Source organism: Mus musculus, chromosome 1, assembly GCF_000001635.26.
Source record: "Mus musculus strain C57BL/6J chromosome 1, GRCm38.p6 C57BL/6J".
Classification (NCBI taxonomy): domain Eukaryota; kingdom Metazoa; phylum Chordata; class Mammalia; order Rodentia; family Muridae; genus Mus; species Mus musculus.
The window spans coordinates 166,128,245-166,183,436 of record NC_000067.6 but is presented as its reverse complement, the minus strand read 5'-3'; the positions used below and the strand labels follow the sequence as shown (position 1 = coordinate 166,183,436).

The following is a 55,192-nucleotide window of genomic DNA, read 5'->3' as shown; positions in this document are numbered from 1 at the left end:
ATCCTAACTATAAATATGAAGGTAGAGCGGCTTAATGCTATTCCTGACAACTTCCTACAATACCTAGTGGAATGAAGCCAAGTATTTATGCAAAATAATTCCCGAGTCAGGACGGTAAACCAAGTATATAAATCTGAGAGCTTGCCTTGAGAACAGGGTTAAGTAACTATTGCCTGCTTCGTATTGTTCTTCAACCGGGTTTTGGAATTATTGTTTGGCCGTGAGCCCAAAGTTAGTCTCTTGAAGTCTTGGGACTGCAAATGCTCTGTGCCCGGTTTAGGTGCAGATGTTCTCTCTGGGAAATCCAGCCAAGGCAGGAAGGAGGTGAGAGTGAACTGTATCCTTTTATGGAAGGCAAACTACCTCCTATAAATACTGTCCAAGCAGAAACCAGGGAGGCTGCGCTAGCCCAATCCTGCAGGCCTGTGAGACCAGGCTGGACCTGCTCTGGGTTACACTGTGTTGTGTTGAATCATTACCCCAATTTATAAAGCATTGGCCTTGACCCAAGTTACTCCATTTTAAGCCTAAGTACCACAAAAGAAAGCCTGAGCCTTGTTCACACACACACACATGCGCACACACACATGCACACACATACACACACACACATGCACACACACACATACATACATGCACATACACACACATGCACGTGCGCACACACGTGAGCGCGCGCACACACACACAAGAACCACACTAGCCCATACACCGGGAGGCACTAACTGGTAATTATCTATTGCCAGTAAATGACAATACTGTAAATACGCCAGTAACACCAGACAAATGGGCTTATTGATCACAGATGTAATCTCGGAGCTCCCTCACCTAGGAGCATCCCAAGGGTAAATTTGGCAAGCAGACTGACTGGTCACCCAGCCATTTGCCATGAGCCTCTTCCAAGAAAATTGTCACAGGGAACAGACTCCTGCCTTTGTCCCCAGCTCCAGTTCCAGCCTAGTTACATTCTCTTGCCCTTGACAGCCAATGAACATCAAGCTGACCATAAATTGCCCTAATCCGCCTGCCCCCGCACCTGATATCTGCACTAGACTCTAAGGTCTTGTCCCCTGAAGACTCCTCCTTGTGCTTGTGTTAGCCCTTTGCCTCCAACTTCAGGAAGGCTTGTGAGCTCTCCCACTACGTTCATTAACCCTTTCTCAACCATCCTGCAACCTGCAAGTATGTGTGGAAATCATATTAAATCCAGCATATGATTTGAGAGTTAATATCAATGCTTGAAATAAACGAACCTGTGACTGCCAACAGCCAGCTATCAAGCACAATCAAGATTAATTGACCTTTTGTCAATTAATTGGCTGGAGAGATGGCTCAGCACTTGAGGGTACTGGTTGCTCTTCCAGAGGACCCAAGTTCATTGATCACCACCCACGTGGCAACTCACTGCTGCCTGTAACTCTATTTCCAGCGGGAGCCCAACACCCTCACACAGACATACATGCAGGTGACACACCAATGTACATAAAACAAACCCTGATTTTAAAAAGATGACTTTTAAAACAAAATGAATTGACAAGTCGCAGCTAACAAAGCTGATATACCTTGAGAAATGTTTATTATTCGGTTCATTCAGACACTGTGGAAAGACACAATCATCCGGGCTTTTTCTGGGCATGGGGGCATGGCATGCCAGCTTCAAGCACCAAGCGGGTGCTGAGCCAGAAGAAGTAAGGAAGGCGCCTTCATTGGGCTCTCAACCTCTGGACCTAGGATGCCTCCATGCTGTCAAGAGCGGAACTTCAGATTTTTTTTTTTTAACCAGGAAGGGTCTCTCTGGGGATCAATGTCTCCTAGAGGCAGGGTAGTCTCAGGGTCTGGAGCCTAAGCAAAAATTTGCGGATCCATACACCTCATAGCCTTGGCCACATGATTTAAATGCAACTAGGTGGACAGGTCTGGGCTTTATTTCTCTATAGCTTCCACAACACACACTGCCATCTGTCTGCCTGTCTGTCTATCTGTCCATCTCTCTATCTTTCTCTCTCTCTGCCTGAGAATGCCACCTCCATACACAGGAGCATATAGAAAGTATTAGAGAAATGATGACCACAGAAAAGCCCCATTAGAGAGACAATCACAACAAATCTAGTTTTGCAGTCTTAATTGGGTTTTATTTGCAATTCTAGAATCTGGCAGCAAAACAGACTACTGCAGCTCAGCACACTTGCAAATTACATTTCTAGTGAGAAAAAAGGAGGTGACACAGAGACGGAGGCAGGCACAAAGGGAGTCAGGTTAGTCACAGTTGTTGGCTTCACCTGAATATAGTCTAGACAGTTGGCTACCTGTGATTGGCCAACGCCTATGGGTGTAAATGGCTGGGATCCAGCTATTCCTTATAAAGCCAATTCCTCAGTTGTTAGGTTTTCTATTTATTTACTTGTTGAGTTAGATTGTAGCTTCTTACATAAGGACTCAGGCCAAGTTTAGTTTAACTTGGTCTGCAACCAGTAGAATTCCAGTAGAATCCTTCTTACAGAATGGCAGGTGATAGGTAAATGCACTGTTGTTTACAGTTTGGATTTGAGGTGTCTCCCCCAGAGCCTTGTGTATGTGTGTTTAAAGCTTTTTCTCTAGCTGGAGACACTATTCTGGGAGATGCTGGAAACTTCAGGAGGTATAGCTCTACTAGGTCACTGGATGCATGTGTCCACGGGGACCATATCTTGTCCTAGGCCCCATGCTGTCTTGCTGTCTGCTTCCTGTTCTCCATATGTGAGTCCCTTGCCTCCCTACAGTGATGCTCCGTCTCACCACACTTTAACCTAGAAACAGTGAAGCCCAGTGATAACAGACTGAAACCTAGGAAACCATGTGCTAAAATAAATCTTTCCTTTAAATGACCTTTCTTGGGTATTTGGTCAGAGTGAAAGTATGACTCACATCAGATCCAAACTACAAAAATCTTGCGCACGCTCGACTGGCCAGGAAGAACGACGCTGCAACAGGATCCTTTTGCACACGTTTATTGGGAGAGCTTGATTGTAGAGGCGAAAAGACTTCGAGCCCAGAACTAGTGCTGCTTTTATAGGCCTAGGAGGGGCGTGTCTCACACCCGGATTGGTTATGCACTAAGCCTCATTTGCATGTTCCTCATCTGATTGGCTACTCTCTCTCAGTACCTTACAGAACCTCATTATCATACCTCATTTGCATGTCTCACATCTGATTGGTTATACTCCCAGTACCTTACAGAACCTCATTATCATGCCTGGGCCAGGCAGTGTCTTTGCAAAAAACTTTACTGCATATGTACACATTGGTTGTTTGTCCAATCTTATGTGTGGTGGCCAGCAGTAGTCAGTGCCACTCAGCAACGGCACATGTGGCTTCCCACATCTCCCCCTGTTTGTTTTAATAAAATGAGGCTGGACTAGGCCTGTGCAATTATGCCCATCCGCCGTGGCTCCTGTTTTAGGTTGTTCCTCTAATGTCACAGCCTTACCCGTCATAGGGTAACCCTATCGCCACCGGGCCCCATGTCTTAGGTTGGACTGTGCACGAGGAAAGTTGCCCGTCTCTGGATACCGCAGTGCTGTGTGACAATAACTGCTAAATGACCTAGGGCGAACTCTGCAAAAGAGGCCAGCCAAAAAATGAATTAGTGGGGAAATCATGATCACCCTATTGATGAGCAAGGGCTGATCAATGATCGTTGAGTCTCTCTCATCTAATCTCATGCTGACTAATTCTTGAGCATAGATAACCAAATTTCAGGGGAGGAGCCGTTTTCAATAGCTAAAAGTGCCTGAGTTATAATCACCTTGTCACGTTTTTGTTGAGTTCTGAATTTGCATACCAATCAGAGCATGAACACCAGTCCACAGCATATGGCAGCACCAAACAAAATCACTCCCACCCATTCCTTAAAGTAAGAAAAAGCAGAGGTAAGCCAAGAGGTAAAGTCTCCAAGGGTCACTGGTTCCACTCTGGTCCCATTAAGGTTCAGGATCTGCATCTGCAGCCTCGTCTGCAACCTTTCCAGCTCCTGCGACCAGTTCCCCTTCAGGTAATTCGATAGGTCTGTACTTTTAATAAAAGAATTATTAATGTACCTATTGGGAGTAATACACACATGCAAAGTGGATGCCACACAACTCATTTGTATGACATCCATCATCTGTTCCATGTCATGTTGTAAAATATCCACTCTCCGATTCACTAACATTAACCCTGAGGCGATATGAGAATCCACCCTTTGCAGGGTAAGCAATGCCTCAGACGTTTTTTCTGCTATCTGACTTATAGTGTCAGCAGTATTAATTTGATCTGCCCAATTAGAGATAATCTTTTTCTTAAAAAATATACAGGGTGTAAAAGGTTTATCCACATTATGCACAAAGCATAATGTATAATTTAAATGAAAACTAGTACTCTTATACACCCGTGGCTCTTGAGGAGTTTGTCGTGCATAAGGCACATCCAAAAAACATTCCTTTGCAAAAAACAAAGGCTAGGTAGAAGAATTGGAATGTACCGGTAAAGGTACTGGCCATGATCTTACTATGGCCCATAAAGGTATACTTATCCTGGTTTCAATCATCAGGAGCAGGAGAATCATCTTGGGGTTCATCTTGCTCTTTCAGGGTCCTTGTCAGTCGCGTCGGGACCCAAAGTGGATTTTCTTCACCCTGTGGAAAAACACAAATAGCTCCCCGGGACCTGATTAAGATAGGATCCGGGCCATACCATTTATTATCAAGGACATTTTTCCATTTGACCATTTCATTGGGCGATTGAGGCCATTGTCCATGCCTTTCAGCTGGTGATCTTCCAGCATCATCTAATTTTAGAAAATTAAGAGTAAATATTGCAAGGGATAGAGCCATCTTTGGCGTCATAGCCTCTACTTCCCCTTTCTGTTTTTGCAAATATTGTTTCAGAGTGCGGTGGGCTCTCTCAATGATGCCTTGGCCCTGTGGATTATAGGGCAATCCAGTAATATGTTTTACTTGCATTTGTTTGCAAAATTGGCTAAATTTAGAAGAAGTATATGCAGGACCATTATCTGTCTTTAACACTAGGGGCTTGCCCCATGCAGCCCAAGCCTCTAAGCAGTGAGATATGACATGAACTGCTTTTTCCCCTGTCAAGGGAGAGGCATGTAGGACACCAGAACTGGTATCGATAGATACATGTACATATTGTAATTTCCCAAAAGATGGGATATGCGTGACGTCCATTTGCCAAACATCTAGGGGTCGCAATCCGCGAGGATTAACACCCACGGAAGGTGCATTAATAAATTCTACACATTTACCACACTGTAGGACAATATCTCGGGCTTCTGTTCGTGTGAGCTTAAATTTTTGTCGTAATGTAGAAGCAGGGACATGATAAAGCTGATGAAAATTCTTAGCACTTTCTATAGAACTTTGTGATAGGAAAACCATGTCTCTGGTGGCTGAGTCAGCAATTGCATTTCCCTTAACCATAGGTCCAGGTAATGATGTATGTGCTCTAATATGTTGAATATAAAAGGGATGCTCACGCATCAAAATACAATTTTGTATTTTCCTCAAAATTTCAGATACTGGACTAGACTGCTTAAAATTTCCGGCAGTCTCTAATGCTAGAACCGCATTAACTACATAAACAGAATCAGAGATAATATTTATGGGCATAGGAAATCTTTTAAAAACTTCTAAAACCACCAAACTCTGCCCTTTCTTATCTACTTTTTCTGTGGCTTTAACTGGTGAAATTCTACCTTGTAAGTTTTTTCCAAGACCTAGTCCAGGTATATATCCCATTCCTTTCATCATTTCCTTGCTTTTCTGAGAGTAATCATTAGTCAATATAAAGTTCATGGCTGACAACACATCTCTTCCCCATAAGTTTACAGGTAAAGGGAGTACATAAGGTTGAAAAAGCCCTGTTCTTCCTTCTTTATCTTTCCATTGTAAGGATTTTGCACTTATAGTTGGGGTAGCCTCATATCCTAATCCTTGTAAGCTATGTGACGATTGATTAACAGGCCAAGAAGCGGGCCACCAATTACTGGATATAATGCTTTTATCTGCTCCTGTATCCATTATACCTTGAAAGGTTTTTCCTTCTATTTGTAATTGTAAAGTGGGACGATTATCTAAATCTAAAGATATGTAGGCCACATTCGTTCCTGTAGAACCGAGTCCCTTATCCCCTCGGGAATCCTGGCTACTAGGGAACATGTTATGCAAACTAGGAAGAATCAGTAATTGAGCAATGCGATCTCCAGGAGAAATGGCTACAATACCTCGGGGTGCAGAACACATAATCTTAACTTGTCCCTCATAATCTGAGTCTATAACTCCGGGATGTATCATCAATCCTTTCAAAGCAGAAGAGGACCTACCCAACAGTAGGCCCACTGTATCCTTTGGTAAGGGACCTCTAAAATCTGATGAAATAGGTTGGCACCCCATTTGAGGTGTAAGAATTACTCTGGAGGTGGCACAGATGTCCAATCCTGCTGAACCCAGAGTGACTCTCCTCGGTCTCTGGATGGCCTCATGGACACTGTGGTCTGAAATGCCCCATACATTTGGGGGCCCTGGGGACGGGGGCCCCTCACCCCGTTTTTTGGCTGTTGCACTTTAAACTGAGGTATTGGCCTTCCTTTTATATCTCTGACTGATCTACATTCATTTGCCCAATGTCTTCCTTTCCCACATTTTGGGCAAGTACCTGGTTCTGTCTTTTCAAACCTATTCTTTCTACCCTTTGTACACTGCTTTTGCATATGACCTGTTTGTCCACAATTATAGCAGGTTATTTCTTTTGCTTGCGCCATCAAAACTGTGGCAGCCAGCCCTGCATTTGAAAGAGGTCCTCCTATTTCTCTACAGGCTTTCATCCATGCTTGTAGCCCTTTCCCTTTCCATGGTGTGATAGCATTTCTACATTCTTTGGTACATTGCTCATAAACTAATTGTTCAATTAATGGTATTGCGGCTTCAGCATCACCAAATATACGTCCTGCCGCTTCCATCATGCGAGCCACAAATTCAGAGAATGGCTCATTAGTTCCCTGAATAATTTTTGTCAAGTTACCAGATACCTCTCCTCTATTAGGCAATGCTTTCCAAGCTTTCACTGCTGCCTGATTAATTTGATCATAGACCTGCACTGGGTATCCTAATTGATTGTTTGTCCATATACCCTGACCTGTAAGCATTTCAAAGCTCCATGCTTGTTGCCCTACAGTAGCATTAGTACGGGCCTGACTCAAACACAGATCATGCCATATAGACTTCCAATCTAGATACTGTCCCATCGTAAGACATGCCTTTACCACACTCATCCAGTCAAAAGGAGTCATGGCATTGTGAGCCAATCTATCAATTTGGGACTGAGTAAATGAGGCATTAACTCCATAGGTCCTTACTGACTCTGCTAGCTCTTTTACTTGTTTATGCGATATTGGCTCATAATATCGCTGTTGAGCATGATCCTGAAAAACAGGAAAAGCCTGACATATTTTTTGCAACCCTTTAGGAGTGCAAAAAGAGTGACCATTGCCAATTGCTTTCTTATCTGCATAAGGCGGAGTAGGTGGGGGAGCACTGAAACTCCTCCCTATTGGACCAGATCTTTCTGCCTCATACTCCGCAGCAGCCTCCTTCAAATCTTCCTCCTCTCCTGTTGATAATTCGGAATCCTCTGAGCTAGACAATTCTAACGACTCAGAGTCCTCGAGAGGAGGGTAAATTGACTTAATTTTCTGCTTTTTACTATTTTTTATACTATTTTTTGTATCTTTACATTTTGGGAGTTGACAATTAAAGCCATGATATAAAATCAAGGCAAGAAAGATAGCAACCCCAGCAACAATTATCAGATCTATTTCGTAGGAGAGCATGCCTCTCACATTAATTTCTTTCTACTTACCGGTACCGCCGTTCCTCAGCTGAAGAGTTCTGAATCCACTCCGGATCCTTCTCAGCAGTCTGTTTTGCAGGAACACTTCATTACCACTGTTCCCCAGCTGAAGAGTTCTGAATCCACGCTGGATCCTTCTCAGCAGTCTGTTTTGCGGGAACCTTTATTAACTGCTCCTTCCCCGTGATGCAGTTCTGAATCCTCCCTGTAGCAGGGGGTCTTCGCTCGTGCCTGAAGATGTTTCTTGTCCCGGGTTTCCGGCACCACTTCTTGCACACGCTCGACTGGCCAGGAAGAACGACGCTGCAACAGGATCCTTTTGCACACGTTTATTGGGAGAGCTTGATTGTAGAGGCGAAAAGACTTCGAGCCCAGAACTAGTGCTGCTTTTATAGGCCTAGGAGGGGCGTGTCTCACACCCGGATTGGTTATGCACTAAGCCTCATTTGCATGTTCCTCATCTGATTGGCTACTCTCTCTCAGTACCTTACAGAACCTCATTATCATACCTCATTTGCATGTCTCACATCTGATTGGTTATACTCCCAGTACCTTACAGAACCTCATTATCATGCCTGGGCCAGGCAGTGTCTTTGCAAAAAACTTTACTGCATATGTACACATTGGTTGTTTGTCCAATCTTATGTGTGGTGGCCAGCAGTAGTCAGTGCCACTCAGCAACGGCACATGTGGCTTCCCACACAAAAACCCGCACAGGCTTCTCCTGAAGTATTTGCAAGCCTCTCACGGAGTCTTTATGGCTTTAACATGTTCTGCTTCCTTCATAGGAAAACAAAATTGGGCATAACTAATTATATGCTGAGAACATTCTAACACACATATACATATATACATACATACATACATACATACATACGCGTATGCATGCATATACACACATGCACATACATACATGCATGCCTGCATACATAAACACACACATACATACATGCACATGTCTGCACGTACATACTCACATTGCATGCACATACAAACACACATATACACACACATACACACACACACATGCATTATCTCTAACCCAGCAAAGGAGTCTAAATTGTGGGTCTGTGAAAGGCAGCCTGATTTCTGTTTGAGTTGGTTTGGAACCCCAATGACCCTGCACGTAACCCAGCAGGGTTCCCTGCAAGGGACTACAGGCGTTTTGCCATGCTCCTGGACACCAGGACCATGACAAGAGGCTGCAGCTCTCCATAGGTCTGTGGCCATCAGTCATGTCATGTAAGGGCAACACCCCAACCCCCTCCAGAGGTAGAAAACATGACCACAGGTCACATAGCCTCAAGTCAGATCTCCATTTTAATGAGGTACCTAAAGGTCTGAAGGGCTTAGCCAATAAACTTCCCTTCCCAGACACTCCTCTCTGCAAAAGGTATTTAACCCCAGGCCCACCCTGAGAGAGTGGAGTACGGTTTCACTCATTACAACTCTCCACCATGACAATAAATGCTTTAAAACCATGGACTGCCTCTTTTCACTGGGATCTGCAGTGGGGAGCAATGGAACAGGCTTCAGCTAAAGAGCCCCGTCTAGTCTCTCTCTCAGTGCTCCCAGCCATGTCCTCCACCAAGCCAAGCCACCTGCTGAACAAGCTAAGAACGCTCCTCCCTGCGGACCCAGCCAGAGCACTCTCCTCCTCCTTCCCCTTCAGCCCAGGCCCCCACTCCATTCTCAGCTCTTCTGAGGCTCCCAGCCACATCTGGTTGCCTAAGAGAATGAGAATCAGACATCCCAGGGCCGGCTCTGGCAGTCCCTGGGGGCCTCAGACTGTGTTCCCCCGCCAGAGTGGGGTCCCAACGGTTTTCATAGCCCGACCATGCTCAACCGGGTGCCAGTGTGGGTAAGCGCAGTCAAAACTCCCACATCTCACATCCTGCCTCCACAAGCAGCCCTAGCCCTGTGGTGGACCAGACACAGGACTACCCTTTAACCCACACTAAATGTTTTCAAATATTCCATTATCACAAAGGAAAGGAATAAAAGAGAATCAAGAAAAAAACAAAAGAATACAAGTGATACTACCAATTTTAATACATGTACATAAGCTCTCTAGCTGGGTGGGGTGTGGCACACTCCTCTTTTTCTCAGAGGCAGGTGGATCTCTGTACATTCAAGGTCAGCCTGTGTCCAAAGCAAGTTCCAGGACAACCAGGGATACAAAGAAACCCTGTCTCAAAAAAAAAAAAAAAAAGTAAATAAATAAAATAAAAAGGAAAAGATTGAATCCGGGCTCTATGGTGCATGTCTCTAATAACAGCACCCTAGAGGCAGAAGTAGGCAGATCCTGACCTCAAGGCCAGTGTGGGCCCCATAGTGGGACCTTGGCTCTGAATCAAGAGACTGTCACTGTAGAATAGAAAGGGGAAATCTAGTTTAAACACAGTGACACAAACACATTGAATGTAAAATTACAAAAGCAGATGTATCCGACAACAAGGAGCATGAAATGATTTCTTGGGCTGGAGCGATGGCTAAGTGATTAAGGGTGCTTTCTGCTCACACAGAGGACCTGAGTTCAAATCCCAGCACTCACTTGGGGAGGCTCACAACTCCTTCTGGCCTCTGCAGACCCCTGTGCACACAGGTGAACACACATAGACACATATACATACATTTTTAAAAATGTAATTTTTTGTATTAATCATAGTTCCCACTTCATCATAAGGATATATCTTATATGTTTACAACATCTTAATATATGTTATTAATGTCAAAAAACAATGATAGCAAATGGCTTATAATCTATAAACATATTAGTTTATGTTTAACATTTATTAGTTAATATAAACTTCAAGATAGAGTATTAACATAGCTAATTAAGAACACTTCTTCCTACTGACAAAAGGGCCAATTAAACAGGAAGCTATAATTATTTTAAATGTATGTATCTAAGAATAGAGATGCAAAATAAATTAAGCAAAGTAAATGGGATGTAAAAACCCATTCCGATTATCATAGTATCAAAAACAGCAAGCATTTTCAAATGGAACAAAATACCTGCAAAATCTCTGCACTGAGAACTGCCTAGTGTCTCTGTGAGGAGTTCAAAAGATCTGAACAGCAGAGAAGCACGCTCCTTCATAGCTAGAAGGAGTCAGCCTTCCTGATGATCCTTCTCAGCTTGACATTGCAACTAACATTCCAAGAGCTTATTTCATAGATATAAAAACTAACTCTCCTATGATACAAAAAAATCAAAGAATCTAGACTGGTCAGAAACATTCCTTAAAAAGCACTCAGGAGATTTTAAGTGCTTTATCACAACCAAGGCATACTCTGCACCATAGTATCGAGGACAATACTGGCATCAAGACAGATAAACATCTCAAGGGAGAAGACCAGAGAGTCCAGAAATAGACTCACACCTAGATCCTCAGTTGATTTCCACCACCCCACCCGCATCCCCCAAGATACCAAGGTAGGTCAGTGGGAGAAAGAAACCTTTCAGTAAGTGGTATTGACACAACTCTCTGTGTGTGTGTGTGTGTGTGTGTGTGTGTGTGTGTGTGTGTAGACAAAAGTACCTTCAGCTTATGTTTGAACCTTTCACACTACGTCCTGAAGCCGACATGAGCAGGGTAAGGGCTTAGGGAAGCAGAAGCCACGCGCTTCTAGAAGTGGAAGTGGGACCTCTAGTCTTATAACCTAGCTAGTCTCAGGTTCTTGGCCTCTTCAGCAGTCTCAAGTATGGATGGGTCCTATCTCGTAGAGTGGAATAGTACTGTGGACTGGCATCTACGGTCCCTTGGCGCTTATAAAAACGTCTGCCAGGTCCTTCTCTTGTTCAGGGTCTCCATTGCGAAGCCGGGTGTCATTTGAATGGCTCTGTCTTTATCTGCAACTTCTCTTTTTCCTTTGCAGCTTTTAATATTCATTCTTTGTTATGTACATTAGTGTTTTGATTATCTGCTAAAGTGAATGTCTTTTCTGGTCCAGTGTTCTGGTGTTCTGTGTGCCTCTTGTACGTTAGGTAAATCTTATGATATGTTTTATATAAAAATATATATTTCAGTTAAAAAAAAAGAAGAAGAAGAAGTGGAAGTGACTGTCTTCACAAGCCAGGCTCTTCAGTAGGGAAGGCAGAGCCCTGTCACATGTAGCAAAGAGGGAAAGACCATAAATGGGAAAGTACAACACAGAGAAACTGCTCAAATTGGTAAATAGATAAAAGAGAATGGGGTTCTAGAGCCTCTCACAGCCAAAAGACACTCAGCTGAACCCTTGGCTTGTTGGAGGCCAAACAGAGACATTGGAGTGAGTGTTTATCTTCAACACAAGAACGTAGTTGCAAGTTCAAGAGGCGCGTCTTTCACTCACTAAGTCTGTCTGCTCCTGAGGAAGGCTGAGAGCAGTTACTCCTTAGCAACATTGAGCACACCTCACATTCTGAAAAGTGTTACCCTAAGCCGGGCAGATGGTCCATGGAGAAACAGCTGACGTCAGAGCTGGGACAGAAATGGTACAAAGCAAGCTTACGGTGAGAAGGCACTTGGTACACATAGAATGGTAGGGACATGGCAGTGGCCAAGGTGCTTCCTAGCCAACCCGCAAGTGATTCAGATATCAAGAGGGGGAGGTCAGCGATAGGTCAGAACCTGCGGAATGAAACAGACGCGCAGAATTCTGCAGAGACTTCATAAATACGTCAATAAGGTTGGAGGAGACAAGGTTTACCTACTCTCTGAGATGCTTCCAAAGTCTCCAAGTGTTAGCGATGGGAAGTGAGCAGAGAAATCCTGCACACACCCTTGACCAAGTGAACACAGCTGATATCCCCAGCATTCCTGGGAATCTTGTGGACCTTGATGGGTTCTGAGGATGATGCTGTAATGAGGGGGTGATGGCGTCCCTTCCTGTTGCATCATACTAAAGTGAACAGTGTGTCAACAACTGAGTTCACACCATTCAGGTCTTCCTACTGTACCTGGACCTTGTTTTAAGTTAGAGATTTAAAAGGTGCAGGACAGATGTCCTGCAGAACTGTGCCACTTCCCCGCACGCTGTGCATATCTGTCGGTTTTCCCTGCCCCAGCCTCTCTGGTCCCTAGACACACTGCTGTAGGCGTGGCTAGCTGAGGAATCCCTCCCCTGACCTCCTGCATCTTGAAAGGCAACACATGACACTTATCCCCTCAAAATAGGATCTGAACATTTCTGAGACCCATGTTTGAGGGGACTTACACTGTGGCAAGTGAAAATGTTAATGAATAAGCTTTGGCTTTTTTGCAAAGCTGAATGAGTCACCCTGTCCCTTCAAAGGGTGTAAGAAGATGAAGTGTGCCTGACAAAGACCTCAGCTCATCACACAAGTCGATTACTTTCGGAACAGGGTCTCATTATGTAGCATATATATAAATGCAAAGCAAGCAGCCCTAACTCAGCCTCCTCTGCTCCCACCCTCTGCATGTGCACAGGACCAGGAGAAGATGTGACCAGGTGACAAGGACAAGGTGTTCATCATCAGATCTGAGTCTCAGGCTCATCCTCCTGGCTTTGTCGCCTCTAATGACATCCCAGCCTCCTCCGGAAAATGGAGAATTCTCAGAGACTGGAAGGAGGCGATGGTGGCCGAGACCAACAGCCAATTCATCTTCTCCCCATGTCAAGGTCACACTGACTGACATCTTGCCACCCACTGACATGGTTGTTACATGGTGACTCATCTGTGGCCTAAGCAGAGTCTCTGTGGTCACCTCAGGACCAAAGTTGAAAGAAACCACTGAGCCCCACGTAGTGGCGCATGCCTTTAATTCCAGCATTCAGGAGGCAGAGGCAGGTGGATTTCTGAGTTCGAGGCCAGCCTGGTCTACAAAATGAGTTACAGGGCTGCCAGGGCTATACAGAGAAACCCTGTCTCGAAAAAGAAAGAAAGAAAGAAAGAAAGAAAGAAAGAAAGAAAGAGAGAGAGAGAGAGAGAGAGAGAGAGAGAGAGAGAGAGAGAGAAAGAAAGAAAGAAAGAAAGAAAGAAAGAAAGAAAGAAAGAAAGAAAGAAAGAAAGGAAGGAAGGAAGAAAGAAAGAAAGAAAGACAAACCACTGGACGTTTATTGTGTGTTCCGTCTCCTCTGCTGACTAGTGGCAAACAGCACCCTGAGGGCGGGATATACACCCACTAGACAGACGGGGGCCTCAGAGGCTGCCTCAGCGGGATCCCCAGGATGGATGGAAGGAGAGAACCAACCCCTGAAACTTGTCCTCTAACCTCCACAATACACCCACCCAAATGAATAAATAAATAACAAAAAGATAAACTGGCGATGGGGAACTTGCACGTGTAAGAAAGCATTGTCAGCTGATTTTTCAGTCATGACGATTTTTACGTCCATCTCTGGAGCAGTTTCGTTTATCCTCGTTGAATCAAGAATCCACTCAACAGCCTGGCAATCAGGGGTAAACGTGCCCACTTGAGATGAGTGTGAAAACCAACCCATCCCAGATCACAGCAGAAAGCTAGCCATAAGTCGCAGCTCCCAGGTCAAGCTGACCTCGGAAGAAGTTTTTCTCCAGTCTGAAAAAAAAGTGTGTAAATAGGAAGAAAGGGAGAAGGAAGCGAACGTGGTTAACTGAGGCTGCGCAGCAAACAAGGGTCATCAGAGATACCAGCTAGGTGCCTCTGGAAATGTACCTGACTGAGACCAGAAAAGAAAAAAAAAAAAAAACAAAAAAAAAAAACACCAGTATGCAAATATAGGGGCATGGTCAAAGAGGCCCCGCCCACAGGACCCAGCAAGATCACCTTGTGAAGATGACCAGAGCCTTAAAACAACATACAGGGGGGCTGGTGAGATGGCTCAGGGGTTAAGAGCACCGGCTGCTCTTCCAAAGGTCCTGAGTTCAAATCCCAGCAACCACATGGTGGCTCACAACCATCCATAACAAGATTGGATGCCTCTTCTGGAGTATCTAAGACAGCTACAGTGTACTGACATATAATAAATAAATAAATAATAAATAAATAAATAAATAAATAAATAAATAAATAAATAAAAACAACATACAGGGATAGAACCAAGACCCCAGAAGCTTCTAGACTCTTCACTGGCGATATAATGCCTGCTTGTAAGTACTGTTATAGATGATGAGGGTTACTGAAAGGCAGCCATCTTCTTTTATTCTGATTCCGTACTCGATAGCAACATAGTCCCTAGTCACCGCGACAAAAAGACTTTATAGCTGGAAATAGCAACTTGACATCCTGTGTTTTAAGGGCTTGACTTTCCATGCTTCAACTTCCACTCTGTAAAACGGGAATACTAAAAGCATCTGGTGACTTTGATAGAACCAGCCCCCGTAGGCTCATAGATGTGAATGCTTAGCCATTAGGGAGTGCCTTTACTTTAGACAGGTTAGTGGGTGTGGCCTTGAGGAAGTAGGTGTGACCATATTGTAAGAAGTGTGTCACTGGGGGTGGACTTTGAGGTCTAAAAAGCACAAGCCAGGCCCAGTGTCTCTCTCTTCCTGCTGCCTGCGGATCTTGATGTAGAATTCTCAGCCACCTCTCCAGCATCATGTCTGCCTGCATGCTACCATGTTCCCTGCCATGATGATAATGGATTAAGCCTCTGAAACTGTAATCCAGCTCCAATTAAATGTTTTCCTTTATAAGAATTGCCTCGGTCATGGCTGCCTCTTCCCAGCAATAGAACACTGACTAAGACTGGTCCCGTGAGGACTGTAGGAGAGATGTGGGAAATGGTTAGACCCGTAGCTGGTCCACAGTATGTACAGCCTTACTACTGGCCGTTGGTACATGCCTCTGCCTTTGAGACCCAATACACTGTGACACAAAAGCAACTTCATTAGAAGCCCTGATGAGTAGCTAATTTACAAGCTGCATCTCATCTTTCAGGGGCCTGTCTGAGCACCCGCCCAGAGGCTCCGAGCATCCATGCTGGGCTAGCTGAAGCTGTATGGAAACCTACAGCAATCTAACTGCCCCAGCCTCTAGACTGTGATAAATTCAGCAGGAATCTGTAGTGTTGCCAACTGATAATGAGAGCTGACACCCAAATAATAGAGCCCTGCGCTAGAGGACAAGTGAGCATCAGCACCTGCTCTGTTTTGTCAAAATGCAACCAAATATCACCCATTTGAATCATCCCCAGGCTTGTGTCACACACACACACACACACACACACACACACACACACACACACACACCTTGCCCCAGTGCTTCTGTCTCATGCACCTGTTCCTGTGTCTGCTTCCTGCCCTAGATACTAGCTCTTCAGTACCAGGTGCTCACAACATTCCCTGCTGAAGTTGAGCCTGTTTTCTCCTGTGCTCTTCCCTAAACCCAAGCTAAGATGGGAGCCAACAAGGATGGAGTGGCCTCCAGACATGCCTGTGGAGCCGTGAACCATGTGGGATAGTGGCATCTCTAAGTAGCCAGGGAGCTAGGCGCTAGCCCTTGAGCAAGACACTGTGACAGTAAGCATTATCTACGCAACTAACCCTTACCAAATGCCCGTGAGCCAGTTCCGACGCTCATGCCTCTCGGAGGCAGAGGCAGAGGGGAATGTGTACACCCGGGTCATGGTGGCACCATATGGCAAATGCTGAGGCAGGAGAAACACAGAGCTTCACAGGAATGGACATGAAGGAGATGACCTTAAAAATGTCTCACGAGTCTGTGTTCAAGCTGGGCACCGACCACGGATCCAAGCTGCTTTGGGAGAAAGGTGCCATGGTTCTCTGTAACAGGATGATCTGCCCATCTCCTCAGAAGGGGCACTGTAGGGTAGGTATCACAGGCAAGGGAGTGTCTGTCACCATCTTGGAAGCACATGGATGACTACCACGCCTGCCAGGTCTTCTGACACTGTAGGCTCTCGGAATATACCTCCACCATCAGGCTGACCTCTGTCCTGTCCCCAACAACTTTGAGAGTCACTGCCTACCCTTACCTTGGCCACAAGTAATAGAACCCCAAGATTCTCTAGCTGGTCACCTTGCCTCACCGACCCGCCAGGCACAGGTGTACTCGGCAGGAAGGAAAGACAAGATGGGTGAACAAAGAAAAGTGAATTTCCACCAGTAACTTTATTGATAAAGAAACATTTTGATTGAAACAAAGAATTTAGCCAAGTATATAAAATATATGTGTACATAAAATCAGAGGAGGGAAGGGATTGATACAGTTGCTTTTCTGGTGATCCAGAAAGGTTTATCCAGTAGTAAAACACATTTGGAGCAGCCCATCTGGCCTGAGTCCTGGATAGTAATGGAAAGGGGAGGCTGCGGCAGGCAGGGCAGCTGGCAGGTGCGAGGGAAGTAAGCTTTTGTCTGTGTTCATTGTAAATCAGTCTGCCCACCTAGCCAGACTAACACGGGGCTTGGGTGGAGTCACCAGGTGTCCCAAGTCACACCCAGGAGGCAAAGCACTGTCCATGAGAGCAAGTCCCCAGTTGAGGCTGCCAGGCTCCAAGATCCAGACCTTGCTCCAGGGCACCTACTCTAACACAGCAGGAAGTGTAGCTCTGATGGCCTTGCATGCAGCCCAGGTCTAGGTGTGGGACAAAGTGACTTCATTGCCTCCTGGTGTGTTAGCAGTCACAGGATTAAGAAAGATTTGGGGATCCAAGACTAGTGAGTTCTAAGGACAGGCAGGCCCTTGACAGGCAGAGATGGAACTGTGTTTGGAGAAGTCCTAAGAAGGTGTGTGTCCAGGAACAGAAACGCCATGGTGGGAGATGGAGCAGAGGGGGACGCTGGAGGCCACCGTGGCCCCTCAGCATGGGGGGGGGGGGGGCGCAATTAAGCTGGGTAAATCACAGAAACTACACCTTATCGTTGATTTCTTCCCTTCATTCAACAAAATATTGCGTGCAGGCCCATCACTGGTTCTCCTCTGAGTGTCGGGCATGGTGAGGCAGGGCAGACTCCCACCTTCTGAAACTGGTGCTGAAGCTGGCGCTTGCCTGTATGGCGAGCTTGGAACAGAAGCAGCCCTGCATCGTGCCGAGATTCTAGGAGGCCCTGCCAGCCGTAAGAGAGGCAGAGGATGCTGTCTGGTCTAGGGAGAAGGCCAGACCCTGAGTCAGATTTAGCAATGAGGAAGGGTCCTTTCAGTGGTCATCAGGTAGGACGTCAGTAGCCAGGCCAGTGATGCGCCCCTGAGGCAGATACACAGAAAGAAGTGCTCCACCAATGCCTGGGGGGAGGAGCAGGACTATGGGGCTGGGGAGAAGGGTGGCCAGAGCAGGAGCCTGGGCCCTAGACCTCCCCCCTCTCCCCGCTGGGCAGAAGGCTCCTTCATTGGAAAGGCTGGTCTGGAGTGCTACGCCCCGAGCTCCACCGATCCTCATGTCTGTGGTCATCTTCGTCTTCCCGCCCTCTGGAAATTTCTTTCTGCTCCTTTTTAGGCACTTGGTAAGCTGCTCGGTTCCTATAGGGCAATAAAGAAACAAAGAAAGTTAGCCCTCCCTCGTGAGGGGGCAGGGGGGTGAACTGTTCCTACTCCCATCTCCACTCGTAAACTGCCAAGGGACTCTGCTGCAAGCTGGTTACCCAGCCCACAGTGAGATCTCCCAACTCGTGAGCTGAGGAGATCGAGGTGGAAAGAGTGTGCGTGTGTTCCAGTCTCTGTCTGATCCTCGGCTGGCCATGAGAAGAGAGGCTGCAAACCACAGGCCCAGAGGACAAAGGCAGGACCTCAGTCCACCCTTGACTTGGATGCGTCATTCATTCCTCAACTGCAACTGGGAAAGATTGAAACTCGTTGGTGTCTCCCAAGGTGCTAATGCGCATGCCCGAGGGGCTGGGCTATACATCTCTATCTGCCCTCCTCCAAGGGATCAACCATCCCAGCACACTTACGGCCGCGCATCCTCCCTGTCTTGATCTTTGTCATCCTTTTCCCGGCAGCAGCAGCAGTAGACAATGACACCGATGATGATGAGGGCCACAAAGACACTCCCCGCAATGCCCGCATACAGCGCAATGTTCATGGAGGCTGTAAGAGGATGGAACAGCCGTACTTTCCGATGCCCAACTCTACTCCTCTCCCCAGCTCTACCCTTCCCCCCCTCCAAGTCAATCACGGGTATAGAATAGAAAGTCAGGCAGGAGGTGGGGAACCATTGTTCTGGTACAAGGCGCAGCAGGCTAATCCCATCCCAGCCTCTGGGCAACTTCAGTTCTTCTGCCTGACCAGGGAGCCATGGCTGGAAGCTCCTGGTAACACACTACAACAGTCAAGCACTGGAGCATTGTGATCAGGCAGATCTGAGGACATTCTTTAGGTTAGAAGCGCAGACAAGGAGAGACAGACCAGAGCATCCTGCCTCGGGGCTCCCTGGGCTCTCCAAACACACCGCGTGTTAGCTTCGCCTGCTTCTGGCTAATGCTATGGTCTCTCTCTCCCCACCAAAAGAGAATAGGGTTTAAACCAAGACAACTGGTTCAAGAAACTCCTGTCACACTCTCTGAGTGGCCACAAGGCAGGCATGGCTGAAGAGGTCTCCAGAAATATGTCCCAGGCTCTATTTCCAAAGAACCAGAGGATCTGGGCTTCTCAGGGTGAGAGAAACGGGGCCAGAAGTCATCTTTCCAGGGTCACAGCGGCCACTCATTCACCTCCAGTATCCTCAAACAGCCATCTCTGGACCTTGTAGCCCTCCCCTCCCCACCCTGCTCTTACGAGGTCTGGGTGCCACGGTGATGTTGCAGGACTCTATCCCCACGTCATTGCTGGAGGTGCAGATGTAGTAACCCGCTGTCTCCGTGGAGATGTTCTTCAGCAACAATGGCTCGCCTGAGACTGAACGCAGAACAGCATGGTGAAAAGACAGCATTTGGTGGAGTGTGCACAGCCCAGGGCTGGGAGGCCTGGGCCCTGGGAGCTGCAAACTCTGAGCCTCTCTGAGCCGGTCCATCGGTGATGGAAGGAAAATCACCTCTAAGGATGCTGGGAGATCAACATGGCAGATGGGACAACAGTGAGGAGCTTCAAACACAGCAAAACCCCTGGGAGCCAACTCTGGCTTTGCCTACTTATTTGATGTGTTTTGCAAATAACTTGTCCTATGGAATCTATTTCTTCATCTATAACTAGAAATGATGGTACCTGTATGACAAGGAACTTGTGAGTCTAAGATGAGATATCAATAATAAATATAAGTGTCCAGTAGAATGCCTGATTGCAGTAAGTACTTGGGAAACACGCACGCGCGCGCGCACACACACACACACACACACACACACACACACAGGGACTCTTGTCAGCTCAAGCATGGCGAACATGACTCTGGCAGGCCTTGCCCTTCTCCCCAGTTCTTCCCAAAGCTAGCCACAGGGTCTATCCTTTTCTTTGGCTGCTACCTCCTCCTAAGGCTTATTTCCAAGGGCCAGCTCTCAAAGTACTAAAGTCCAGCAATCAAAAGCCCTTTTGGGTTCACTGCCAGTTAAAATTAAGCACTGCATCCTAACACAGGTTCCCCATTTACCTTTATAAACAGCCATTTGCCTATTGGCCACATCTGTCTCCTTTCTATCCAGAGACAGTCATTGTTCCCTTGCAGGACAAATACCACTTTCTCCTCTCCCTCCCTCCCTCCTCCTTCCCCTTCTCCCTCTTCCTCTATCTCCTGTTCTGGCCCCTTATCCCTGCCCTTTGTCCCTCTGGGGCAGATAAATCTCCTTTGTGCTGAAAATTTGGTCTTGGTGGTCCTGGGCTGAAACTTGTCCTATATACAGAACAGGAAATGTACATATGTGATGTGTGTGGTGTATGGTATGGATACGCTATGGGAGAATGTTTGTGAGTTGAGGGACGTGTCAGTTTAAACTCTTCCTCCATCCAGTCCTTCAGCAGTGGCTGAACCCATGACAGCCCATGTGTATGTCCTGTTCTCAGAGATGCTCCATCATCACTGCTATTTCAAGAGAAGAAACCCACATCCCCTAACTACAGCGCCAGCCTCATCAGAACCTTGTGCCACCAGGTTTCACAATCTGTCACAAGGACACGCTCCAAGTTATCAAGAGGGACCTGTTGCAGTCTTTAGAAATTTCAGAAGCTATCTTTAATCTTCAATAGGCAGTTCAGTGTGTGTGTATGTGTGTGTGTGTGTGTGTGTGTGTGTGTGTGTACATGCACATATGTGTACACATGTGGAGACCAGAAGTTAGCTTCAGGTGTTTCGGTCTCTTTTCTCTCTTGCTTTTTGAGGTGGAGTCTCTCGATGACTCTGGAACTCACTGATTCTGCTGTGCAGAGGATGCACGGTGAGCCCTGGGGTCCTCCTGTCTCTGCCCATCGCCCACGCCCGGTGCTGCAATTACGGGCAGGTGTGGGTTGCTCCTGATCAAACCAAGGTCCTCACAATTTCATGCCAAGCAGTTTGCTGATTGAACCACCCCCCTAAGGTCTGCGTTCTGGGCTTTTAATACAGTGACAAAACTGCAGTCTGGACCTGCAGTCACACCAGCCTTATGTCCGGCTCCTTCCCCATGTGCCAAACCAGGGAACAGTCCACACGAGCTCCTGCCTCCACACTCTGGGGTTGTTGGTCTCTCAGTATCCTCAATGGTGTTGCATCCTTCCAACATTCTTGTATGGAAGGTGGACCACGTGTTCCCAACTCCAGTTTCACAGGAGAGTCCTCTGAGTTTTATGTTGGTATCTGTGCACGCGGGTGCACACATGCACACACACACTAATAATAAGTAAATAAATGTTTAAAAAGCAAAATACCTTTGCACTATAAAAGCAATGTATGCCTATGATAAAAAATTTATGTATGACATAAAGCTATCACACCAACTCCCTTCAAACTAAAACCATCTCCATTCCAATCACAGCTACAAACAAAACGAGGAGAGCGCCTGTCTTCCTCCCATTTCCAATCTATGAAGGAAGACACACATGAAACAGTGGTAACTTCATGAGCAGTTACGGTTCAAAGTGGGGTTGTATCTGAACTCATGGTGAAGGGGTTTACTCTTGTCTGAGGGCCAGAAGGAGCCTCTAAAAGAAGAGAAAATAAAATAAAATCACCTTAGTCACACTACATTGATTTTATTTTCTTCTCTTCTTATCATAATTATGCTACTTTCTTCACATTCTTTCCCTAAAACTCAAAGCACATTTTTTTGTAAAATGTGGCAGCCTTGGATTCTAGTACCCCACACCTGAGTGTTTCATGGTATACCATTTTCAGGTGGTATTCGTATATGATAATGGAAAGGGGACCACAGGCAAAGCAAGGATGTAAATCACTATGGTGATGAAGCTTCAGGGGCGTGGCCTACTTTGGGGGCGTGGCCTACGGGTGTTTTGATAATGCCAGTGGAAACCATGATGGGGATTCAGAGTCCCATTTTCTAACCCAACCGGATTTGGTTAATCTTAAGAATATTTTAAAGGAACACACTTTACAGAATGCTCTCTGTCTCCAGGTACAGGTGTGTTTAGGACGCCTAGCGCTGGCATCAGAGCCCCCACCTGAGAGTGTACTGAGAGTCAAGTGTCCACAGCACCCCAGGGCAGCTCCTAGGCCTCCTTTAGGGGTGGGATCATGAGGGTTCTTGCTGCACCATCCTTCCCCTAGTCTCTAAAGCAAACGATATGTTCTAGAAACTTATCTGGGATAAAAGTGGGCTCATCCCACGTCACTGATGGACTTTGATTGACCTGAGAAATCTCAGCCTCCTTTCCTTCTGGAAGAGCCCACGACTGTCTGAAACCCGGTTTCCCGTTGTTGTGGCGCCATCTTGTGGTCAGGAAAGGGTATGCATATGGCTGTCATCTGTCCCGCCGAAGCGCTAAGAAGCCCTGATAACCCCAAGATATTGATGTTGAATGAACAGGATCCGCTCTTTCTGTCCCCTCCCACCAACGCCGGTCAGTAAGCTCTGGCTGCCACGTCTCACCCCAGGCTCTGGGGCGGACCCCTGAAGTATTCCTGTTCGGTCCACTCCTGAGCTCACCGGCATTTTCACAGGTCGCCTATGGGAAACTGCCTCTTACTTCAAGGAAGGTAACATTAGCACCATCTCAGCCTTTATTGTGGTTTTTGAAGGACCAGGGAGCTTGTAAGTGACTTACAGCTACAAAGTTAAAATAGGACTCCCCGGCTCTGCAGGGAACTCTGGGAGCAAGAGTCTGAGAACAGCACCCCTACCTCATTACAACATCCAGACACAAAACCGCATCGCTTCCAGAGTTAATACTGTCAGTCTGAATCGAAATCACCTACAGGAGAAGCCTCTGGGCACGCCTAGTGGAATTCCAGATCAAATCCACCTTGGGAGTGGTTGGGTGGGGCAGTCTAGATTAGGTTAATTAAGGTGGGAAGACCCTCCCCCATGCCCCATCCCCCATCCCCCCAGCCCAGCTGTAGACTGCACCATCCCTTGGAGTGGAATATTGGACTGAATAAAAAGTAGAAAGTGAGTTGTGCACCAGAATTCCTCCCTCTATGCCTGCCCCCTCCCTCCTCTCTCTCTCTGTCTCTCTGTCTCTCTCTGGCTCTGTGTGTGTCTGTCTGTCTGTCTGTCTGTTTCTTTCTGTGTTGTCTGTCTGTGTGTCTCTCTCTGTGTCTCTCCTCTCCCCCTCTCTTTATCCCTCTGTGTGTGTCTGTCTGTCTCTCTGTCTCTCTGTGTGTGTCTCCCTCTCCCTTTCTCCCTCTCCCTCTCTCCCTCTCTCTCCCTCTCCCCTCCCTCTCTCCCTGCCCCCCCCCTTTTCCAGTGGCCAGGGGCATTGAGAGCTGCAGCTGCCACAGCTCCCCCACCTTGGAGGACTGTGCTCTTAAACTGTGAGGAGCCCAGTGCTTACAGGGAAAAGTCCAACCTCCTAGGCTGGTACACAGGCCCCTCTCCATCTTCCCCCATTGTCCTTCCCATGAACAACATTGGCCATCATGGACATGTACCCTACCCCTCAGCCACACGGACATCATGACTCTCATGCTGTTTTCCCGTTCTGATGGGTCTGCTGGCCAGGCACTAATCTCCGTGTTTTACATACTTTGGTTCACCCTTTCCCGTAACAGCATGAGATGAACACTGGTGTTGTGCCCATTCTACAGATGTACAGACCAAGGCAGAGACAGGCTAAGTATCTTGCCTTACTTGCTGGCAAGGAGCACAGCTAGGATTAAAGCCCGTGGCTACTCTTCAGCACCTGGTCTTGCTGCAACTCCAACATCCCTCTTGTGAAGAAAGCCTCCAGGATCCCTCACACAGTCTGCATCACATCACTGTGTCAGCCCCCCACCCCCCACCGAAGCTCATGACCACGTGACCTTCAGCCCTGGCCCCCACGGTGCAAACTTTGCAAGAGGAAAGTCACGAAATCACTGTGTTCTTAGATCGGGAGCAGGCAACAGCGGGTAGACAGAACACCACAGGTTTTAAGCACAGCTGCCAGGTGAGCTCAACAGAAATCTCAGACATTCAAACACTGGCAGGCCGGGAGCTGGTGAGATGACCCTGTGGGTGAAGGCACTTGGTGCCAAGCCTGATAAGTGAGTTCAAGCCCTGGGGCTCACGTGGTGGAGAGAGGAGGCTCCCAACTAGTTGTCCTCTGGCCTCTCACTGGGCAGTTCTCCCACATACATACACACCTCACAAAGGCAGTTTTAGAAACGTGTTTTAACTTGGCCATCCGGGCTGGAGGGATGGCTCCGTGGTTAAGAGCACTCAATGACTGCTCTGCCAGAGATGAGTTCAGTTCCCAGCAACCACATGGTGGCTCACGACCATCCGTAATGGGATCCGATGCCCTCTTCTGGTGTCTTTGAAGAGAACAACTGTGTACTCACATGCATAATATAAATAAAGAAACCTTTTAAAAATAAAACTGGTAAACCAGAAACATACCAGCAAAACTGGACGCTTGTGGGAATCCATATCTAGTACATCGTCCCTTTTACTTTAAGTCGAGTGAATTCTACTAACTTTTTGGGTTTTTCAAAGAAGTTATTGTTTGGCCTCCAGATGACTGAGAGGCAACGTGATAATCCACTCGGCTTTGATGGAAGCCCATGGGTGTGGGGTGTTCATCCGTGGGGCTTCCCAGGGCACTGGATGTTTCGCGGGGCTTCCCCAGGGAACCCGATGCTCCTCCCTCACCCAGATCAGCCTCACCCACAGGCTTTGCTCTCACCTCCTTATCCCATTTCTACACACGCAGCACTGAACGACCTCAAAGGTAAAACTGATGGACACACCTCGGTTCACTGGTGCAGCCGCAGCAGCTGGTGCGCACACTGAGAGCCTAGGCGATTTCCACTCCAGCAGCCATAATGGCAGCTGAGTGTTTACATGGTCCCAGCGCTGCCCCTCTCTCCTCTTCTTTCTCCCCTAACCTCCTTCTGTATCTTGTTTATTTCCTGATCAAAGGTCAACTATTAGGTGACCAGTACAAAATGGGTCTCTTGGCAACCACAGCTAAATCGGCCGTAGCCTGCCTGAGGACGGGGCCCCTAACAGCCCATGTTGTGTTCATGGTGGTGTCTGGGACGCACTGGTGTGGATGGGAAGTGGGGCTAGGAAATTCCCCACCTCGAAAGTGGGTTTTAGGCTATAATAAAGCTTAAAAGAACAAGCCCCGGTGTTTTGCACAGAATGCTTAGCGGGATTCACTTCCTCCAGAGGATGGAGGGTGGGAAGAACAGAAGTCACGTGACCTCTACCATCGCCTGCTCTACGCTTCTGGGAACCACTGCTGTCCTTGACAGCTGTGAAGTGGGGTGTACAGGCTTTTGTATGGAAAACCAATACTCGGAGGGACGGTCCGAGGTAGCTCAAGGGCGGGGCTGTGTTAGTAGGACTGGTTGGTCAGCCTTTGTCTCTCTAGCAACCCCACGCAGTCAAGTGCCCCGTTATGTGGGATACACGGCCTTCCTGCTGCCCCCTCACCTGGCTGGGTGAGGGGCCGCTGCTGGTTCTGGGCGTTGTAACTCTTCCAGCTGTATTGTGGGCTCGGAGAGCCCTCTGCAGAGTGGCATGTCAGCTGGATGTTGTTCCCGATCACCATCTCCCCTTGGATGCTGCAGTCTGGCTTGGAGGGTGGAACTGTGAAAGAAAGGGACCACAAAGAGAGACCTGAGTCGCCTGGAGACAGATACTACCCATCCCGATATCTCTCAATCTATGGAGGAAGAGAGAGAGAGAGAGAGAGATTTAATATTATAAAGCTAATTCATCCCCAAATACCTGCTGTCATAGCACCCTCTCTAAGAGGCGGCCCCACAGGCTGTGCTACACAGCAGCTCCTCCCAGCCTAACAGTAGCAACTTCATCAGAAAACCTGTGAGGACCTATCAGAGACTTTCAAGGCTGGTCTCACTGGCTGCTGCTGGGGAGGGTATTGAAGTCTCTCACCTGAGATGCCAGCCACTCTGTCATATACCAATTGGCCATTTGTAAGTAATCATGTTCTAACTGTTCCTGGTCTTGTCTCAGAAGATGCTGAAGTACACGGAGTGTGGGATGCATTTGAAGTGGGAGTTGTCCATCTATACAGCGATGGAAATTTGTCCACACTGAGATGAGATTCAAGCACCGTGGCTTGTGGTGGGCTCGCCTAAGCTTTGCATATAAACACTGGGAGTTCTCCAGGCTGAGCTTCCATAGAAACACTTCGGTTTGTCTTTTGTGTCCTAAAGAGTTTGTTTGAATCTCCCCAGGGAAAGAGTCACCACGGGCTGGTTGATAGTGGCTTCTTGTGTTCTATGAACTCTTGGGTGTTTGAACATGATCAACGTAGCTGTTATACAGATGGGGGCCACTGGAGCACACAGACAGAAGGGACACTTGTTCTTGGGCTCTGGGAGATGTGGGACTAGAACCAAGGTTTCCTGACTCCAGACCCAGTGTTTGCTCTATTGTCCCAGGTGAGCTCTTTCTGCTCCTAACTCAGCCAGGGTCCCCGTGTTCCTGATCTGTAAAGTCAGGGGACAGCAAGCCCCTGTAGGAGGCCATATGGGATTTATAGGTATATTATTTCCAATGCTGTTTTTTTTCTTTTGGAGGCATGTAGAATATATTTTTATTCTTTGAAATCTTCATACATGTATGCAATGTATATTGATCATGGTTTCTCCCCCACCCCACCCCCATCCGAGTCACTCCCCCTGGACAGCTCCTCCCTCCCTTCTGGTTTTAATAATGCCTTGGAACCATAGGGCAGGCAGGTTGTGGGCTGACGCCAGCCTGGGTTCCTCACCCTAGGCTAGACGATCTCTGTATCCCTCTGCTTCTTGGGACTGTTCTCTGTGGATCCACCATTGCCCTCTCCCCTACTTTGCATTTTATTTTTATTTATTTTATTAATTTATTTGTAATTTATAATTTATTTATAATATATTTGTTTACAATATTTATTTATAATTTATAGTTAATTTTCTTTTATTATTTATTTTATTAAAAATGCAATCAACGGGACCCCAGGTAGTGCAGAGCTTCCCCACTGGGTGAAGAATGTGACTGAAGACATGGGAGTGGGCAGAGGTGACCAAGGAATACCAAAGGCAGGGGTTTATAAATCCCAGCAGCCACTGCAAAGCATCCGCACTAGCTTCTTGAGACTCCAAGCCTGTGACTTTTCCTCAACCTTGTCAATGTCACGTTGGGTGGAGTGGGTGGCTCTGTAGACGTTATTAGGTTCTGCCTAACAGTTCTGGGTACTATGGTGGCACTCTGAGTCAGTCAAGGAATCTAGTGGGGGTACAGAAGACAACGAAACAATGGCAGAGCAGGAGATGGGACTTCTGGGCCAGAGAACCATGACCCAATGCATAATTCTGGGCTGTGGCCTGAAGGTCACCATGGTGAAGGAGGTGACAGGAATTAGAGCAGAGACAAGCATGCCGAACAGAGGAACAACATGTGCAAAGGCTCAGAGGCAAGAAGCAGGAAGAATCCATGAGACTCCAGGAAGCATCGTTAGGGGCGAGGAAGGGAGAGCACTTGGTGGAGGAAGTTGTCTCTGAGGTCCTCCGACCCTTCTACCTTTGTCACATGCCATTTTGGATGGCTTGCATGCCCAGTTCAGGCACATGGTCACCCATCTTGAGGGTTAATGCCAGTCTTAACCCACCTGGAAGTTGTCAGAGGAATTGTCCCCGACTCCTCTCTTCCACTCCAGCAGCTGCATAATTTCTTCTTGGAAATAAGCAGGCTATTATTAAGAGTGCCTTGCATCTGCTGACACAGCTGGGCCAGCCAGGTATGGGGCGGATGGTAACCACCAACCACGGGGACACATTAGAGGCACTCCCGAATCGCCAAACAAAACCCTAGCTCCTGAGGATCAAAGGCCAGCCTGCAGGAGCAGGTGAGCAGAACACCTGCCAGAGGTTGGCTACTTAGGCTCCTGCAGCATCCTGCCCGCCCGCCCGGGAGTTAGCAGACCTGAGACTGGCGGTGAAGGGGAGGCGAACCTACCCTCTGAGCATTCCTTCCTGCTGTGGTTCTCTCTCCCTCCTGGGCCGCACACCAGAACCTTGCAGGGCCCTTACCTAGCCAACCTCACTCTCAGGCATGCCTTTAGCAGGAGGCGCAGCGGCAAACTCCCATACACTCATTAGACTAAGTGGTGGAATAGCAGAGGGACACCACCCACCCCCCAAGCTAGTTTTTGGTTGGTTGGTTGGTTGGTTGGTTGGTTGGTTGGTTGGTTGGTCGGGGCGGGGTGGAGTTGTCGGATACAGACAGAAGTGGGAAGGAAAGTGCCAGAGACCAACTGCTGAGGCGTAAAAGGCAAAGGCGCCTGTTTGGAAAACTAGCACCTGCTTCATCCACTCCTTGGGTGTGGTCTGAACAGGAACTCCAGAAACTGCCCGCCAGGGTGATGGCCAGCAAGAGAGATATGCTTTCAAGAGGACTGAGTCGAGATCTTTCGCTCCAGGCCCTTGACCACAGGCTCTAAACTTCCTGCGGGCCCTGTGCCAGGCACACCCGGGCCCTCTCTCTCCAGATCTTCAGCGCCCCAATCACAAACAGCCGGGATCTCGAGTTAGATCTAGTTTAAAGAGCCCGCGGGCGGGAGCCAAGAGGACTGGCGAGGGAGCAGAAACTCACAAGGGAGAGGGTCTTGTTCTCACGTGGCCTGTTTTACAAACAGAAGGTTACCTGAGTAATTACTGAGGGAGAGGCCATGGAGGGTGGGAGGGGATGTGTTAGGCTTCAAAGCCTCTCAGATGCCGTCTGTTCCCTTTGAAGACGTCAGGGGGCGCCAGAGGCCAGGACAAGGATTTAACACCTGCCGCACAGGCTGCTGAGTCTTCTGACTTAGGGGCTTCCTGCAGGTGAGCTAGACAAGGCTAGCTCCCCGGGGCTAAGGTCGGAGTTTCCTGCTAGCCTCCCCAGAATGAGCCGCCCCGTATAATTAAAGTCATTCTCTTGTAAAAATTATCTAGTTATATAGACACCGAGAAAGAAAACTTTTCACAAAGAATATTGCTGGGTTTATTAACATGTAATTTTTTTTAAAGCAAGAGGTTAGTTTCAACGAATTCCATACTCTCATATTAAACGTGTAGCCTTAACTCTTCGGGTTAATCTGATTGTCTTTAAAAGTAGGTGGTCCTTGATGTACGGGCCGGAGTTTGGTTGGAGGACCAGCAGAATCAGGTTTCAGATTTACACCGATTCTTGCCATTTGTTTGAAATCCTCTGTCAAAAAAGGCAGGCCAGGTATTTAAAGAACCCAAATGTTATACAAGTCTGTGTATATATAATCCTCATATGTATATATAACTTATGATTTTTATTCATACCTCTACACAAAGTGAGATAAAGGGGTATATTGTAGTATTGCTTGTTCAAACAAGAGCTAAAAAAAAGCGTTGAAACCTGAGGTGTTCACGGTGCGCTGTCAAGAAGCAACTTGCTAAGTGCTTTATAATATCTCACGTCTTCACAGGAAAGAGCAAAGTGTCTGAGTGTGTGGTGTGCGTTGGGAGAACGCCGGGCGAAGTCTAAGACGCCTGCCTGCATTACCACTGGTTGCCACATGGTGGCGGGGTGGAAGAGGTCTTGCCTATTCTTTAGGCAGCATTAGTTGATAACCGCAGTGTAGTCTGACACGCTATAAGGCTTTCTATGAGTCCAACAACTACCACATACAATTTAAAAGAGCTTCTGCCAAGTAGTGTAAAGGAAAAAGAGGAAAAAGGATCCTCTGTTTTGATGCACAGAGATGCTACCTCCCAGAAGTGGGGCCTTGCTCACACTGCACATAGACTAGATTCTCATTAAAGCAATCCCAGTAACTGGTTTGAGGCAATTACTTCCTGTGGGCCTCACCTACTCAGAAATTAAAGCAGATGAGTTTCCTCGCCTCTCCAAAACTATAAATTCCAACAAATTCTCCTGTGAAAAGGATGCTATCCTGGGACATACTTCCCATTGGTTGGCGACTGTGCCTTTGTTAGAGGAAGGGTGGAAAAACTGGTGTGGAACAGAGTTGAGAGCAGGGAAAGAGTCACCTATGGGGGTCACGATTGGCCCTGTGAGTGCCACACAAGATGAGAACCCGTGTATTGCTTGGGGGATCCCCTTCACTTCTTTTCAGTAATGAGTTTGGAAGGGGAAAGAAGAGTTGGTATGGAGGGCAACGAGCAACGGGAGCAAGGGGTGACTCCAAAGCCACACCTCTGCCCTCAGAAACACCCTGCTAGCCACCGAGAACCCCCGGAGAGCATTTGAGAGACAGAGGGAGAGACAGAACCATGGCTCTGCTGCTGACAGCGCCTCTCTGCCCACCCTCCTCCCACAGGAAAAGACAGAGACACTCACCAAGGACCAAGAGGCGGACTCGAGACTTGGCGTTGACATCCTGGTCCGACATCAGTGACACGGAGCACTCGTAGGTGCCATTGTCGTCCATGGTCAGCTGGTCGATGGTGATAGAGGCATTTGACAACTCAGCATCGTTAGATACTCTCACTCGATTCTCATAACGGTTCCCATAGATGTATTTCTTTGTCACAAAATTCCAGGTGACCACTCTTTCCTGAGAGAAAGAGGAAATGTCTGTCAGGACCTGGTGTAGACCTGCCCTGACTCAATCTTCGTCCCCCAGAGCAAACCAACAACATGTCAAACAGAAGGGCAGTACCTGCTGGTAGATTCCTCTTGTTATCTAGCTAGATAACTTTAGACTTTTAAAGATTTGCTTTTGAGCTTTAGGGACTGGGGTTGTAGTTTAGCTGGTAGTACTTGCCTACCACACGTAAAGGCCTGGATTTGATCCCAGTGCCGTGTAAACTTGGTGTTGCGGCGCGTGCCGATCATCCCAGCATTCCAGAGGTGAAGGGAGGGAAAAGTTCAAAGTCGTCCTTGGCTATGTAGCAAGTTCTAAGCCAATCTGGGAGGCATGACACACTGACTCAAAGGAAAAGCACAAAACAGCACCGAGGCACACACCCTGGGAGACCAGTGTGCACAGAAGCACACACCCTGGAATACCGGTGTGTAAATGAGGCTGGCTCGGATCCCAGCACTCACATTTGTGACCAGCCTCTCTCTCCTTGGTTCCCTCTCAGCCCATGGTTTATTCTCACCCATCCCTTCCTTCATCCAACACCCACAGTGCACCACCATAAGCCAGGTACCACACTAGTTAACCACTGAGTTCCAGCTCACTTGGTTCTGACTATTGCCCTTGGAAGTTGTTTATTTATTTATTCGTTGGTGTTGACGAGGCAGCACATTAACAGCTTAGACCACAGGCACAGACCAGGCTGCCTCAGTCAAATCCTCACCCTGCTGCTAGCTGAATGGCCTTGGCCGCTCTGAGACTCTCTTTTCTCACTACAAAATGGAGATGTTGATGATAATACATCTCCTAAGATTGTGCTGAGAGCTAAAGCTGATAATACAGGCAGAGCAGTTGGGGTCTGCCTGGCGTTGTTTCTACCGTGACTAGCCATTATGTCGGTCCACCATGTCCAGGGCATACAACCCGTGAGTTCTTCCCTCAAAAGTGAGTTTGAAACCAAGCAACCAGGGTATCTCATGATTATAACATAGACTGGCCACTTGGGGGACGATTCCTACGAAGGCTGATAGCTGCTTTGAATCTCGAAAGGCAGCTGTGCATTAATCGCATAAAAAGCTAGAAGGCTGGAGCAGCGTGTGTGATATGTTAGACATTGGAGGCAAAGGAAAAAAAAACAAACAGCAGAAATCGGCAGTGACAACCCCAAGGGGCACAGTGTGAGTAGTGACAGATTGGCGAGAGCCGAGCTTGGACAATAAAGGCCATAACTACTATTTACGATATGTATGTCATTATGCTGCGCACTGTTCCAAGGACTGGATACTTGTTATCGCATCTAACCCACACACTCGTATGCAGTAGACCTTATGATCACACCCACCATTTTACACGGGAGGAAACAGGGATACCACGAGGCAGATTAAGTATGTTCTCCAAGTTGACATGTTTAAGTGACTAGCAGGGCTGAGATGATCTTGGCAACTCTGGCTCAGAGCCTGAACGCTGCAGATTCTACCGAGTCACATCTGAGACACTCTGCAACACTAAGTAGTTCACAGTTCACCTCCAAAGCAATAACGTACTTTGCCTTTTGCTGATGCTTGAGACTGTGGAGCGAACCTCGCTCGGTCCTTCCACATGCGAGGCAAGAACTCTACTGTCCAGCAGCATCCCTGACTCCAGAATTCTGTATTTTGGGGGTTAGCTCTTTTTCCAGAGCACAGATGAAAAGGGACAAGTTAAGAGGTAACCAGGAGGGGCTGGAGAGATGGCTCAGTGGGTAAAGACACTTGCCACCAAACCTGACAATCTGAGTTCAAGTCCCAGGAAAGAGGGAAAGCTGCCATCTTACTTCTACATACTCACCCTGATAAATAATTAAATGAAGTCTTTAACTTAGAAAAAGAAAAAGAGTGAAAAACCATGATTATTGTCAAATCGGGTTGTGGCAACACACAGAGACAAAAATGAGTTGGAGGGGCAAGAAAACGGGGGACACATGAAATTGTGGGACCAAGATGCAGAGTTAGAGAGCAGCTAGTCCCAGATTTAGGGCTTAGGCACGAATGTTTGCCGGTATCCTTCCCAACAGAGTTAAGACACGAGGAGAGTGCTTTAGACAAAAAGTTTGTGTTCTGTTTATGTGCAGGACGCCTGAAGCGGAACACCCATGGCCATATGGGACAGCTGAATGTCACTGTAACTAGACAGGTAAGGAGTTAGGCAAGAGATAACAAGGAAACCATACGATGTCATGGTAGCTGTGTCTCCCGTGGTTAGATTGCCCTTTGTGGTTAAACACACTGGGAGATGCAGTTAGCTCTCCCTGCTGTATCAGAGATGAAGGCACCAGCGCACTTTCTCATTATCATCCACGCACACCTATAAAAGGGGTGGCTCCTTCAAAACCCCCAGCTTCATTACCATATCATTTGCATGGTGGCCTTGACCCCTCCCCCACTTTGTGGGTTTTTCAAGAGGATCATAAGACGAATTATCCTAAAAGCAAAATCTAGTTCACTGTGGTTTAAGAGGAAAAGGGGGCCACAGTGTCCCAGTGACTAGGTGGCCCAACTCATAAATATTCACAAAACTGCTGTATTTCTATACACAGAACCAAGTGGGTAGCCACTCCCTCTCCTTTCAGGTCAGCCCACTCCAGTCTCTCTTTGGGGTTCACGCTTTATTTGGGTAAATCAACTTCTGTTTTAACTGTACGTGTCTCTTGGCTGAATTCTTCCTTTTGAGGACAGAACTAGGAGGGGCTTTCAGCTGGTAATATGTCTGGGGATGAAAGTTTAGAAGCCAATGGCATACATGTATGTTTTCACAGAGATGTGGGCTAGGCATGGCTCAAAGCAAATGCCAGGTACCCAAGTTATTCAAAGGTTCCAGTGAAGGTCAGAGAGACAAGACAAGACAAGACAAGACAAGGTCCCCAAAAGCCAAGAAGGGCTCTGAGAAGGGGAAGTAGTTGCTAGCGGGGAAATGCTGGTGATTTCAAGAGTGTTAGGAGAGAAAATGGGTGAGATGGGCAGAGACGAGAACGTGGAGACGCTGTGCCAGGTCAGAATCCTGAGCTCACAGGGCCTGGCCAGTGTGGGTTGCCCTGGGGATGTTTGTATTTTGATGATGTTAATTCTGCTTCCGCAAGAAAGGCTGCCCCTGGTGAGATCACATACTCAGGTGATCTCACTGACCCTTTCTAACTGGGCAAACAAAGGCTAGAGCCGATGATTGGGCAGTGGAAGGGAAAGGTGGGATGGGTGATCTCAGAGAAGGGAAGGAGAGAGGAGAGAGAGAGAGAGAGAGAGAGAGAGAGAGAGAGAGAGAGAGAGAGAGAGAGAGAGAGAGAGAAAGGAAGAGGAGGAGGTGGAATGGAGCAGAACCACATGGCCTGGAGAAACCACAAGTACCAAGGGGTTTCATAGCTGGGGAATAAATTAGTATAAATTAGTATAGTGATAGATCTGCCCAATCTAGGCATACAGCTTATAATACCTGGTTGTGTTTTTTTTTTATGTGGGCTTATTGGGGTAAGAAATTGTCGCCAACACCTTTCCAGTTAGAACAAGGTGTTCCAGTTTTTCAACAGATATAGTCTAGGTTAGGGCACATGGCATAGCTATTGGAGCCCACGTACCTTCAGTTAGACACCCATGTGCAAGATACAAGCTGTACAACCCCATCTGATAGCCCTAATAGGGTAGACAAGCCATTGAGAACGCCTGGCTAATTCAGGGCAGAGGGTGAGGTGGTGTCTAGGCTGCCCATGGATGTTCAGGTCTCTCCTGACCCTTGGCTGGCCCTGCCTGGGTTTCCTACCTCATAATCCTCTTCTCTAAGATGTCCTGATTGTTCCAGGATCTCTCTCTCTCTTCCTGATCACACCACCTGCTAAGGCTCATGGAAAACAATGCCTTTGTCTGCATTTGTTTTTGGTCTCAAGGGTGCTGCCTCAGGTCCTTTTGGACATAGAGTTCCCAGCAGACAATAAACAACTGTAGAGCCTGTGTGGGCACTCTGAAAAGTCAGCTGTAGGTGTTACACCTGCCTCCTGGACGCATCTGGACGGAGGTGTAGGGCCCTTCAGTTCCTGCAGGATCGGCGTCTACGGCCCATCAGGGCCCTCAGAACATATAGATAAGACTGAGTCCTTTGCTAGGTCTGTCACCCAGGGGGCAGGTGTCTTACGATTCTGTCAGAGAAAAGGCTAAAGCCTCTTTCTCTCTGCATGGCTGGGGGCCTGAGGATTCTTTCTGGCAGATCCGTTATTAAAAGTTTCTTTCCCTAAAGGTTACACTAAAGAAAGGAGACCAAGGGCGAGTCGCAGTAGCAAGAGGTTATAAAGCTATTTTTCCTGTGTGTGTGTGTGTGTGTGTGTGTGTGTGTGTGTGTTGTGTGTGTGTATATGGTGGATAAATGTGCTGGTCAGTTTTATGTCGACTTGACACAAGCTAGAATCACTGGGAAGAGAGGCTCTCAACTGAGAAAATGCCTCCATCATAAGATTTGCCTTCAGGCAACTCTGTAGTGCATTTTCCTGACTGATGATTGATGCAGGAAGGCCCCCACTGTGTGTGATCCCATCCCTGGGCTGGTGGTCCTCGGTGCTGTAAAGAAAGCAAGCTGAGCAAGCCAGGAGGACAGACAGCAAGCAGCGCTCCATGGCCTCTGCTTCAGCTCTAACACCCAGGTTCTTATCTTAAGTCACTGCCCTGACTTCCTTTGACAATGGCCTACAGTGCAGAAGTGTAAGCCAGATAAACCCCTCCTCTCTAAATTTCTTTTTGGTCATGGTGTTTTATCAGAGCAATAGAATCCTAACTAAGATAATTTTTAAAATTACAAATATAATTGATAGTTAAAGTGTAAGGCCTTAAGCCAAGTCCATGGCTTCTTTCTGTATGACCATCTTAACCGTACACAAGTTCAATGAGATGTGTAGAGTTTGGGACTGGGATTTTAAACTAGCCAAGTGATGGCTTTGTTTATAAATTCATTAGAATAAATCAATTTTATTTTAAACAGAATTTTGGGGGGTGTGGGGGCTAGAATCAAAGTGGAGCTCTTTCTGGCTTTACCCACCCCCCAACCCTCCAACCCCCTGCCCCCCCCCCTCCCGTATTCAGGTGTCCTCCACCACCTCCGTGGTTCATGTTAGCATTTTAGAAGAAGATTTGACTTCAATGTACAGACAGATGCTCTGTGTTTTATAGTTACACAGATGTGCTTTTGATCTCAAATGAGATACATTTTTTCACTTATCAAATCACTGGTTATCAGACAGTTTGAGCATATGCTGAGAAAATGGTAGGCACCACTGTAGGTGAAAATGAAGACTGGTAAGACATCTAATGAAATTAACACAGAAGTTCCGTTCAGTCATTCATTTATTCATCCATTTTAGGACTTTGTAAATGTTAGGCAAGAGCAAAATATAGGAAAAAAACAATTATATATACATGTATATGTATAGGCATATGTATGTGTATATGTACATATGTATATACACACACACATAAGTGTATATATGTGTGTATAGATATTTGTGTGTATGTGTGTGTATATATATATATTTCTCATAAAAAATTTAAAATAATATATGGAGTCCACAACTCAGTAATAGAATCAGATCACAGGATCAGATCACAAGGCCCTGGGTTTGAACATCAACCCGGGGAGAGGAAAGAGGAAGTGATACAGGGAAGGTTTTAAGATACCCAGAGATGACACTCAGGAGACACTCATGCCCCATGACGTTCCGTTCACCCTGGAGTCCCTACCGTCTGACTTCGGAGAAGCTTATCCCACTGAATGAACCCCTCTCGGTCTGAAACATAGGTGTTGTAGGTGCACGGGAGGGTGACACTCCTTCCTCGAGCAGCCCGAAGAATGTCCTGTGTAGTTTCCACGGTAAGAGCATCAGCAGCGACCCAGACTGGAAAGAAAGAGAGAAATGAATGGCGCGCTATCTTCAGACCGCTGCAAGAATGCTCAGAGGAGTTCTGTGGCTGTATGAAAGCTGCCACAGCAGCAACCTGGTCAGGGCTTGCTAGCAGCAGTCTCCAAGACCAGGACAGGGAGGAAGTCAAGTGCCTTGGGCTGCTGTCTTCTTACTCTGAAGTGTCCTGAAGAAGTTACCTGCCTTTGGTGGCAACCTGACTTTCAAGCTCAGATGTCTGCTCCTCAGCTGTGCTGATTGCTCTAAGCCCCAGCGTTCCCATCAGTTACTGGGGAGATGCAGTTTACCTCATCCCAAGCACAGAGAGCTCTTGGTAAACGCCTTGCTGCTGTAACCAAGATTTGTGTATTCACTTACTTAACAAATGGTGATGGGACAGTTGCATATCCTTAAGAACTTTATGAGCAAGACTAATGCAAGGTAAAAGAGAGTCTTCCTGGGGAGCAGTTTATTTATCAGAAGTAACTATCAGAAAAGAGGTTTGTAAGAAAAAAAAAAAAAACAGTCACACACATTCTTCTTCCTTAGTGTTAGCACCATTGTGAATCTGGATGGTCTGTAATTATGGCGAGAGGACATTCTATGGCTCCCAGGATAGCTTATGTGACAGAGTATGCTTTGCCTCATCCTTTTCAGATGTCACTCTGGGGTCCTGGCTAAGGCTTGGTAAGCAAGCTCAGCAGACAGACAGACAGACAGACAGACAGACAGACAGACACACACACACACACACACACACACACACACACACACACACACACACGAGAGCTAAGAAGAAAATGAAGAGAAAGTTTCTGAGAGGCCAAGGTGTCTCATGAAAGGAGCTGTGATGGCTTGGATAAGAATGGCCCCATAGCCTCATACATTTGAATATTTAGTCACCAGGGAGTAGAACTCTTTGATAGCATTAGAAAAATTGGGAGGTGTGGCCTTGTTGGAAGAAGTGTGTCACTGGGGGTGTGGGCTTTAAGGTTTCAAAAAGCCCATGCCAGGCCCAGGTTCTCTCTCTTTCCCTCCCCAACCCCTGTCAATTGCTCCAGTGCCTACCCTCATGACTGCATGATACCATGACACCATGCTCCCAGCCATGAAGATAATGGACTAAGCCTCTGAAACTGTAAGCAAGCCCCCATTTAAATGCTTTGTTTCGGGGGTTTTGCCTTGGTCATGGTGTCTCTTCACAGCAATACAGTGACTAAGACAGGGGTCAACTGCTCTGAAGTCAATGATTTGTTTATACAGAAGCTCTGGACCCAGAGACTGACAGCTGGATGTGACAATGTGAAGATGACCTTGACATGAGCAGATGGAGTGGAGAGGTGAGGATGGAGCTTAAATGGAAGAGGTTCAAGAGCAAATGGAGCAAGAATAAGGAACAAGGAGACAACTTTCTGGGAAGGACATAAGTGTGTATAGCTAAAATCGGCATTAGAACCAAGACAGGTTTGTGTCTTTAGGGGGCAGATGGTATATTTGATGATTTAAAAATACTTTGAGGCTGTTTATTGAAAAGAATGAGTCAGAAGAGAATGGAGTGAGCAGGGTGGTAGGAGGGGGAAACTTTAGAAAGGACCCCACATCGTCCATCTACTGTGACAAGATGTAGCTAAAGGCACAGATGAGTTGGTAGGCTTAGGGGTAGCAGTATGAACAAAGTTTGCTCTGAGGGGTCCTGTGATGAGGTTGTGTTATAAGGAATGAAAGCATCCTGCTAAAGGTGGCCTTTGGTCGCCTAGATCTGAAGCCACCACAGCGGAAAAAAAAAATGGGTCTCCGTCAGATGAACAAGGTGTGATGGTTAGTTTTAACTGTCAATAATTGGACATAACCTAGAATCACTGGGGAAGAATCATCATCGAGACATTATCTACATCCATTTTGACTGTGGTAGATCTGTGAGGAACTGTCTTGATTGTTCATTGAGGTAGGAAGACCAAGTCCATTGTGAGCGACACCATTCCCTAGGCTGGGGGGGGTGGGGGTGGGGCTCGAACTGTGTAAAAGCAGAGGAGGTACGCTGTACAAGCAAGCAATAACACATTGATTCTCTCTTAGCTCATGAATGTTGATGATGTGACTAGTGCCTTGAGTCCTGCCTTGACGTCTCCAAAATGATGGGGTGTAACTTGGCACTGTACCCCTTCCTTTGTTGCTTTTTGTCAGGATATCGGTTAGAGTAACAGAAATAAAACAAGAACACAAGATTCTTTTGAAAATGCAAATTCCTAGGAACAGAGCTATTCGTACTTTGGTGTACAGTGAGAGCCAACTGCCTTTACAGAGTGGGCACTGCCCAACAAGGGAGCTGGGTGACGAGAGTTCCTGGGGCTTCTTTGTGAAATCAGAGAAATGGGTACTTGGTGAGGGAAAAAGTCTCCAAAAGCCAGCCTTCTCCTTGGCATTTGTAAATTTCTGACATAGTTGGAGCAGGAGACACCAGTGCCCCAGTACCAGATGTCACTCTGAAATCATCCAACACTGTCTTCCTGGGCATCTGAAGCCTGGGCTGTCTCCTATGTGGCCATGGCTCACCAAATGCTCCTCCATGTCAACTGAAGTCTCTCTGCCACTTTCAGCTATCAGAAAACACACTCATCGTCATTACTAACAAGGTCCCCTTCACCAGGAGGCAGGTTCTGGAAAGGGCCTCTAATTCTACCCACTAGGCCCCAGCTGCAGGTTACATCCTGGTCAGAGAGCACAATTATATGCGGGGGTTCCCTGGGTGCCTAGTAGTAGTCACGGCAACTGCCATTGATCTTCACCTCACCTCTTGCCTGAACCCATTTCCCTGGAGCCTTGTCCTCAAGGTGACCATTCTTGGGCCTCTCCGTGGCCTGAATAAGGATTCTTTCTTGTCTTATACATGAGCAGCCTGTCACAATGGCTGCCACTGGTCGAGTCCAGGTTGCACAGTTCCTCTCATCGAGCCATTCCTTCCAAATTCAGCTGTCTACTCACTCATGACTAAGGAACAGGAGCCAGATAGTAAGCCAACAGTCAGGGAAAGGAGAACAAGCCAACACGCAGAGTTGTTAAGTCCCAATTCCTATCAGTCTTTCCTACATTACACTAACTACAACTCAATGGCACAGGTCTTTTTACATTTACTCCCATTCTCTCTTTGATGTTATCCCTAGTTTTCAGACCACAAAATTGAGGTTCAGTCTTCATAAGCCTTAACATGTACCTCGGAGGGGTTAAGCAGTGTGTTCTATGCAGACGTGGTTGACAGTCCAGGGCTTCTACCCAACAGTCAGGGCAGATGGCGGGGAGGGTATTTGTACTCAGTGCCAACAGAATCCACGTCTTCCACCCTTTCCTTGTAAATTTTTCCTTGTAAATGAAACTCTTACATCCTTTCTTCAGTCCAAGGTCAAGTATTTAACATGTGTCTACCAAGGCAAGATAAAAATGCATGGAGCCTCCTTCTTACTGGGTCAGGGTTTATGGACACAGACTAGGCTCACGCATGCGCTTAGTTCTTTCTGTGTGTCACAGAGGTACTGTGCACATGAATATATGCCCACAGATGCTAGAATAGGTGTTTGAGCTAGAGTTACAGGCCATTGTGACCCACCTTATGTGGGTGGTAGGATTTGAACTCAAGTCCTACAGGAGAGCAGACAGCATTTTTAATGTTTAAGCCATCTCTCTGCCTCCTTGTAATCCACCTTAGTCAAACTTTACGTAGACTATTTCCCAGCAGAAGAGAAACAAACTTGAGATTTTTATAGGAGAACTGGGCCTGGAGAATGCCTGGAAACTAAACCTGCTGTCGGAGAACACCCTACACATCTGTAGCGGGTATCCCACATCCTTATCAGAGGTAAAGGCTGGCAATCAGAACGGGCCGCCCTGGCTAGATCAGGGACTCTGTGCATCCCCCCTCAACCCCTTTCCACTCCCAGCTCCCCGCCCCTTTTTAAAGTCAGAAACACCCCTATGGTTATTCCTGTTCTTTCACCACTGTTCCCACAACACAGCTCACAGAATCCATTCTAAGAAGCAGCAGGAAGCTTAAATGCACAGGTTCCAAAAGTCTTATTATACAAATGCCACAGTTAGAATTCCTTCATCCACCCAGTGTGACTTACTAAAGCCACCTGTGCGGAGCCCTCAGTTGAAAAGCAGGTCTTGTGAGCGTTAAGTGAAGAGTAAGCAGTGTGACCTTTGGTTAATGGCTCCCAACTCATAATCAGAGCTCCCTGAGTGACCGCTACCATTATTTACCTTTTCCCTTTATTGAGCCACTTGTACTCAGTCATCTCCTATTCTGCTCTCGGAGATGCATCTTCGTTAAAATTTAGTCATGAGAGACAACCACCCACCATCACAAGTTAGCCAACAGAAAGCAGGAGCAATCGCTAATGACTGAAGCTAAAAAGTAGATCAATTTTAGCAATCATTCTAACAGTGAGTTATAATTGTTGTGTGTTAATGGATTTATAAGGAAAGAGACAGAAATGACGGAAGGCTCATAAAGAATAATAATAACCCTTGACTGTTGCTCAGAGCAATTTGCATGTTAGCTGTAAATCTGAGAAGGGTTTTAAAAGACTGACTGTGGCCGGGCGTGGTGGTGCACGCCTTTAATCCCAGCACTCGGGAGGCAGAGGCAGGCGGATTTCTGAGTTCGAGGTCTACAGAGTGAGTTCCAGGACAGCCAGGGCTACACAGAAAAACCCTGTCTCAAAAACCCAAAAAAAAAAAAAAAAAAAAAAAAAAAAAAAAGACCGACTGTGTACCCTGGGGTATGCTTACATGTTCTGTGATTCTAGGTGTGGTGCACCCCTGTGTTTCAGAACTTTATACTCTCCTGGGCATCCACCCTAACTAGCCTTTCTGCTGATACACTCAGAGTTCCCCCATTTTGACATAACAGCATAAAACACCTGTCTGGCTTCGTCGTAACTTAATGAATCCCGTCCTTTCCTCCTTCCTGTTGATCTTATGCTTACTGCTTTTTCATTCCTTCATCTTTGTGGGTCTTTGCACCCCCACTGAGGAATTAAATAAAAAAGGCTGGAGAGACATCTAATCCTCAACAAGAATGTGAGGAAAGAAGTCATTTCTAGAAGCTTCCAACCCCGTCCTTGATATTAATATCATCCTTACAATTCCCACAAAGCCCCAGCTCCTCACAATTCCTGCTTCCAGAAGATTCCTCCCTCCCCTCCTTGCTCTTTTGCCTGCTTTCCCCTCAAAGCTCAAGGAAAGCCCCTCTCTAGAGAGAGTTGCTATTAGGGGTCAGATTTGAAACATCCCCCCTGAGACTCACACATTGAAAGCTTGGTGTTCAGTGCAGCCATGTTCAGAGGTGGGACCTTGGGGAAGGTACTGGACAGGAGGGCTCTCACTTCATTGATGACTGATGGACTGAATACTTAATTGATAGGGTCATAATTTGATGGGCTACTGGGAGGTAGTAGGAAATGTTGAAAGTGGGAGAGCGTGTCCTTGAGGCCATGTTTCTAGAGATGATAGCTTGACCCTCTTGTCTTGTTTCCCCTCTCCTTCCCTCCTTTTCTCCCTTCCTCCATCCTGTCATCGAACCTGAGGTCAGCCATGATGCAGTACGGTGAGTACATACAATGATCCTCTGCCTTATTTTGAGCCCAGAGACAATGGATTAAAAACCTTGAACCAAAATAAATCTTTCCTCCGCTTAAGTAGGTTTTTTTTCCAGCTGTTTTGTTACACAGAGACTGACTAACACAGCTGTAATACATTGATGTGTTAACCCCTGCAGACATCCATATTGACGGGGATAAAAAGCGTTTTTATCTGCAAGGGGAGGGGGAATCACAAAAATCTTCCTACATCATAGTAGGTTGTGGAAAAAGTTTGGAAACAAGCCACAATTTTAAGTCTCCAAAGCAGATGTTTCCTTTTGTGTCACCTGGTACAGGTGAGTACCTGCCAGTTCTCAGGATGCACACAGAAGGGCTGCCAGACCAGCCTGGAGTTAGCAAGAACCATAAGAATTCTCCAGTCTCAGGTTGTCTTCACTTCAGATCCTCAAGGCTCCAGCAAAGCTCTGCAAGGTGTTCTTTGACAGCCTGGCAGAGTCATACATAACTTTCACATCAGAAGGGTGGGTGGTTAGTAACTCAAGACACTTGGTGGAGGACCTATGCCTGAGTTATTAGAAACTGTGCCCACAAGGGACTGGGGACACACCTCGCAGTGGATCTTGCCCACCATGCAAAAAGTCAATGGCCAGGGCCAGGACAGGATCCATATCACGACAAACTACTAAGCAATGACTTGGAAATTCATGCTACCATTCGGGTTTTTTTTTTTTAATGGATATTAATAGAAATTAAAAAGACAGCTATTTAAAGGAAGAGAAACTTCCTGGATATAAAATAAAGGACCAAGTGAGCCCCTCCCAAAGAAGGGAAGCCCCACCAGCAAGAAGCCCTAAGTGGTAATGAGAGGCCATTTAAGCCCCCTGCGGAGCTAGGGTATGGAGACCCAGCTTGAGGCCTCCATGATTGCTTGTAAATAATTAAGGTTTGTTAAGAAGATAACAAGCTGTCTCCTGAGAGTGAAGTGGAAAGTAATACATCCCAGGAAGATAATGAAATGCTTCGAGGAGCTGGCTGCCTGAGGCACACACAGCATATTACGGGAGCCCTGGGGAAACTGGCAGGAACGCTTGGCCACTTAGAAAAATCCATTTGCTCAGACAAACCACAGATTCTTGCTCAGGGAGGAGATGCTGAAGGCCAGAAGGGACCAGCCTGGGCCAGGCAGACTCTTTCAGGTGAGGAGGATGGGTGTGTCTCTAAGGGGGGGGGGGGGACAATTCCCATGGGCAGGTAGGTTTGTCCTCCTTCCTAGGTACAGCAGCCCAGTGCTGTGCTGGGGACAAAGAACAGAGAAACCAAAGCCACAGGGAGGGTTTGGTTTGGTTTGGTTTGGTTTAGTTTGGTTTTTAGAAATCTATCCACACTTGTTGAACTGTTGGGTCAACATAGATCTTTAGGAACCTATAAATTCGGGTCAATTCAGTACATTTCTTCTAAAACCCTAGACCTGTGCCAGGCCCAACAGAACTTACAGAGTTTGTTCATAGTCTACAGTCTCTGGAGGTTCTTCTCCCACCCCACCCCCACCCCACCCCCTCCACCTGCCACCCCACCCCCATCCACAGCCAATCCTTGCTGGTCTACCTTTCTGAGTATAATCCGCATGTTGACATGCGTCTGTGTGTAGGCTCCTTCTTTTACCAGCTGGGGTTCTCTAAGAGGACCCCGTGTCTCAGACTATTCTAGTAAGTGGCACTCACTGGCTCAATGCCCAAGAGGCCTGCCTCTTGGCTGGGTACTAATTAGGACTTTGTTGATTGAGTGGCTTGTGGCAAAATCCCTAATAAGAAGCAGGTAGATGTCACTGTCAACCAGTACCCTAATGGAGCCTAATAGAGTATTAGGAGTAAGGGTGAGAAGAGAGAGATAGGAGGAGGGGAATCAGTAAGAGGGTTTTAACAGGGAAGCAGGGAAGAGTATTGAGGAGGTGAAATTGGACTTCGCCCTCGAGGGATGCCATTCACTGTGTTGAATTCATAGACATAAGGGGAAGAGGAAGGGTGCAGGGGTTGTGTCTGCACAACCCACAGTCCCGCATGACCACAGACACAGGGTGAATTCTAAAAGACAACAAACCAGAAAGACAGCATCAATAACAGCTATCTTTGGACTTTGGGTATCAAAGGGCAGTTTAGGGTTTTGCCTCCGGATACATTCGTCTAAGTTTCCCCGCAATGGGCAGCAGCCCTGTTCCAGCTGCAAAGCCAAGAGGCGGAGGCGGCACAAGCAACCAACCCACTGTGTCCCGCAGCTTGCCTGACACAGTATGATGAAGGAGCTGAAACCAGACAAAGACTCTGGAGGTTTCTCTAGTCCCCTCCAGACAGGATAGAGAGGCTTGGGAAGCCTCCAGGTTACAGTGAACGAGCTTCTAAAGAGGAAGAGATAGAAGACAGAGGAGAGAACAGAGAAGAAGAGCATCTTGGGAAGGGGCAGGAACACGGGAATGGATCGCGTCATAGGAGGATAAAGCTCACTCGCGGTGTGTTACCCACTCCCTCGCAGGGCACGTATTAGCAAGCTGGTGGGCAAGTGAAGGGCAGGGAGCTTTGGGACACCAAGTGACACTTTATTCTTCTCCAATGAACTGGGCGGCTGTCCTAACCGGAAGTGTCTGTCTAAAGTCGTGTCTGTGCTGCCCGCGTCAGATGTCTGTGGCATGCCTGACTCACCAGCGCAGAAGAAAAGGAAGTGGCCCAAAGGTCAGTGGGTGGCGAAGAGGATGCATCTCGGGAGGGAAGGCCGTTTCCAAGGGCAGTAGCTGGTGCCCTGTGCAGGGGCCTGCTCTGAGGACAGAGGGAGCTGGGCGCATGGGAGGGAGGGAGAAGACAGCAGGGGAATGGAGTTGAGCGTTGCCAATGTGAGACAGCTTGAGGGTCATTGCCCTCACCTCCAAGGTCAGTATGTCTCTGTAAATCATGTGTCTGAACACCGGAATTCCTACACTGGGTAGAGGGGAGAGACTCCAGCTAAAGGGCAGGGACCGGGGAAGGAAGAGACCTCAGCCACTCTTCTTCCCTCTCACACATCAGACAGGTACAAGAGTCAGTTGTGGAGAGGACAGAGTAAACTTAGAAAAGCTAGGCTCGGAGAGGCACAGGAGACAGTGCAGGGCTAGCAGGCTTGTAGCCTGGAAAGAGGCAAGAGGGCAGGGGAGCATGCATTATCACTGTCCAGCAGGGCTCCAGGTACCCTGACAGAGGTGGAGAAGCCTACAGTGGCACAGTTCTGCTTGCTCAGAGGCCAGTCCTCTGGGTGAGTCAGATGGCAATAAATAAATAATCTCAGAACAAATGTGAAACCACCATGGTCACAAGTGCCCCCTCCCCCACAATACCACACCCACACAGTGAGAAAACGGACTGAGCACCTCAGGAGAGGGGAACACGGTCCTCAGCAGAGGCTGGAGGGGAAGCAGCATCAAGAAAGAGAGACAGAAGAGGAGATGTGTGGGAAGTGGGCAAGGTTGGAGAAATAGGCAGAGTGTAGCAACAGGACCAAAGGCGCTTGCTCTCGCTCTTGCTCTCTCTCTCTCTCCCCACCCCCACCCCACTCCTGATAAAACACAAAGGCCAACAGTGTACCAGGTCCATGAAGGCCGCTCTGGACAAACCTGCTACTTGGCTCCCTTCCAGCCAGATTCCCTATAGCCACCCCACCAGTTCCTCCCTATAAAGCAACTCTAGGGTCACACCACTGACTTAAGCATGAGTTAAGTCCAAGCCTAAGAGGTCATGACGACAAGAGGTCAAGCAAAATGAGCAGAGTCAAGCAAGGGTGGAAGACAGTGTCAGAAGCACAGAGGGCTGACCTGGCTTTAGGTGAGATAGCGGGAGCCATCAACGGTGACCTGGCAAGTTATGATAGGCCCAAAATTCTTTGAAACTGTTCTCATCAAGAATCAAGGTTTGAGGCGCGGCAGGCATAGCAAATACCTTTAATCCCAGCACTTGAGAGGCAGAGGCAGACAGATCTCTTAAATTCGAGGACAGCATGATCTACAGAGTGAGTTCCAGGATAGCTGAGGGCTACACATTGAAATCTTGTCTGGACAAAAGCAACAAAAAGAAAGAAAAAAAGAATCAAGGTGTGGCTGAAGGCGTAGGTCCAGTGGTAGAACACTTGTTAGCATTCACAAGGTCCTCCATAACCACGAAAGAAAGGAAAAAGGGAGAGAGAAAAGGAGGAGGGAGGGAGGGAGGAGTGGGGAGGGAGGGAAGGGTGGGGAGGGTAGGTGGATGAGAGGTGAAAATAAAGAAAACTATCTCCCAGGGGTGGTGGCACCTATCTATGATCCCAGCATTTGGGGACAGAGAGACAAAGGCCCAGAGATGTATGTTCCAGCCTAGGACACACAGCAACAACAGAAAGAAATAAGACTCCTCTCCCCTCCCTTAAGTTGCAGCCTATGACTCCCTGAACAGCCCGGGTGCAGCAGATTTGCTCTGGGCTCCAGTTTGGGACTGGGCACTACCATTTTCTAGCTCTAGGTGTTTGCTCTTGGCTTCCTACTGAGGCTTTGAGGAAGCGAAGGCCTATACCGTGGAAGGCCACAGGGAGCAAAGCCAGAGCCAACACCAGATTGCCTGCTGCCGACGGTACCACCACGAGAAGAAGTTTTCCACCCTCAGCAAAGCCACCCCAGCTAAGCGGCACCTCGCAGACTTGATGAGACCCCTCTCAACTCCAGATCTGTGAGCAAACTAATATTAGCATCGTAATTTTGAGTAAGCGGTAAATTTGAGATAGCTTTTCGAATTGCAATAGAAAAATGTAGCAGGTCACTGCTAGGTCTCTGCCTTCTGCTCTTAGATGGACAGAGCATCAGATATTGGCACAAGAGAAGTCACCGAGGACTTAGGCTAGAAGGCCCCCCACGTGAGTCGGACTGCAGCCTGTGAGTTGGAAGTCTTTAGAGATATATGAGTTAGAAAGTTGTCTGTTGGTCTTGAGGGACTCTAGCTTGTAGAGAAGTAGGGTTGAAGACAGGCGTTTTGGAGCTTTGAGGTTAGCAAAGGAGTGAAGAACAGTGAAAGCTCTCAGTGCAGAAATAGTCACAGGTGGATGCTGGAAGAACTGGGTGTCGGGAGCCCTGACAACAGAAGAGCAGAGGAGGAAGAGGCTACAGAAGCATGAGAGAGCCGAGGGCAGAAGAGCATGTGGCTTGGACCACACCTTCGGCATCTCAGAAAGGAGAGAGAGATCAGCAGGACGGGGCACTGCCGAGGGTACGGGCATACACAGGGCCAGGATCACTGGCCTTCTGGTGACCAACATCACAATAAACATCACAACTGGGTTTCATGAAGCCCTGGGCTGGAATCTGAAAGGTTCATGTCTCAAACTGTGGTCCCTGAACCACTTCCTACCCAACCCCCACCTGAGAGGTCATTAGAAACACAGAACTCCTTACCCCCACCCCTGACCTTCCATCAGTATGCATCTGATAAGGTCCCAGGATCCCTGTGTGCGCACTGGAGTGTAAGAATACAAGCAGCTGGCTTCCCTGAGTCAAGACGTCCAACCAGGGACTAGACAGCAGCTCTCAGGGATGAAGCCAGATGATGTAAAGAATTGAGAAGCACACAGTCTGTTCGTCTGGATTCTGATTCAGAAAATAGGAAGGAACCTGGTGGATGCAAATGAGCCAGGGTTGACGGCCATCCCCCCACCCCCCCACCCCCCGCCACTCTCCACCTTAGAACACATCCCTCTTTGGCTGGCCAGTCCTCACTGGGGCTGAGACTGCTATTAGCTGGGGCTTTGTAATTCCAATTGCATCTCTGACAGGCAGCCTTGTGTTTCATCTGTGATCTTTGGCTTCTGCCTTGCATCAGCAAGTGATGCCCTGGCATCAGGTGGGAGATGGACCTTAAGGATTGTACCCAGGGCCCTGAGTAGGGGGAGGACAGGATTTGGCTTGCACTTTACTGGCTCTGGCCCAAATGTATCTTCTGTAAGTCGAGAGTTCCTGGACACAAGGACACTTTCAGATTTGACTATTATAGATATCCATGCCTGAGGCTGTGCCCCCTCACTGCCCAGCCTGGGACAGGGAACTGTACAGAGCTTAGACTCTGAATCCCCACAGAGCAGACACCAGGGTGTCCCCAGCTTGTGACGCCAACTTCAGAGGGGCAAGTGGTAGGCAGCATTCTTAGAAAAACTCGCTGCGCTGGGGACTGTGTCTGCTGATGACAGCCCCTAAAGATTCTAACATGGAGAACAGCCCCGACAGACCTGCAGCGTGAAAACAGACTTCCTAAAATCCCTCTGTGGCCCAGCACTCAGGGGGTTATTGAAACCTTTTAATGTCTGGGGAGAGAGAAAAAAAATTTTTTTTTCTCACCTAGTATGACACTTTGCAACGATAGATTCCTTTATTTCTCTACAAAAAAACTGTATTTTTCTAATTTAGCATAGAAGCAACAAAGAAATTCGCTGTACTTCTAGAAAGGTGTGTATCTGTATGAGTGTGGGATATATCTGAGTGTGTCTGTGTTGTGTGTTTGTCTGTGTGTGTTCATGTGTGTGTGTGTGTTGAGTGTGTCTGTGTATGTGTCAGCATGATGTATGTGTGTGAGAGTGGGTGGCTGTGTATGGCTGTGGTGTGTGTGTTGTATGTGTGCATCTATGTGTGTCAGTGTCTGTCTGTCTGTGGGGGAATATCTGGGTACATGTGTGTTTATCTGTTTTTTGTTTGTTTGTTTTTCGAGACAGGGTTTCTCTGTATAGCCCTGGCTGTCCTGGAACTCACGCTGTAGACCAGGCTGGCCTCAAACTCAGAAATCTGCCTGCCTCTGCCTCCCAAGTGCTGGGATTAAAGGTGTGCGCCTCCACGCCCGGCGTGTTTATCTGTTTGTCTGTATGTTTGTGTCTCTGTGTGTCCATGTATGTCAGTGTCTGATTGTGTGTGTGTGCACACACATGCACAGTGCATGCCTGTGTTTATATTGTCAGGTCTCGGCTCCTGGCAGAACTGACCATGAACTCTCTGGAACTTTCCTGGTGGAAGCCATTTTACACATCTCTTCATCTTTCAGGAGATCTAGTGGCTGAAAATTTTCTTGACTGGAAGAGCCTTGATTTTGTGCATAAACTGGAGGGTTTTTCTAGCAGCCTTTGAGGGGAACAGGTAGGCCCATGCTGGTTGCTTGGGTGATAATTGGGACTTGTCCGCAAGGACTTCGGTGTCATTTCCTGGCTCATTTTGGTCAGATCAGAGCTATTAGATGATGGGTCACTAGTGTGTCATTGACTTCTGGTACCTGTCTTTGCTCACTCTAATAATAGCAGCAATAATACCAGCATCCACTGAGAGTTCCACACAGGGTCCAGTTCTAAGGTCTTTGCCTGAAGAAACTATGTGACAGGTACAGTGGGCACTGGCTGCATTGGAAATTAGCCTCTGGGTTTTGCAAACCTTGGCATGGAGCTCTCGGAGGTGAAGTGATTTGCCTGTGCCCCAGTCAGAGGGAAGAGGTCCTCAGAGTGAGAGCATTAAAATGGGCGGGGCATCTGCCTGATGGGCAAGTGTGTTTTGTCAATTACTCTATTTAGAGATGTCATCTATGATAATGAAAGCAGACCAACGTGTGTGTGTGTGTGTGTGTGTGTGTGTGTGTGTGTGTGTTTACACAGATGAGAGGCCAGAGGAGGATATTAAATATCTTCTCCATCCCTCTTGACTTCACTTTTCGGAATCCCGTGCTGAATCTGAAGCTCCCAGTCTCGGCCTGGCTGACTTCCCATTACGTCCTGCCTGTCTCTGCTCCTCAGGGCTGGAGTTTCAGCACGCATAGCTATCCCAACTTTTTTTGTAATGTGGGTGTGTGGGTGCTAAGAATTTGAACTCAGATCCTCTAGTCTTCACAGCAAGCACTCGGACCCAGTGAGTCTTTGTCTCAGCCTCGTTTGCCATTAAAAATAATTCTAGGGCTGGGTAGGTGGCTCTGAGGTTAAGAGCATGAGTTGCTCTTGCAGAGGACCCAAGTTAGATTCCTAGCACTCACATGGTGGCTCACAGCCATTCATTGCCCCAGTTCCAGGGATTCATCAGGTATGCATGTGGTTCACATACATGCTTGCTAGCAAAAACATTCATATGCATTCAAGTAAAATAAATCTAAAAAAAAATCTAAGGTGCCAAATTAAACCACCTCCGTACAACCTTATAATATCTTCCACTTCCCCAAAGTTCAGTGAGCCTGGGCTATCTCGTGAACTCAGTGCCTCTCTCCCAAACACAATCAGCACAATCTATGATGGACATGATCAGGTAGGGAAGGGAACTTTCCATGATTCTTAGCTCCCCCACCCCCATCACACAATGCAGAACGTGATGCCTGCCCTCGAGGCCCAGGGGAGAGCACTGCCCAGAGGCTTATCGGTTTGATCTGTGACAGTACCCAGGATTGGCAATGACGAAGCCACCACTTGGCAGAGTGGTTTCCTTTGCCCCAGGGCTCCAAGACTTCTTCTTAGAGCAGATAGTCATGGAGGAAAGAAAGGTGGGGTGGGCATGTGGTTCTGAGCAGAGCTGGCAGGGGAGAGGGTGAGGGCAGAGAACACACTTTAACAGTGTGTCAGGATACACACACACACACCCCATGCTCCCACTCCACCACCCTCATCCCCCCATCTCCCACCCCTCAGCTATTCCTGCTGGCTGGGTTCACCCAGAGGTCACATGCCTCACACTCCAGGAGAAGGCCACCAGCCTGCTCCAGGCAGTTGAGAATTGAGGACATTTCTCATTCTAAGCTGGGCAAGTGACTGTGTTCTCAGTTTTTGGTATTTCCCTGAGCCAGTATTACTTCTTTTATGCATACATGTGTTAGTAACAGGGTAAAGAACACAGAGTTTTATACTGGTGCGTGCATGTGTGTGTGTGCACATGTGCGAGTGCAAGTCAGGTGTGTGCATGTATGCATGCATGTGCATGGAGAAAAGTCCTGGCTCAGGAAAGGGTCAGAAAATCCTGGAGCAGAGTAGGAGAGGGTGGCCGTGTCCTTCCAGCCTCCCTCTCCTGAGGCAAGCATCCTCCTTTCAGATATGAAGGCTGAGGCTGGCAAATCCAGACTTCCCATCCCTCAGGCACCCACACAATCCTTGTGCCCAATGAGGGACCGAGCAGATGAAGGAATGGGCAAGCCAAGGGGACAGGGGCATTTGTCTCAGGAAAAATGGACCTGCCCATAGAACTTGAACCCGCTAGGCAGAGTAACTGTCCCTCAAAGCCTTGAACTGATCAAGCAGTTGTCCTGCCTAGCAGGTTGTCCTTCACTCCAAAGCAAGGGTTCAGAGGCAGGCTGGAGAGGAAGCCCAGAGCCCTGGAGGATGTGCCGGGTGGTGGCTCAGTTGGTTCTGGGCTTGCCAGGGTGTATTGAACAGTGTGCTAACCAAAGCCTCCTCGGGGCTCCTGAATTTCCTGTTCAGCTCTCACTTCCTCCCGGTGGTTCCCAGATCCTGGAAGCAAGCTGCTGGACAAAGACACTGAACTAGGGTCTCTGAACTAAACTCCTCTCAGCGTTCCTGACCCCCGGTATGCAGACACCCTCAGGCACCCTGCCCTTCTCCACACAACTGCTTTGCTATTTAACACTTAGTTTCTATTCCGCCGCAAACCCATCTGATGCTGCTTTGAGAGGTGGGAGGAGGGGTTCTCTGCCAGGCAGGGAACACAGGGAGCACCGGCCTGTGGAAGCCTGCTTTCCAGCTTGTGGCTCTATGCAGGATATCGAGGAAATTTTTTCCTCTTTAAGTTTCCTGTGGGTGACATAGGTGCTAACATGTTTATGGTCGTGTCTTTTTCTAATTTTAAAAAGACTGGAAAACCAAAACCAAAACCTAGATCAATGGTTCTCAACCTGTGGGTCGCCACCCCTTGGGAGATGGAATGGTTTACCCCCCCCCCCCCACAGGGTCCTTTAAGATCGTCAGAAAACACAGATATTTACATTACGAGTCATAACAGTAGCAAATTTGCAGTTATGAAACAACAATGACAATTTTAAGGTTAGGGGGTCACCACAACATGCAGAACTATATTAAAGGCTCAGCACATTAGAAAGGTTGAGAACCACTGCCCTAGGCAGTAAATCTATCTAGATCCACACCCTGGCGTTTTTGAGAGCAATCCTTAATTTCAAATACTGTGTCTAACCCTTTGAGTTTCTCATTTCAACAATGGACTGGGGGTTGTTTGGGAGCTAACGGAGACAAGGACTGTGTTGATTTAGGACCAGGCCTACAAACTGCCCCCACCAAACAGTAGAATGTATAGCTCTGCTCAGTGGGACAGAGCACTGCTGGGACCAGGGGAAGTGAGGGACACTAGGACTGCCTCTGCTTCAGCAGTCGGTCACACACCCCACCCATTCCCCAGAGCTGGCAGCAGAGGGGCGTACTCACTTGCACAGAACATCCACACCACAGATCCTGCCTTCCCCAACATGGTCTGGCTCCTTTCCCGACACAAGCCCAGTCTGGAACTGGCAGGGCACTGGACAGGTCTGGGCTGTCTGGTTAAAGCTATGGCCTCTGGCCTGGTTCAGCCTGTAGTCCCTGTGACTCTCCTCCAGCTCACCTGGGCCAGACTGGGCCCACATGCCCCACCCAGTCAACGGACTGGCAGGTGAGCTCACCTATGGGGTGAGGCCCCTGCTCCACCTACTCTATGAAAGGCCCCAACAAGAGTCTTCTTCCTTCCTGGAGCCAGCCATCTTCCTGCCTTCTCCCTCTTCAGCAGGAGTGCAAAGTCCTGTGCTTCTCAGAAGGTGTGGACCTCTCATAACTGATGGGATGTTGTTGCTGTGTAATAAAAAGGGAGCGAGCTCAGAAGTGAAAGCTAGTAAAAGCAGGGTGTTGCCCACACTTGCTGAGGCACATTAAGACCCGGCATTGTCTTTTTCTTTGCCCTTCCTCTCTTCTCTGACTCCCACACTGGGACAGAAATGTGGTCTCGGAGGACACAGGAAGTTCCTGTGTTCAGAATTGGTACCCGGCTTGGGAAAGTAGCAGATACACAAGAAACCAAGATGACAATGTATCTTAGTTCTTCCTCTCAGTTTCTAACACCATAGTCTTGTAACCTGGGAGCCCTGAAACCTCACAGTCCCAAAACAACTGAGATGTTTGTTACCTTCGAATAAATGTAAGAGGTGAACCGAAACACCTTTCATCCCAGCACTCAGGAGGCAGAGGCAGGCAGATCTCTGTGAGTTTGAGGTCAGCCTGGTCTGCAGAGTCAGTTTCAGTACAGCCAAGAATATCTATAGGAAATAGCTCTCCGGGAGAGCTATCTGATCAGGCTCTGCCATAGATACTCTACATTATAGAATATGTACAAATGATATTATGTCATTTAAATATTTTTATTTAATAAAATACCTTAGAGTTTTTTTGCATTCATACATACAGCACTACTATGTTCTGCTTAATAGGTAATGAATAATATCACACCACGTGTTACCTTTTCCAAGTTTGTTCATATTTCTACATAGTTATTGGTCTTGGGCTTCCTGGTTTCTAGAGTGTCTTTGTGTTCTTGGGAAACTCACTTTTGATAAAGTGATTACTATAAATGCTTTCCCAGGTGTTGCCTTGTATTACAAATTCCCTGTGTACAGTGATCTTTTCTAACTACCAGGTTTAGTTGGCTTACAAACTTATTGCTTTTCACCTGTTACACTTTGCTTAGTCACAGTTTAGCCTTCTCCTACTGTATATGATGATTTTCCAGTTTCTGGACACTGTCGTCAGGTTATCTTACTCAGGACAGACCCCCTGATGCTGGGTCTCTACTCTGGCTCTCTTGCTGACTCTGCAGCCCTTAAGAAATGAACGGACGTCCATCTGCTCCTTAAATTGTCCTGTAAGGTGTGCTAGGATTCACTCTTCAACGTCCCTTCCCTTTTAAGAGTTATCTTCCAGGGTGTGTAACCTCTGTTCTGTCTCTACTTAGACATCTAGCCGGCTGCGGCTCGTTCTTTCCTGCTGCAGGACTGTGCACTGTGCTCTCTCGGCAGCCCCTCCCCACTATTATACCCATTATATTTTATCCAGCTTATCCTTTAAAGGCCTGCTCCTACATCATGTCTCCCACGAAGCCTTCCCTGGCTTCGCAGCTCAGAACTTGCTCCTTCTTGAGATTCAGTGCAGCGCTCTGAGTCTCTTCTAGGGCAGGAACTCCACTCTTACACTTCAGCTATATTTAGTCTCTGTCTAATGCCTCCTAATAAACTGTGAGCTCATTCATTCATTCAGCCAATCTCTGAGGCTACTACTCTGGGCACGTTTCCATCTAGCTAGGAAGACAAGGGCTATGAGTCTAACTAACTTAGTCAGGTACAGTGCCCAGTGCATAGGAGGTAACTAAGAAATATTTACAAACGTGGAGGCAGATGGAAAGATGGATGGATAGGGGAGGGGTCACTGTGGAGAGGGTGAACTGGAAGCCACCAGAAGCATGGAGGCAGGTAGAAGGAAGGATGCACGGACTCTCAGGACGTCGAGCATGAGAGGGTTAACTGTGGGCAGTTGGGGACTGCAAGGATGGTGGCAGAATGTCATGAGTTCCACCATAGAGTGGGTCATGAGTCTTTTGGAGTTTATCAAGTCTTCCGAATTCTTACGTTACTCCCTAGTTGCAACTGGCCACTACCAGGGCCATGAATGGTGAGGCAGAGATATGAAGGGAAGGTACAACTTGTTGTCAGGCTGGTCTCAAGCCATGACTTCTCTTTAATCAAAACATGGTGTTCTCCCCATGC

At 47.5% G+C, this 55,192-nt stretch overlaps 1 protein-coding gene across 3 annotated transcripts; it reads right to left on the bottom strand.

Annotated features, from left to right (window-relative positions):
- Positions 1-16,926: 16,926 nt before the first annotated feature.
- Positions 16,927-53,216, bottom strand: Gpa33 (glycoprotein A33 (transmembrane)). 3 transcript variants are annotated; one of them, NM_021610.2, is made up of 7 exons: positions 52,833-53,216; positions 36,644-36,798; positions 30,653-30,869; positions 25,769-25,924; positions 19,545-19,664; positions 18,722-18,857; positions 16,927-18,290 (listed from the first exon to the last, which is right to left on the bottom strand). In NM_021610.2, the coding sequence occupies exons 1-7, from the start codon at positions 52,873-52,875 to the stop codon at positions 18,158-18,160; spliced, it is 960 nt and encodes a 319-aa protein (NP_067623.1). In that variant the 5' UTR covers positions 52,876-53,216; the 3' UTR covers positions 16,927-18,157. The 3 variants fall into 3 exon arrangements, with proteins under 3 accessions (NP_067623.1, NP_001347854.1, NP_001347855.1); NM_001360925.1 differs by lacking the exon at positions 36,644-36,798; NM_001360926.1 differs by lacking the exons at positions 16,927-18,290; positions 18,722-18,857; positions 19,545-19,664; positions 25,769-25,924 and adding an exon at positions 29,301-29,527.
- Positions 53,217-55,192: the final 1,976 nt, after the last annotated feature.

Excerpts from the sequence above, each read along its gene's own strand:
- Gpa33 (NM_021610.2), bottom strand. The coding sequence starts at position 52,875 with ATGTTGGGGAAGGCAGGATCTGTGGTGTGGATGTTCTGTGCAA. Across the intron at positions 36,799-52,832 it reads GGTGTGGATGTTCTGTGCAA|TCTGGGTCGCTGCTGATGCT; the intron begins GTGAGTACGCCC and ends CTTTCTTTCCAG. Across the intron at positions 18,858-19,544 it reads CACCGTGGCACCCAGACCTC|CCTCCATGAACATTGCGCTG; the intron begins GTAAGAGCAGGG and ends ATCCTCTTACAG.